The 66,250-nt window shown below is 55.6% G+C and overlaps 6 protein-coding genes across 11 annotated transcripts; 5 read left to right on the forward strand and 1 right to left on the reverse strand.

Moving 5' to 3' along the window:
• Positions 1–21,034: 21,034 nt before the first annotated feature.
• Positions 21,035–24,763, forward strand: Aldh3b2 (aldehyde dehydrogenase 3 family member B2). Of its 3 annotated transcripts, none has more exons than XM_027944510.3 (8): positions 21,035–21,215; positions 21,637–21,747; positions 21,933–22,053; positions 22,200–22,285; positions 23,016–23,133; positions 23,558–23,724; positions 24,257–24,356; positions 24,579–24,763. In XM_027944510.3, exons 1-8 carry the CDS (start codon positions 21,054–21,056, stop codon positions 24,761–24,763), a joined length of 1,050 nt encoding a protein of 349 aa, XP_027800311.2. In that variant the 5' UTR covers positions 21,035–21,053. The 3 variants fall into 3 exon arrangements, with proteins under 3 accessions (XP_027800311.2, XP_027800310.2, XP_027800309.2); XM_027944509.3 differs by lacking the exon at positions 21,637–21,747 and adding an exon at positions 22,369–22,450 and having other exon boundaries at positions 22,747–23,133; XM_027944508.2 differs by lacking the exon at positions 21,035–21,215 and adding an exon at positions 22,369–22,450 and having other exon boundaries at positions 21,703–21,747; positions 22,747–23,133.
• A 2,859-nt stretch (positions 24,764–27,622) lies between these two features.
• Acy3 (aminoacylase 3) lies at positions 27,623–31,018 on the forward strand. The gene is made up of 6 exons (XM_027944795.1): positions 27,623–27,858; positions 28,624–28,825; positions 29,089–29,188; positions 29,331–29,438; positions 29,531–29,640; positions 30,768–31,018. The coding sequence occupies exons 1-6, from the start codon at positions 27,623–27,625 to the stop codon at positions 30,981–30,983; spliced, it is 972 nt and encodes a 323-aa protein (XP_027800596.1). The 3' UTR covers positions 30,984–31,018.
• Positions 31,019–35,493: 4,475 nt separating this feature from the next.
• Tbx10 (T-box transcription factor 10) lies at positions 35,494–39,823 on the forward strand. The gene is made up of 8 exons (XM_027944374.2): positions 35,494–35,512; positions 36,224–36,494; positions 36,572–36,673; positions 37,185–37,356; positions 38,336–38,491; positions 38,733–38,800; positions 38,951–39,045; positions 39,472–39,823. The coding sequence occupies exons 1-8, from the start codon at positions 35,494–35,496 to the stop codon at positions 39,759–39,761; spliced, it is 1,173 nt and encodes a 390-aa protein (XP_027800175.2). The 3' UTR covers positions 39,762–39,823.
• A 1,258-nt stretch (positions 39,824–41,081) lies between these two features.
• Positions 41,082–43,085, forward strand: Nudt8 (nudix hydrolase 8). Its single transcript, XM_027944663.3, has 4 exons — positions 41,082–41,380; positions 41,994–42,126; positions 42,618–42,695; positions 42,786–43,085. Exons 1-4 carry the CDS (start codon positions 41,187–41,189, stop codon positions 43,011–43,013), a joined length of 633 nt encoding a protein of 210 aa, XP_027800464.2. The 5' UTR covers positions 41,082–41,186; the 3' UTR covers positions 43,014–43,085.
• Positions 43,086–43,112: 27 nt separating this feature from the next.
• On the forward strand, positions 43,113–50,677 carry LOC114100059 (double C2-like domain-containing protein gamma). Of its 4 annotated transcripts, none has more exons than XM_071616004.1 (14): positions 43,113–43,201; positions 44,364–44,478; positions 46,645–46,729; positions 46,882–46,953; positions 47,062–47,417; positions 47,577–47,656; positions 47,732–47,803; positions 47,974–48,083; positions 48,162–48,297; positions 48,429–48,482; positions 49,760–49,917; positions 50,008–50,089; positions 50,201–50,297; positions 50,369–50,677. In XM_071616004.1, the coding sequence occupies exons 5-14, from the start codon at positions 47,177–47,179 to the stop codon at positions 50,551–50,553; spliced, it is 1,215 nt and encodes a 404-aa protein (XP_071472105.1). In that variant the 5' UTR covers positions 43,113–43,201; positions 44,364–44,478; positions 46,645–46,729; positions 46,882–46,953; positions 47,062–47,176; the 3' UTR covers positions 50,554–50,677. The 4 variants fall into 4 exon arrangements, with proteins under 4 accessions (XP_071472105.1, XP_071472106.1, XP_071472107.1 ...); XM_071616005.1 differs by having other exon boundaries at positions 44,364–44,474; positions 46,882–46,957; XM_071616006.1 differs by having other exon boundaries at positions 44,364–44,474; positions 47,023–47,417.
• Positions 50,678–50,905: 228 nt separating this feature from the next.
• Ndufv1 (NADH:ubiquinone oxidoreductase core subunit V1) lies at positions 50,906–55,668 on the reverse strand. Its single transcript, XM_027944487.3, has 10 exons — positions 55,496–55,668; positions 54,318–54,400; positions 54,074–54,244; positions 53,155–53,338; positions 52,693–52,882; positions 52,095–52,307; positions 51,765–51,931; positions 51,438–51,519; positions 51,179–51,324; positions 50,906–51,072 (listed from the first exon to the last, which is right to left on the reverse strand). The coding sequence occupies exons 1-10, from the start codon at positions 55,565–55,567 to the stop codon at positions 50,986–50,988; spliced, it is 1,395 nt and encodes a 464-aa protein (XP_027800288.1). The 5' UTR covers positions 55,568–55,668; the 3' UTR covers positions 50,906–50,985.
• Between the last annotated feature and the right edge of the window lie 10,582 nt (positions 55,669–66,250).

Genomic DNA, 66,250 nt, shown 5'->3' on the forward strand with positions numbered 1-66,250 from the left:
CCATTAGGTTGGTACCATTGCAATTGGATCTTACCCGTCATTGACTACCAGTCCAATATACAGCCACACCTGTGGAGAGGTCTTTGTACAAGCGGGGGGGTGAGGTTCTTTGCCTCACCTCTGTTGGCCCCCAAATTTTAGCTGGACAATCATGACAAGCAGAAGGGAGGAAGATACACCAAGCCAATTGACGGCTCCTTTTGGAAAAATTGTACCACCGATGACATCATCAGCAAAAATACCCCAACACTACCACAAGTCGCTGCACCAACAGATAGTTCACAATGCATACAGGTGAGTTCACAATGTGTCCAGGCAAGTTCTGCAAGCAGTTCAGTGATGGCTATTGCAGAAGCTGTAGATTGGTTTTATCTTTGACTTCACCAGCACTGGGATGAAGATAGGAATTCTGGCAATAATGGCTAAAGAAAAAATTATGTAACATTACAGAAGGCACTAAAAGAAAACAATTTTCTTAACAATTTACATTATCTTTAAGAGAATTATTAAATATAATGAAAAGGAAAGGTGAAAGTAAACAAACAGATCTGTTAACCTTTTTTGTTTACATATTAAAACAATCCTCAACAGTTGTTTACCCAATTTAAATTAAACCATATAAATCACGTGAAAAAAAAAAATATTTGGATCCATTTTATCATGAGCGCTCATCATATATGATATATGGACATACATACATTCAAACATATAACACAAAACACAAGTGTGCACACATAATATAATACATACAACACATAACATTATAGTAAAGGCCTTATAACTTTTTACAGGTGAAATCTCCATTGCAATGTTTAAAAACTCTATAGTCAAAAAATAGAACTGATCAGCAAAACATTAACCTAGGTCTGTATGAGCTCAAAAAACAAAATAGAACTTCATGATATGGCAAAGGGCAATAATAAAATAGATATTGAAAAAAGCATTCTGGTTCTGTTGCAGATGTAAGAATAGCCAAACTGGAGTTTTGGATATCAGTTGTTATGGATTTGAGCCAAATCATCTTCTTTTTGGTCTGTAGAAATCGCTTTAGTTAATCTTTCTGGAATCCAAATCGGCTGCTGTTCTCCCTGTGGAAACACATAAACAGACCCCCGACTCCAGACAATCACTGGGTCAGGACCTTGGTTAATCTCTCTGGAATCCAAATCGGCTGCTGTTCTCCCTGTGGAAACACACAAACAGACCCCCGACTCCATACAATTACTGGGTCAGGACCTTTCCATTGTCCTGTTAGAATATCCTTCCAAAGTACCTTGGGCTTATGTACATTTTTTGGACACATATGCCTTTCCACAGCACTAAGTCCTGATGAATCCAAATTTAAAAAGTTTAGAGTAAAAAGGGTTATTTTAAGTTTATCTTTGGGGAATATATACCCCTTCCCAATTCCTTCTTTTTGCTTTAATAAGTACATTTTAATAGTTTGATGAGCTCTTTCAACTATGCCTTGTCCCTGTGGATTGTATGGGATTCCTGTTATATGAGTAATGCCAAATGTTGAGCAAAATTGTTTAAAAGAGGTAGAAGAATAACCAGGGGCATTATCTGTTTTTAACTGTTTTGGAACACCCACAGTGGCAAAATTTTGTAAGCAATGAGCTATAACATCTTTAGTTTTTTCTCCGGCATGAAGGGAGCCCATCAAAAATCCAGAAGAAGTATCAACTGTAACATGCAAATATTTTAATTTTCCAAATTCTGGCAAGTGTGTGACATCCATCTGCCAAATATGGTTAGGTATCAATCCTCTAGGATTAACTCCAAGATTAACTTATGGTAAAAAGGTCACACAATTTTGACATTGTTTTATTATTTGTCTAGCTTGTTCCTTAGTTATTTTAAAGCGCTTTTGTAAAGTATTAGCATTGACATGGAACTTTTTATGAAAATTTATAGCTTCTTCTAGTGTAGAGAAAATATGTATGTCATGTGTAGTTTTATCTGCTAAATCATTGCCCAAACTAAGGGCTCCAGGCAATCCTGTATGTGCCCTGATATGTCCTATAAAGAATGGATCTTTTCTGTCCCAGATTAGACTTTGTATAGTGGAAAGCAAAGAGAAAACAGTAGAAGAAGGGGAAATCCTACCAGCATCTTCAAGAGATACTATAGCATTAACTACATACTAACTATCAGAAAATAAATTAAATACAGAATCTTTAAACATCACAAAAGCTTGTAAAACTGCATTAAGCTCTACCTTTTGAGCTGATTGTTTGGGTACTAAAAATGTAAAAGTTTGATCAGGGGTAACTACTGCTGCTGTACCATTATTTGACCCATCAGTGAATATATTTGGAGCATTCATGATAGGTGTTTTTCTTGTCATTTTTGGAAAAATTACAGGATGCAATGACCAAAAAGACAATAAAGGATTAGATGGTAAGTGGTTATCAAATGAAACATTAGATTTGCACATGATTATTGCCCAAGTATTTAACTCATTAGCTAACTCATCAATTTGATCCATAGTATATGGAGTAATAATTTTATTGGGAGAAATTCCAAACACTCCCTTTGCTGCTTTTATTCCTTTGAGTATTAATTGTCCTACAGCCTCAGGATACCTAGTAAGAATAGTGTTAGGAGAATAAGATAAATGTATCCGTAATAATGGACCTTCTTGCCAAAATACTCCTGTAGGAATATTTTTTGTTGGTAGTACAATAAATAATAAAGGCAAACTTATATCAATTCTATCCAAATGCATATTTTCCATATATGTTTCAATGATTTTTAATGCCTTTCTTGCTTCAGGCGTTAACATTCGGGGCGAATTTGGATCTGATGGACCTTTTAGGATATCAAATAAAGGTTCCAACTCTCCTGTTGGTATACCTAAATAAGGCCTTATCCAATTTATGTCTCCTAATAACTTTTGAAAGTCATTAAGTGATTTGAGTTGATCTACTCGTATTTGAATTTTTGGTGGACGGACCATGGTTGAGGATAATAGAACTCCTAAATAATTAATTGGAAAATTTAATTGTACTTTATCTATTGCTATCTCTAGATTATAATGTTTTAATAAGTTTGTAAGTGTGGCATAACATTCTAGCAATGTGTTTTTATCTTTGTGTGCTAATAATATATCATCCATATAGTGAAATATTTGTAGTTCAGGATTTTGATTTCTAAGTGGCTGGATTACTTTGTTAACATAAATTTGACACATAGTTGGGCTGTTAGCCATCCCTTGAGGGAGTACTTTCCATTCATATCTATGATCAGGACCTTCATGATTCAGTGCAGGGATAGTAAATGCAAAACGTGGACTATCCTCAGGATGAATTGGAATTGAAAAAAAACAATCTTTAATATCTATAACTAAAACATACCAGGTTTTTGGCAAAGCAGACAATTGAGGAATCCCTGATTGAGCAGGTCCCATAATAACCATCTCATTATTAATGGCTCTTAAATCTTGCAATAACCTCCATTTACCAGATTTCTTTTTGATGACAAAAATGGGAGTATTATGGGGAGATACAGAAGGTTGTATATGTCCTTCTGCTAATTGTTGTTTGACCAGGTCATGGGCTGCTTGTATCTTTTCTTTAGTCAGGGGCCACTGAGGAACCCATACTGGTCTTTCTGATTTCCAAGTAATTTTTATTGTCTCAGTGGCCCTTTCTGAAAATCCAACACATGTCTGTCTGTTCCTTGATCTATTTGTATTGGTGCTGCTATACCTTGTTCTTGTTTTTCTAATCTTTTTCCTTTCCTAAAACCTTGTCTAGTCATAATAGTGGGTGCATTTTGGTTGATGTTATTTGTTAATGTCAAACCTAATTGATCTAGGACAGCTCGTCCCCATAAATTTACGGGAAGATGATCCAATACATATGGCTGTATAGTTCCTTCACATCCTTCAGGATCCTTCCAATCTAATACCATTGCACTTCTATGGGGATTAGTTGCCACTCCTAGGCCTCGAAGCGTTTGAGTGGCTTGTTGTAATGGCCAATGTTTTGGCCATTCTTGACGAGAGATGATGCTAAGGTCTGCACCTGTATCCAGTAGCCCATTAAATTCATGTCCTTGAATATTTAGTTTTAGCATGGGGCGAGAATCTAAATTTAAAGAAAGCATAGCCCAGTCTACACCTGTGGAGCCTAATCCCTTGGAACCTCTTTCTACAGTATGACTGGAAAATTTATCATGTAGGCTGGGTATTATTAGTAACTGTGCTATTCTATCTCCTGGTGAAATTACTGATATACCCTTTGGAGAACTGGCTATAATTTTTATTTCACCTTCATAATCGGGATCAATTACCCCAGGACTTATCATAAGTCCTTTTAGAGTAGAAGAGCTGCGTCCCAATAATAAGCCTACTGTTCCTTTGGGAAGAGGTCCTTTCACCCCTGTGGGAATGATTTGAACTCCCATCTCTGGAGTTAGTACTGCTCTGGCGGAGGCGCAGATGTCCAACCCTGCGCTCCCTCTGGTTTGTCTGATGAGGGATCTGATGGACAATGTGTCCTGGGCACTACCCTGATGGGGTTGCTGGGTTCCTCCAGTGCTCCGTATATTTGTGGTTTTGGGCCCCGGAGCATTGGGCCCCCCTGTCCATTTTTTGGCAATGGAGCCCGATGCCTTTCTCCACGATATCGTGGATAAACACCTGGTCCTTGTTCGTTTTTTGATAATGGAGTACCCTCTATGGTGGTTTGAGAACGGCATTCATTAGCCCAATGTCTCCCTCTACGGCATCGTGGGCAAATACCTGGTATTCTACTCCTTTGATACCTAGTTTTGTTAAACCCTCCTCCAATGGGGCAATTCCTTTAAAAATGTCCAGTTTGTTCACAATTGTAGCATGTTCTTGGCCTGGCATCTAAAGCCTGTTTTACTGCAGCTGCCACAATTTGCCCTTGTTCATTAATGTCTCTGGCATCTAAAGCCTGTTTTACTGCAGCTGCCACGACTTGCTCTTGTTCATTAATGTCTCTACATAATTTAATATATGTGTTTAAATCTTCATGTTTCCATGGTCTAATGATATCTCTGCACCAACGATTCGCTTGCTCATAAACCAGGTGTTTTAGTAATGGCATTGCTTGTTCTGTATTCCCAAAAACTCTGGTAGCTGTTTGAATAAGCCTATCTACAAATTCAGCATAAGGTTCATTAGCTCCTTGTATTACCTTAGATAATTGACCTTGTAAACCTCCATGTCCTTGTAAAGTCTTCCATGCCTTAATTGCATCTACAGCAATTTGTGCATATATACCAGGATCATATGCAATTTGTTGCTGCTGATCCTCATAAGGTCCCTTTCCTAACAACATATCTAGATTTCTCTGAGGATAACCAGCTGCTGCATTTCGCCTAGCCGTCTCCTTGCAAAATTCCTCATTGGCAACCTTCCATAACAGGTATTGTCCTCCATTTAGCACAGCTTTACACATATTAGCCCAATCTGCTGGCGTCATGTTCAAGTTGTTAATGGATTCGACCATGCTTACAGTGAAGGGTGCTTGAGAACCATAGGTTGTTACAGCCTCTTTTAGCTGCTTCACTGTTTTGAAATTTAAAACTTGGTAAAATCGCTGCCCTCCTGCCTCAAATACAGGGCATGTTAATATTTGAAATCTTGTCTCAGGATCCCAACTATCAACTGCGGGGGTTGGGGACCTCCCAGCATATGGAGGTGGCCTTGTTAGTTGGACACTTACGTCCTCTGGTGATAGAAAGGTGTTAGTAGCAGTCTCCTGTAGAGGTGGTGCTGTTGGTTGGACACTTACACCCTCTGGTGATAGAAAGGTGTTAGTAGCAGTCTCCTGTTGTAACTTTCCCCCTGATGGCTTTTTCTGTTTTACACTTTCTTTCTCTGTCTGACTAGCTTGAGAGGCCTTCTCTTTTACTTGAATCTTTTCCTCTGTCTGACTAGCTTGAGAGGCCTTCTCTTTTACTTGAATCATTATGTCTTCTCCTTCCTCTACCATTGTCTGAACTGAAGGCTTTGGACTAAGCAAACAAGATATGAACGTCCACAATGGCAATGTGCCAACTGGCAGAGTCCCTGGGCTTTTCTTTTCTATTCTTTTTAAATCTTCACCATGATGGTTCCATTGTGATATATTTAACAACTCCTCCTTAAAAAGCCATGGGCTACATTTTTGTATTGTATCAACGTATGCCCTGACTGCTCTTGATTTTACTGAGATGCCTCCTTCCTCTAACAATTTACTTAACACTCTTTCGGTTTGTTTTTTACTAATTTCTGATCCCGTATTTCTACTATAATACAACCCAACAAGATAACGCCTAACAAAACTGAAACAGAGTGAAACAAAATTGGAACAACACAAAATCATTATAATAGCCTCCTGAAATGTCCATCCGTCCTTTCTCCCTATCTGTTCCTCAGATGTGAGCGGTTTTTCTTCCATCTTACACATCTCCAGGGACAGGCAACTTAAAACAAAAGTGAAACAAAATAACAAAAGAGGAATCTTAAAATGGCTACCCATCCTCTTGCCCTGCCCTCAGGGGCGAGCAGTTTCACTTACCCTCAGTCGCTCCCCGTGCGGCCCACCAAATGCTGCAGTCTGGCTGGGCACAATCAGGAGCCACTTGTCAAAAGAAACTAACTTTATTTTTAGAACCACACATGCCAAACAAAACAGCCTCTCAGGAAAAACCCTCAGAGCCTCAACTGCCACCACCGGCTTTCCACAAGCCTCTCTCTCCCACACAAGCTTCTCTCCACCTCCCACAATCCTCCTGCTCTTGAGGCTGATTGGCTGGGTCATGTGGGCGGAGCCAAAAAGTCCCCCAATGAGCAGCTCCGTGGTCTGAAAGGGCAGGGAAACAGCCCAATGAGCATCACCGCAGAGGAGCCAATCAGCTAGATGTTGCTGGGGCCGCTGTGAGCCAATCATCAGCCGGCAGCTGGAAGTTTGCTGGGGACCCTTCGGCTGTGGCTCTCAACAGACGCCCACTCCCCGGGGCACTGTTTCGTCCCTGCACTGCCCCGTACACTTTGGCTTCCGGGGCCCGGGGCGGGCCCCTGCTCCAGTTTCCCAACGGTATTGGGTTACCCTGGATGTCAAATTTTGACCTGCACTCACTACTCCAATGATTTCCTTTATGACATCGAGGACAAATTCCAAGCATCCCTCTGCCAGCACCCTCGCTCCTTTCCGGGCAGTTTCTCCTTATATGTCCCTCTTTCCCACACTTAAAACACCCCTTAGAGCGGGTTCCCCTGTTATCAGATTTTTGCATTCCAGTCTTAAGGGCAGCAGCCAAAACCTGACCAGTAATATGAGGCCCATCTATATCTTTGCATGCTCGAATCATGTCATCTATACTTTTGGCCCGGGAGGACTTAATAGCATTTTGGCAGTGTTAGCGTTTTCATATGCCAGTTGTCTAATAAGTGGCATAGCCTGTTCCAGATTAAGGAATATTTTTCCAGCTGCCTGCATTAGGCGGGCTATAAAGTCCGAATAAGGTTCAGAGGGCCCTTGAGAGATCTTGGAAATTTTTGCTTCAGTCTTAGAAACGGGCAGGGCTTTCCAGGCATGGACCGCAGCTGAGGCTATCTGAGCATAGACGCCCAGGATCATAATTAATTTGCTGATTTATGACAGCATATTGTCCTGAGCCTGTTAACATTTTGAGGTTACGCCGTGGGAAGCTGGCGTCCTGATTGACTCGGGCTAGCTCTCGACACCTCTCTTGATTTTCACTTTTCCACAACAAAAGATCCCCTCCGGACAACACAGCCCTGCGAAGCTGTTGCCAAACCAAATCCCAATCATTGTTATTGAGAAAACCTCCTGTCAGAAACCAAGGACAAGCCTGGGCGATAACTTCAACGAATTTGGTTGCAGTCTTAGTTTTTATTCCTGTTTCTTGTGTATTTAACAGCTCTTTTAGTTCGTTGGCCAGACGAACCTTCGCTGTTGAGTTACCCATGGTACGTACCCTGTCTCTTTAAATTACCTTTAAACCAATCCTCCCCCTTCTACCTTTAGAAGGTGAGCCCCGTACGCTTACCCCTACTTTCCGGATCTCGGTGGGAGCCTCCAGATGCCGCGTCCGGCTAACGGAGCCGAGTCCGGCGAGGGACGGCGGGGTTAAAAAATACACAGGACACCAAGGTTCTTCATCCAGGAGGGAGCATGTGCGCGCTTTATTGCCAAATTTGTTCCCCTTATATATCTTTTTAACAGCTGCGGGAAATTACTCAAAAGTGAGGAGGGGAGAGTAATAACTGCGTCCTTGGGTTACCGTCATGTCACCGACCCCTATCAGGAGGCTCGAACAGGTCAAGATGTTCCCGAGAGACACATATGCTCCAGGCAGATAAACAGGGAACCGCAAGCCCGTGTCATGGCCTTGTGAGCTGGCCACATTGACATGCATAACAAAGAACTGGGGGTTGAGTCCCCAGGGGCCAGGGCGGGCCTGCTATCAGCACTATCAGGAGTGAGGTCAGTGCCTCCTTACAGATAAATATGGCAGGCCACCTGCCCAGGTGTGCTTGCTCTGCCCAGGTACGCCTGCTCGGGATTCCCTTTGAGGCACACCCTTCTGCAGAAGGACAATTGTGCTTCGCCCACCCACTTCTGAGCATGAGTCTGATTTCTTATGGCACCTTGGAATTTCTAAGAATTCCAAATTCCCCTGGGATTTTAAGGTATGTGCATTGTATCTTTAAAAAGCTACTATTAAAAAGAATGGAACCGGGCACGGAGGCACACACCTGAAATACCAGCGGCTCGGGAGGCTGAAGCAGGAGGATCGCGAGTTCAAAGCCAGCCTCAGCAAAAATGAGGCGCTAAGCAACTCAGTGAGACCCTGTCTCTCTAAATAAAATACAAAATAGGGCTGGGGGTGTGGCTCAGTGGTTGAGTGCCCCTGAGTTCAATCCCCGGTACTCCCTCTCCCCCCCAAAAAAAAGAGTGGGGCCGGGGATGTGACTTGGTGGTAGAGCACTTGCCTAGCGTGCACAGGGTTCAATCCCCAGCACTGCAATACAGAGGAAGGAGGAAGATTGGGGTCTGGTACATGATTTAATGATAATTGGAAATTTGGGGATAATTGTTGGGCAATGAGGTGAGCAGAAATATCTTCAGGTGAAGTTTCTAGAAGGTCAGCAAGTAGGCTCAGGTTAGGGAAGGCAGGGCCACCGAGGCCCGTGACAAGCCCACTGTGATGAAAGGCTCCAGCTGATGTAGTATAAGCAGTTTTTTGCCCTAGAAACCCCTGAGCGCTCGGGGCCAACTTGAGTAGTCCAAGGGCTCGTGGAGGCAGGAGCGAGGGAGGCTCAGGCCCCGTCTAGGGAGGAGTGCCCTGGTGGCATCTGGGAACGCTCCTGGTCCTTAACTGTGCAGCTCACCACGCTCACAGGCAGGCCACGCCGGGAAGCTTCCCCTGGGGAAGATCCCCCGAGCCACTTGGCCGTGTAGACAGCTCGTCGCTTATGTCAAAAATCCAGAGGAGAATCTCCCATAAAGGAACTTTTGGGCTGGGGATATGGCTCAAGCTGTAGCGCGCTCGCCTGGCATGCGTGTGGCCCGGGTTCGATCCTCAGCACCACATACCAACAAAGATGTTGTGTCCGCCGAGAACTAAAAGAAATAAATATTAAAAAATTCTCTCTCTCTCTCTCTCTCTCTCTCTCTCTCTCCATCTCTCTCTCTCTCTCCTCTCTCTAAAAAAAAAAAAAAAGGAACTTTTATTTGGAACCAAGGATAGACTGTAATGCTGGGGCCAGGGTGGCCTCTGGTGTGTCCAGAGAACAAAGAAAAGCCCGGGGGCTTTATTAGGACAGAAATCTGTGCACATGATCTTTGAGGACCGCTCTTTGGCACTCGCGGTGCCTGCAGGAGCGGTGAGCTCTGATTGGCTAGCGGTGGCCGTTCTGGTAGAACTAGGCTTGAGGTCATTGCTGAGAGGAAAAGAGAGTCTTAAGGAGGAGGCAGCTGCTTGGAGCTGGGCCTGTACCGGCCGTGTCCTGGAGAGGCCTCCCTCACCGCTCCCCTGTCCCCCGCCCCCCCACTCCTCTTTCTTGGAGTCAGGAATGACACCTTGTTTTGTATAGGAAAAGGAGAATGAGCCGAAGGTGCTGGGTCCTGAGGTCCTTGTCCTATACACCAAAAAGGATGACCCTGAAATGTTGAGGTCCCCTGCAGAGGGGACTGTGGGGTGCCCAGTAGGTGAGGAACCTGTTCTTCCATATTCCAGGGCTGCATTCCAAGCCTCAGGCCTCACAGGAACCTGGAGGTGACCCCAGATGACTCCTGACAGCCGCCCGGGGAGACGAGGCCTCCTAGCGGCTCCCGAGGGGTCCCCTCCTCTGGGGACCATGATACAGCCATCCGCACTCCAAGGGGCCATGGTCCCGGTTATATGGACAAGGCCAGGTCTCCAGGGAGCCCCAGAGCTGCCCCTCCACAGAGCTCCACAGGCTCGTGCTGAAGGGACCCCACTTATTACTGAGAGACTGAGACATTCCACAAATAGGTTTTAGTAAAATTTGCAAATGGGACTCTGTTGGCTCAAAAGTCCAAATAGCTCCAACAGGTGTTTTTAGAGAGTTCTTTAATAAGCTCAGGGTATCTGAGGTGGAAAGCATGTCACCGATAAAAGGTCACCTGATTCCAGGGGACAGGTGCCTACATGGAGAGCCTTTCCGAAAGGTTCTGGGGGCTGGTGAGCCCACTCAAGGGTGACTGCACATTTTGGACACAGACTGTGGACAGAGGCACTGGACAGAACATTCTGGACACACTGACGGCGCAAAGTATCACCCAAAGGCCAGTCAGCTGCCGTTGCTCTCTTGGTCATGGTTGGAACTGTGGGGTTTTGTATGAGCCTCGATCATGGGAAAGGTCTCAATTCCGCACCACAGAGCAAAGCCGCAGATGACCAGAGAGCGACGGGAGGAGAAAGTTCATTATTAACAAGTCAGCTTGGAAAAGGGTCAAGATCTCAGTGAGCATCTTGCTGTTAGCCCTAAGCAAGATTCTTTATGTGGTTTCTGTTGGGGACAGGTTTTGGATGGGTGGACGCCAGCGTTGCTTATTAATCTTGCTTTTATGAAAATCAGTGAGCGTCTTGACCCATGGATCTAAAAGAAAACAAATGATTTAAAAAAAAATCCTGCTGACGGGGCCTGGGGGTTGCTGAGGCTGGTTCCTGCCGCGTGCCCTCTGTTCTGTCCAGATGGCCTTCCCTGCAGTCTGGGACTAGGGGGGCGGAGGTCTTCCTAGCTAAGCCTGGGCTGCGGTGTAGTCAGGCCAGAGGGCAGGAAACAAAGTCGAAGTGGCAGAAAGTTTGACTTGTGCTGGGAGATTTTTCTCTAACCCGTTGGGTGGACTCGTCACCACGGCTTCCTGGCGACCTGCACGCGGATCCCACTCGTTTTTATTTTTGTCTTGATACGGACCAAAGTCCACTGTGGTCAGCAGGAGGAATTCCTCAGACTAGTGACCCTTGACTCTGGAAAGGTGTCTCTCCTGGTAACTTGGGTGGTCAGAACTGGGCGGGTTCTGTGGACCTCAGAGCCCCATTTGTTGAGCTGGACAGCGGGGGCAGACACCACGGTAGGCGAGCAGCTGCGCCTGGAACAGATGTCACAGAGGGAGGCAGGGGTGCCCGTCCCCTTTGTGACCCAAGCTCACAACAAGCTGACCGCTCTTTTCTTTTGAGATAGGTCTGGCCGTGTGGCCCGTGGAATTCAAAATTTCCAGAGAGAAAAGATGCTAAAATTAAAAAATGACTTCTGAGCATCGAGCTGTGATCTAGAGATGAGGGTGACATGGTGGCTGAGACCTCAGGAAGAGGAAAGGATGAGTGATTCTCTCGCAGGTCCAGGTACTGAGGCCTGGGTGTGCCTCCCAGATGACCCAGTGACCGCGGCCCCTCCAGGAGCCCCGGGGCAGGCCCTCAGCCTCCCCGCAAGCGGCCAGATGGGAAAAAGCTCAACCCGGAGAGATCATGGGTGGAACTTTCCCACAGGCTCCTGAGAAAAGCTGCCAGGCAGCCTTCAGGGACATGCAGAAAAGGTGGCAGTGGGTCCCCAACGTCCTACTGACCAGACGCAGATGGCCTTCCATGAAAAAGGAAGGACAGCTCAGAGGACAGGATGGAGACCCAGAGAGCAAAGCCCAGAGCCATGGAGAATCCTTCCCAGACCTTGGGGTCCAGGCGGGGCACTTTATTGTCTCCCGCTGGTCTCAGGTGGCCTGGGACCGGGGCCCCACCGGGCCCCCTGTTTCTCCTCTGAATAGCAATGCCCATCCCGACGCCCTGCCCTAAGGTAGAAAAGGCCACTGTCAGGACAGCAGTCAGGGCGTGGCCATCTGGGCGCTGGGGAGATGACCCCCTCCAAGTTCGCCCACGTGGGTGTGGGCAGCTCACCGTGTGGCGGCGGTTCCATCAGGGCACATGGGCAGGGGGGTGGGAGCCAGCGGGATCCCAGCCCTTTGCTCTTGGAGAGGTGAAATCCACGTGTGATCCATCACCTCCCAGTTGTAGCTCATGGGCACACAGGCATTCACCGCTCTAGATCTGAAACCTTTCCATCACCCCCAAGAACGCTCAGTCCTGCTAAGTGGTCACCCCCAACCCCTCTCCCCCAGCCCCTGGGCCAGCACCAGTTTCTCTCCGCCTGCCGATCAGCCTGTGCTAGCCCCTCACCTTCCAGAGGAATCCCAACGTATGTGTGTGCCTCTTCGCTCTGCGTCCTGTTTTCAAGATCCCTCCACAGGGCAGCGTGAGCCAGTCCTTCGCTCTTCATTACTTTTTAAGACATGAACCTTATTTTTTAGAGTTGTTTTAAGTTCACAGAAAAATTCCACTCCTTTTTTATGGCAGAATAATATTTCAGTCCATGGATACACTGAATTGTGTTTGTTTGTTTATCTGTTGGTGAACATTTCGGTGGTCCCTATGTTTTGGCTGTTGTGAATAACACTGCTAGGAACGTTTGTGTGCAAATATTTGTCTGACAACCCATTTTCAATTTTGGGGGGTATCCACCTAGGAATAGATTGCTGGGTCATATGGTAATTCTAGTTTAGCTCTTTCATTTGAACCCAGGGGCACCTAACCACTGAGCCATGGTCCCAGCCCTTCTTCATAATTTATTTAGAGACAGGGTCTTGCTAAGTTGCTTAGGGCCTCTGTCCTCTGTGATGCTTTGAAGTGTCCGGAATGACTTCTCAGCAACCTCATGAGACCCGAGTCCTCCTTTCTTCTCCCCCATTCTGTGGACGGAGAGACTGAGGCCCTGGGCCCCTAGACATGGCAGTTCCCCCAGCTGAGGAGGGGCCCTGACACCTGTCACCAACCCTATAGGGTGGCTTTTCCCAGGGGGCATCCAGGGAAGGCCACTTGGTCAGAAGAGTGAACGCAGTGGCAGCTTCTAAATCTGCCCAAACGTCACCATCAAGGGAGGCTGGTTACGATGTCCCTGCCGGGGTGGCTCTCGGGGTCCCCAGGTGGGGGGGTCAGGGTGGACCACCTGCTGCGCGCTGTCAGCCAGGGCCCAAGGCCGTTTTCTCTCCCCCACCCGCAGCCTCGCGTCTGGCCCCCTCTCCCGGGCCTCCCCCTCCACGGCGGCCTCTGTGCGGCCCGTCCTGGGTCTGTGTGGAGGCAGCCCGGGAGGCCGGACTTCCCCAGGTTCATTTCCCGCGTTTCTGGGGGCGAGTCCAAGGTGGAGGCTGGGCAGGGAGGCCTGGCAGGACTCTCCCAGCTGCAGTCGGGCACCTTGCTGTCCCCCCACGAGGGAGGTGGGGACCAGCAGGCTCCCTGGTGGCCCTCCCTCGTGACCTCGTCTAGCCCCATCTCCTCCACGGGGGCTCAGGGCTTCAGTCTAGGACACGGGTCAGCACGGCCACCTGTCAGGTCTCACTGGAGGGTCACAGACAAGCCTGGGAGGCCTCGACCAAGCCGTCGGCTCCTTGCTCCACCTGCCACCGTCCCGCTCTGCGCCCCACAGCGCCAGCTGGCCAGCGGCCACGCATGCTACTCCAGCCCCCAGTGGTCACCCGCAATTGTCACCCACGGGTGCCCCTGAAACCCCCCCAGCCCCTCCCGCTCTGCCTCCCTCGGGTCCTTGGAAGACCCTCCAGGTCAGCGGTTCTCCACGGGGATGATGCTGACCCCAGGGGACACTTGGCAATGTCTACACATTTGGGGTTGTCACGGCGGGGGTGTGAATGGCCCAGGGAGTGTGCCCATGCCCTGCGATGTACGGGGACAGCCTGGGGCACCTGATGCCGTTGCGGTCAGTCTGGTTCCCAGCCCAGCCCTGTCCCCGGAGCCCACCTGGGAGGGTGACCAGGGCGCCCGGCGCCTGCCCATCAGACCTGCTGGCCCTGGATCTGTGTCCCCACAAGTCCCTAGACCTGGCCTCAGAAAGGGGCATTCATCATCCACCGGGGGCCGGCAGAGCCCGGCCCTCCCTCTCCACAGCCCGCCACCTGCCACTCAGAGAAACCCTTGACGTCCCTCCAGAAGGGCTCCCCGCGGGCGCCCCCCTGTCCAGGCCGACAGGCTCCCCGAGCTCTGCTGCAGTCCGGCTGCAGCAAAATAACCGGGGGGTGACGAGCAACTTGTGTGCGTTGATACAGCAGGAGTAGGAGCCGTTTATTGCAGGACAGGAGCAGTATTTATACATTCCACACAACTTATCTAATTAGCATAAACTCGATACAGCACTGAACCAATAAGAAATCTCCACACTTAATGGCTCGCTTTTGTTACTTCTCAAACCACTCCCTCTGGCATTTTGCCAGGCACCATCCAGACTTGTTTACGAACTCTAACATTCCCCTGGCTAAATGCCAGGTGTTATTTTGACTTGTTTACAGACTCTAACATTTCCCCCTTTTGTTTAATTTAAATAATGACCATAGTGGTTTTTACAGAAACACCATAAATAACCTGCTACAAACAGAAAGGGAGGATACAAAATGCCACAATACCAAGCCAATTGATGGCTCCATGCAAGAAGCCCTTGGAAAAATTATACCAGCAATGACACTGTTAGCAAAGATACCGAGTTACAATTTGTTATAGATTACAGTTTGTTGTCTCAGTCCAGGTAAAGCAGTGTCTCAATAGATTAACTCACAGTCCCGGTAAATCACAGTCCAGGTAAGTTCTGCAGGCAGCTAGCTTAAATCACAGTCCAGGTAAGTTCTGCAGGCAACTAGCTTGATCCGAAGTCTCGTCCATTTCTCAGCTGAAGTCTCGTCCGGTTTTCAGCAACACTGAAAATTCTTCCACCTTGGTCTTTACCGGCACTGGAACGAAGGCAGGAACTCCGGATGGCTAAAGAAAATCCTGTAGCATTGCACTAAGAAAACAACCTTCTGAACAATTTAGTACATTATCTCAAGTTTTTTTTGCATTTGAAATAAGCATTAATAGTACTCATTATTCATCAGCTTCCAGGTGTGGGAGAATCATTGTAGTTTAGTTATTGGCATTGAAAATGACCAAACATCAGGGACACCAGTAGCGTCTTCTGCTGGCTGTAGCGCCTGGGCAGCCCCAGATGGCCCTGGGGAGTGTCCTGGACTCAAACTGCTTCCAGGCACAGGGAGCAAGAGCCTGCGAGACTGTGCCTCCAGGTCAGGTCTAGATTTGGGCTCGCAGCAGTGGAAGAGCCAGCTCCCCGGCCAGGAGGCCAGGAAGAGCCAGTTGCCGCCGCCTCTTGGAAAATCCTTGCTGCGCTGTGACCGGCTTGCACACTCGGCAGCCGCCTCTCCGCTTCACGCACCCTCCGGTAACGAAAAGTATTTAGAAATAACCTTCTGCTGCAACTTTTTTCCTGATAATCCTTCCTCCTCTGATAATCTTTCTTCTTCTGAACTTTCTGTTTCTTTCTGACTAGAGTTCCTGGGCTTCTATCAACACATGCCCTAACTATTCTTGGTTCCACTGGGGTGCCTTCTTCCCTTAGTAATTTACTTCTCACCCCTTCCATATTTTCATCACAAAGACAATACAACATTTTAAGACAAAACAAGACACAAACATACTGTATCAATCTTCTCCATTTTCTCGAAATGGCCATTTTTCCTCTCGCCCTATCTGCCTAGGGACGAGCAGATTTGCTCCCGTCCTATCTATGGACGGGCAGCTTTTTTTCGTCACTTACCCCCGAGTGTCCCGGGGCTCCCCGTACGGGCCACCATTTGCTGCAGTCCGGCTGCAGCAAAATAACCGGGGGGTGACGAACGACTTGTGTTGATTGATACAGCAGGAGTGGGAGCCGTTTATTGCAGGACAGGAGCAGTATTTATACATTCCACACAGCTTATCTAATTAGCATAAACTCGATACAGCACTGAACCAATAAGAAATCTCCACACTTAATGGCTCGCTTTTGTTACTTCTCAAACCACTCCCTCTGGCATTTTGCCAGGCACCATCCAGACTTGTTTACGAACTCTAACATTCCCCTGGCTAAATGCCAGGTGTTATTTTGACTTGTTTACAGACTCTAACAGAGCTCTGCTCTGCTCTGGCCCGGGTGCCCCTACAGGGGGTGCCCACCGCCCGCCACCACCAGTCCATCAAAGGTCCTCCAAACGGGGACTCTGACCATGCCACCTCCTTGACCCCACCATGGCTTCCCCTGGCTCCAGGACAGGGATCCCAGCTCCACCCACCAGCAGGGTGTCCTGGGCTGTGTCCCCCACCCCAGCCACAGCTACGGTCCTGCTTGCCGAGACCTTTTCCCCTGCATCCATCTGCCTGGACTGGTCACTCTGGCTGGCACGTGTCTGCCTCACTGTGACCCTTGGGGTCCCAGCTCAGACGTCATCTCCTCAGCACACCATTGTCTGTACCGTTTGCCTTGGTCGGTGGCTTATTTGTACTGCCACCCTCTGGGCTGGGTGCTGGGAGGCAGACAAGTGCCACTTGGCAGGGGCTTAGCAAATATTTCTTGACATTGGATTACAATTGTTGAGGAATCATGATCCAATATTCCCCTGGGTGACAAAGCAAGTGGCTTTTGCTCCCTGTGGTAAGGTGGCAATGGCTTCTGAAGACACCTCCTGATTCCTGGGGCCTGTGAATGTGACCTTGTTTAGAAACAGTCTTTACAGTTGGGCGCACACTTGGGATCCCAGGGACTCAGGAGGCTGGGGCAGGAGGATCGCAAGTTTGAGGCCAGCCTCAGCAATGTAGCAGCACCCTACACAACTTAGCAAGACCCTATTTCAAAATGAAAAATAAATAAAGGAAGGAAGGAAGGAAGGAAGGAAGGTCGGTCCTGTGCAGGTCATCCGGGATTTTCTGGGGGCCTCTAGATCCAACCCTAACTCCTCCTGAGCGGAGGAGGCAGGAGAATGGGTGGACCCCGAGCAGGGAGAGGTGGAGTGCTGTGGCCACAAGCACAGGACCACCACAGCCACCGGAAGTTGGAAGAGGCAGGAAGCCCCCTCCCCTGGAGCCAAAGCCCCCCCAACCACACACACCTGGACTTTGGTCTCTGTCTTCCGTCTTCCGGAGGATTGTTTTTTTGTTTTTTGGGCAGGGTAGGTGGGTACTGGGGATTGAACTCAGGGGCACTCGACCACTGAGCCCCATCCCCAGCCCTATTTTGTATTTTATTTAGAGACGGGGTCTCACTGAGTTGCCATTGCTGAGGCTGGCTTTGAACTCGCGATCCTCCTGCCTCAGCCTCCCGAGCAGCTGGAATGACAGGCGTGGCCACTGCTTCCAGCTTCCTCACCTCGCCCAGCCAGGACAGGAGACATTTCCCCTGTCTTCAACTTCCCCCATTTGCAATGATTCTTTCCAGCAGCAGCCAAGGGAACCAATGCGAGACGGGTGATGAGTTTCTGAGGACGACTTGACTTTAATGCCCTAGATCCTGGGAGGCGGGAGATGGCTTGGGGAGAGCATATTTTAAGACACTTAAAGGCTGTGTGGGTTCTTGCTCATTTCGTTTCCTTGCTTTCACTGATTAACTGATGAATTTGGGTGCTGGAGATTGAACCAGGGGCTCTAGCACTGAGCTTCACCCTGGCCCTTTTTACTTTTTGAGACGATTTCACTAGGTTGCCGAGGCTGGTCTGAAACTTTCAATCCTCCTGCCTCAGCCTCCTGAGTGGCTGGGATGACAGGGCTGGGCCACCAGGCCCGGTCAATTTATTTTTCTTTAACACATGGCTTTAGGGGCTGGGGCTGGGGCTCAGCGGTAGCGCACTTGCCTGGCACGTGTGAGGCGCTGGGTTCAATTCTCAGCACCACATAGAAATAAAGGTCCCTTGACAGCCGAAAGAAAAATGGCTTCACTTGGATAGAATTCACGTGGCACGCCACCAGGGCCTGGGGGCAGGAGGCCCCCCACCTGCTGCTCTTAGAGGGGCCCTGGCAGCCCTGACACTATCCGGTGCCTCTGTCCCAGACGCCAGTTTCCTTCCTGCGATCTTACTGGCTGCTAAATAAGGATTCCAGGCCCGGGACTTGCAGTAGCCTGTGGCTCCCCCGGGGCCGGCTCCAGTCCTACCCAAGGTTGGTCCCCGCGGCCTGCCAGGGCACACCAGCACACAGCCAGGAAGCTCTTTTTACTGCCCTGAGTGGGTGGGGGTGTTCTTGGTGCCAGCTCGGGAGGAGTCTGAGCAGCCTCCTGCTCCCCCAGATCTAGAACGTGTGCGAACGACACTAGCAGCCAGCTCTGAGCAGCACTGGCTCTGTATCAGGAGCTGTGATCCACCTCCTGTCCTCTGCCCAGGATTCTCTCAAGAACCATGACACTTGTGTGTGACTCTTACTTCAGAGAGGCTCAGAGAGGCTGAGTCACCTGCCTGGGGACATAGTAAACAGGAGAATAATCAAACGAAGTGTGCTTCACCCTGGAGCTGCTCCCTGCTGTGGAGGCCCCTCCACCTACCTCCAGTGTGCCAGTTGGTCACAGGACAGCAGAAAAGAAGGAGCCACTGTTGCTCCTGCAGACCTGGACCTGCTGCCTGGGGGTGGAGGTGGCTGGCAGCTCATCTCGCCTCTGGGGGCTTCTCCTTATCGGGCGGGGCCCTGCCAGCCCTCCCTGCAGACACAGCAGCCTCACAGCCGGCCCAACCTGTTCCCCAGTGAGCCGTGCCAGGGAGACTGGCAGTGGGAGCGAGGAGGGGTGGGAGCACCCAGTGCCAGGCCTGGGGGTGGGAGCAGCTGAGCCAGAGGCAGAGGCAGGGCAGGGGCAGAGGAGGGCCGGCGAGGAGAGCTGGGAGCAGAGTCAGGGCACTGGAGACACGATGTCGACAAAGGACCCCCGCTCAGAGCCCACGCTGGGGTACGAGGGCGCAGGGCAAAGCGGGTGGGGGCTGCTGCTGGGGAGAGGGCGCGGCCGGGTGCTCAGGCCCTGTCCAGCCCTCACTGCCGGGACTTCTGGGCCTCGGTCAGCTCCGGGAAAGCCCTGGGACCCCAGGGCTGGGGAGAGACTCCTGTCCTTCCGGGGGGGCTCCTAGCCAGGAGAAGGTGGGGCCGCCAGGAGCGGCCAGCGCTGTGCTGTGTGGGCAGGCGGGCAGGGGGCTTCTCGGGTGGTGAGGCCAGAGCTGAGCCTTTGGCTTCAGATTTCACGGGCCACATTCCCTGTTCGTGGAGGGTTCTGGAAGGACTATGTTGTCACTGTAGCAAACCTGGGAGCTACAGGAGGGCATTGAGACCACAGCACACAGGGGTGATGGCGGGCATGTGCATCAGGTCAGCTGTGGGAGGAGAGTCAGGTGGCCTCTTGGAGCCGAAGGTGCCGCATCCTCACGATGGGGTCAAGCTGCGAGGCTTAAATGAGACGCTGCTGCAAAGCCCTCGGCTCCAAGGCAGCTCTGCTCCCCTCCAGCCCCTCTCCCCGGTGTGCCCACCGCCCAGAGGTGCCAGCCCTACTGACAGGTCCCATCAAGGTGTCGCCAGGCCCAGGGACATCTTGTTTTTCAAAGTCCACCCCCACAGGGCCTTGGCAGAATGCTGACCCCAGTCCTTCACCCACCTCTGAGAGGCCGCCCCTTCCTCGCCTCTGCGTAGAGCCAGCTGCGGCTCTGATGGGCTGTGGGAGGAGCCTGTGGCACCTGGTGCCTGGCCCCACAGTGTCACGGATGGCAGCAGTACAGGGAGGTACAGGGAGCCGGGTAGGAAGCCGAGGTCACCAGAGCCTTGGACCTAGGCAGGGGGACCGCGAGGGCTGGTGAGGGTCAGGGGCCTAGAGCCCAGGCCTGGGAACCCTCCAGGTCAGCCGGGCCGCCCGTGGCTCTGAGCAAGCCCAACCCGCCCAGCCAGCTCCTGTGGGGGCTGTGGGCAGGGAATGGCCCGGCCCTGCTGGGGACAGGGGTCTAGGAGAGCTCCCCAGGCCTGGCGGAGGGAAGGCATGAAGGAAGGGGGGCCCCCAGCCGAGACGGGAGCTGAGCCCACTCAGTGGATGAGTCTTCACTGAGCACCTCCTGTATGCCGTGGCCCTCAGGCCCTCATGGGCAGGGCAGAGCTGAGAGGAGGCCCCCAGTGCCAGGAGTGACCTCATGCTGCCCTCGGAGGGTCAGCAGGTCTGCGGCTGCGGGGGGCGGGTCCCCGCGTCTGGCCCGACTCCCTGCCTTCCCCGTGAGCTGGCCCGCTGCTCGGCTTCCTCTTGCTCCTCAGAGCAGCCTCCAGGCAGACCCTGACCCCCAGGACGTCCCCCCGCTGCGCTGACTAGGCTGCTGACCTGCCGAGGCCCCGGGAGGGTGGGTGTCCCTCCAGGGCACTCGGTGGGGATGCCCAACCTCTGCTCCTTCCTGCGGCCACGGGGATCTGAGGCAGGGATCCTGGACATGGCCCTGGGACATGCTGCTGAAGGTTGGGGACAGCTCACATCCACACACAGACACAGACACACTCATCCCACGGAGACGCCCGGGGCCACCAAACCAGACCAGACACCCTGGGAACGCCTGGGCCACCGGGGTTCCAGCTCCCGCCTGCAGCCCTGGCCCCTGTGCGGAGGACTGTCACCTGTGAGGGGCAGCCGCAGGTCGCCCCTGGAGGTAGAGCACCCAGTTCTCGCTGCCCTGTCCAGCAGGATGGACCCCGTCGAGGACACGCTGCGGCGGCTGCGGGAGGCCTTCGGCTCGGGGCGGACTCGGCCGGCAGAGTTCCGGGCGGCGCAGCTCCAGGGCCTGGGCCGCTTCCTGCAGGACAACCGGCAGCTGCTGCTGGACGCGCTGGCCCAGGACCTGCACAAGGTGGCCGGGTGGGGGAGAGGGTGCCCTGCAGGGAGGGGTCAGGCAGCACAGCTGGGACAGAGGGACCAAGAGCCACTGAGCCCAGCTCCTGCCTGGGCCAGGACCTGTTCGAGGTGGCCGCGGGGGGTCCAGACCAGTCCTTCCCAGGCTGGGGTCATGTCCTCCACAGCATCGCTGTCCCCCCCGTTAGCATCTTTGCCCACCAAAGTGATTAGCTGTGTCCCCAAATTTATTCCAAATGGGGAACTGAGACACTAGGTGCTGTCACTCGCCTGAGGTGACAGGCCAAGGGGAGGCTGAGTGGCTCCAGAGCCGTCCCAGCCCGTGTGCAGCACCCACGGGGCCACTCAGTGCCCGTGGGGACCCGCTCCCGCCCACCCTGCTGGCCAGGGCTGACCACCGCCTCTCCCCCTCACCGCAGTCGGCCTTCGAGGTGGACATGTCGGAGTTCATCCTGTGCCAGAATGAGGTGGACCTGGCCCTCAGGAGCCTGCACACCTGGATGAAGGACGAGCCGGTCGCCACGAACTTGGTGAGCCCTGTGGGCTGACCGGGTGGCAGCAGGGCAGGGGACGGCTCCGGTCCAGGCTCCTTCCTGTCCCCGAGGCCAGGGCCAGTCTTCTCCAGGAGACGCTAATGCACAGGAGTGGAGGACCCAGGCTGCGGGAGGGGGTCTGGTGGTCCTTGGTGGCACTTTACTGTCCTCCCTGCACCCAGCTCACGAAGCTGGACTCAGCCTTCATCCGCAAGGAGCCCTTCGGCCTCGTGCTCATCGTCGCGCCCTGGAACTACCCGCTGAACCTGACGCTGGTGCCCCTGGTGGGGGCCATCGCTGCAGGTGAGGACAGGCCCCGGTCCGCCCTCCCAGCGGCCGCCCCTTCCCAAAGAGGGCCTCCAGAGTCGCGGGGCTGTGGTGGCCCCTGGGTGCAGGCCTGGCAGATGGGGGGACCCTGGCCCCGCCTACAGCCCCCCATGCCTCTGCAGGGAACTGCGTGGTCCTGAAGCCATCGGAAATCAGCAAGGGCACCGAGAAGGTGCTGGCCGAGGTGCTGCCCCGGTACCTGGACCAGGTGAGGAGGACCCCGCCCCACTAGTCCCCTCCTGTCCTACTGTCCCCTGGGCTTGCCCGCTGACCTCCTGTCCCACCTGGCAGAGCTGCTTTGCCGTGGTGCTGGGCGGGCCCGAGGACACCGGGCGGCTGCTGGAGCACAGATTTGACCACATCCTGTTCACAGGTGAGGGCCTGGCCAGGTCTGGCCAGGGGGCAGCCGGCAGAGAAAAGGGTGGGAAGGGGGGGAAGAAGCCAGAGTCAGGCTGGATGCAGGGTCCAGGGGCCACTCAGCCGGACAGGGCGGCTGGGTCCCCAGGGACTCCCGGAGATTGGATCCTGGGTGGCTGGGCTGGGGACAGATGGAGGCAGGAAGGCCAGGACCTGGGCTGTCTCAGTGGAAAGAGAGGCAACAAGGGTCAGGGGCCCCCAGTCTCTGGCCAAAGGCAGTTGAGGATGGGCAGCCCTGACCGTGTCCCCCAGGGAGCCCCCGTGTGGGCAAGATTGTCATGGCCGCCGCTGCCAAGCACCTGACACCCGTCACCCTGGAGCTGGGGGGCAAGAACCCGTGCTACGTGGACGACGACTGTGACCCCCAGACCGTGGCCAACCGCGTCACCTGGTTCCGGTACTTCAACGCTGGCCAGACCTGCGTGGCCCCGGATTACGTCCTGTGCAGCCCCGAGACGCGCGAGCGCCTGCTGCCTGCCCTGCAGAGCGCCATCACCCGTTTCTATGGCGATGACCCCCAGAGCTCCCCCGACCTGGGCCGCATCATCAGCCAGAAGCATTTCAAGCGGCTCCAGGGACTGCTGGGCTGTGGCCGGGTGGCCATCGGTGGCCAGAGCGACGAGAGCGAGCTCTACATCGGTGAGTCCCCTCTCCCCTGCTGCAGCCCCCTGGGCCGAGGGCCTTCCTCGCTGCAGGGGCCTCGCCTGAAAGCCGGCCCCGCTCCCTGCTGGCCAGGCCTGGGTCCCCGGCCCGGTGCCTGGTTCCAGAACACGAAGGCCCCATGTCACCACGGCCCGGAGCCTGTCTCCTCACCCCAAACTCTGATCCACTGAGCCGGACCCCAGTTCCAGGGTCCGGAGGGTGGTGTAAACTTCCGTCCTGCCGTCTGTCCTACCATCTGCAGTTCCGAGAGGCCAGGACCCAGGTCCTCAGAGCCTGGAGAGCTGGGAGGTCAGGCCAGGGCGTCCCCGGCCTGCATCCTGGGCCCCGGCCCTGCCGAATCCCCTCCCCTGGGGTGTCCCTGCTGTGGCCCTGGGCTGACTGTCGCCGTGCCCGCCCGCAGCGCCCACTGTGCTGGTGGACGTGCAGGAGACGGAGCCCGTGATGCAGGAGGAGATCTTTGGGCCCATCCTGCCCCTGGTGACCGTGAGGAGCCTGGATGAAGCCATCGACTTCATCAACCGGCGGGAGAAGCCCCTGGCCCTGTACGCCTTCTCCAACAGCTCCCAGGTGCGGCCCGGCAGGAGTGGACGGCCCCCGTCCCCTTCCAAGGCCCTGGGGGGCAGATTAGGACAGCTGTCACCTCCAGGGTGACTATGTTCCAGGCTGCCTGGTGTCACTGCCACCTGGCAGAGGGAACCTGGGTGGGGTCACAACCTGCTGGAGCCAGGCTGTCTCTCTGGCTGGGCAGCGTCCTCCTGGGGGAAGGGGTGCTCAGGGATCCCCCTTTCTCTGAACCATGTAAAGGCTCCCCACAGGGAGCAGAGCCCCAGATGGGACGGGGGACAGTGCAAGTCCCCACAGTGAGAGCCGGGCTGGTTGCTGTGGGCGGATGCACTTTGCTACAATGTCCTAACGGTGCCACCACGCCTCACAGTCACGGTCACGGTCCCAGTCACAGGCCCGCGCCTCTCGCTGCTTTGGGGGCTTCCTCATTTCTGCACCCTTCTGGGATGCTCGGTGGAGGGTGGCGGTGGGAGGCCCGGAGACGTCCTCTGAGTGCGGGACTCGAGCCTCTCCCTGAGCCGCGCCCTCCCTGCAGGTGGTGAACCAGGTCCTGGAGGGGACCAGCAGCGGCAGCTTCGGTGGCAACGAAGGCTTCATCTACATGACTCTGCCATCCCTGCCCCTGGGTGGAGTGGGTGCGTTCCTGCCTCCTGCCCTCCTGTCCCCACCTGCTCAAGTCGCCCCATCACTGCTCACCCTGGGCCTCCAAGGCCTCGGTTTCCCCATCTGTGAATGGTCCCTAAGGGTGGCCTGGCTCTCTGAGCTCCCTGCCAGCTGTGGGCCTCTGGCCGGGGTGGTGGCGGCCCCTGGGCTGGAGGGGACGCCCGGCCTCACGCCCACCTCCTCCGCCCCTGCAGGCCACAGCGGGATGGGCAGGTACCACGGGAAGTTCTCCTTCGACACCTTCTCGCACCACCGCGCCTGCCTGCTGGCCCCCTCGGGCCTGGAGGGGCTCAACGGGATCCGCTACCCGCCCTACGGCCACTGGAGCCAGAAGCTGATACGGTGGGCCCTGGACTCGCAGAGCTGCACCCTTCTCTGAGCCCTGCCCACCTCCAGCACCCACCCACCCTGCATTCTGCTGCCCACCCTGGGCTGCCGGCCGCTACCCACAGGCCAGGGGTCCCTGAAAGGCAGGTGACCAGTCCGAGGCGTGAGTACCCCACTGCTGGGGCTCTCTCTGAACAGACCTCTGGACGGCTGGCCAGTCGCTTTCTGTACCAAAGTCCCTCTGCACCCTCTGACTGGAGGGGTCTGGGGTCTCCCCGAGGCCGGGCAGACGCTGGAGCTGATGAGGGCTTCAGTGAGATCCATAAAGGTGGCTCTGACCCCCCTCCAGGGTCCAGAGTCTGAGTGTGCTGAACTGCCGTCCTGCCATCTGCTGTCCCCCGAGGCAGGATCCCAGAATCTAGGAACCCTCCCGGCTCACTGCCCCGGGGCTGCTTCCTCCCGAGCAGCACCCCAGCCCTCAGGGGGCCACAGGGCCCAGAGAGAAGCCCCCAGTCCCTTCTGGGGGGCTTTAGGACGAGTCCGTGGGAGCTGCCGCCCTGGGAGCATGTGTGAACAGCCACACACACACACACACACACACACACACACACACGCATCTGAGTCTGGGATGTCACCCTCAGGAGTCATATGCCACCCAGGAAGCTGGTGGGGAAGGACAACCAGGGTCCTTCTCTGATGCCCGTTTCCCAGGCCTGGACCCGCCCTGCGCACCACTGCCCCTGGCTAGAAGGGAGCCCCACCCCATGTCCCTAGTAGGAGCTGAAGCCCAGAGAGGGCATCAGCTCTCTCCAGATCACACAGCCTCTTGAGGTCTGGGGGGTCAGAACCAGGGGAAGGGCCCTCCCCTTCCTGGGCTCCCAGGTGTAGCTCAGCAGGCTGCCTCCACACACTCAACTGGGTGCCATTTCTGAGAGCTCCTGCATCAGATTCCAGCCCCCCCACACACACATTCTATAAATACCCACTGAAATGGGGAAGTTAGACCGCAGCTAAGGGAAGTGAAAATTCCTAGCACTCCCTGCCCTTGCCCTTTGCAGAGCTGGGGACCCAGCATCTCCTGGTAGGGAGCACTTTGGTCTCCAGACAGAGAAGGGTTGGCTTCCAAACAGCCAGGTTCCCTGAGTAGCCCCTTTCTTCCTGTGAGATCCTACATGAGTCAGCAGGATCCCAGCAGCCTGGGGAGGCCTTTAGGATGAAGACCAAGACTTTGCACTCATAACAGGGCCCAGAGACCCCTGCCCAAAGCATTAGCAGGGCCTGGGAGGGAGGGAGGCAGGTTCGTCTGCTGGCTCCTTCCACCACTGCCTGTCACCTGCAGGGGGTCTCGGCATAGTCATTCCACCTCCTAGAGCCTCCTAGGCTGCCCTCCAGGGGTATAGCCAAGGAAGGGTTAGTGGCCCTCCCAGAGGTCCTCAGGGAGATCTCTGCTGAGGCCCAGGTCCCAGCACGGTGGCTCCTGGAGGAGCTTTTACACCTTTACCACCCTCTGGTGACCCCAGCAAGATGCAGGCACTAGCCAAGGTCCCACAGCCTTGGGGGTAGAGGGAGGAGAGTGAGGGCAGCCAGGCCACACAGGAATTGAGTCTGAGCTGAGTGGCCTCGGAGGGTCAGCCTAGGGGGCTGGCCACCAGGGTCGTGGGCTGGCCTCCATCCGATGTGGCAAAGGCCCGGGAACTGAAGCCTGGGGAAGGTCCCCTCAAACACCACCTGGCATACAAGAGGCCACAGGGGACCCGTCTGGACGGTTTACTGCCTGAGCTCTGCTTCTCTCCTCGGTGACTCTGGACTCTCCTTGTGTCCTGCCCGCAGAACTGGGTGGAAGAAACCAGCCCTGGGGCTGGGTGAGGGGACTTCACCTTTGTCCCCCGACATGTGTGAGTGGGTGGGAGGGTCGATTCCCCCCACAGTCAACAGGCGACTCCGTTGCGTTGTCTGGAAATAACTAGAATACTGGTGAAGCACCGAGGTCTTCTTTTCAAGCATCAAAGAGCCATAAAACCAGACTCCACTGGGAGCCAATCCTTTGGGATGGGGTGACCTTGGAGTGACCCTGGTCCTATAGGAGTGCAAGGAGTGACCTGCTCTGAGCTAGTGGAGGCAAGGGGACTCTTACTTGGGTGGCCAGCAGGGTGCGTGCCTCCATAGAGACTTTCAGTGGCCAGGTGTGAGCCTTAATGAAGGTGCCCATCCGGATGGACTTAGCCCCGGTTAGCCAGTGGCTCCTGGGTTGGACCCAGGCCCGTCCACCCATGGCTGGACACCTGGCACGCGGCAGTCTGCAAAGCCCAATCTTCTCTGGTCGACATCCAGGTCTTAGGGAACCTCTGCAAATAAGTCCCCAAGGCCGTGCCCAGCCCCTGAGTGACCCTTGGGGTCAGAAGATGGACAGAAGGCAAAGACAGGAACCTGCCTGCAAGACAGAGACCCAGTGGGCTGTGGCGGTTGGGCGGGGCGGCGGTGGGAGGAGACCAGGGCAACCTTTGGCTGCAGGGACCTGCCCATCCCCCACAGCCCTGCTGGCCGGCCGACAGGAGCGCTTCCTGCTTGGAAATCTCCAGGGCCACGATCGTCCCGCGTCCAGCAGGCAGGTGCCACAGGCAGGTGCCGCAGCCCGGGGCCAGGAAGCCCAGACCCACACCAGCAGGTAGGTAGCGGCCTCCCGAAATCCGGCACCAGCTCAGAGGCCACACGAGGCGCAGGAGGCCCAGGGGTCCCCTGGAGCCCGGCTGCTCCCTGAGGCCGGCTCAGCTTTCCTGTCTGTACAGTGGGGGCAGAGTCCTCCTGCTGTCGGGATGCGCCCAAAAGCCTGGCCTCTCTCTCAGCTTAGGGCAGGAACTTCCCAGGCCGGGTGCCACCGTCACGGAGCCCTTCTGTGCTCCACCACACAGGGATGTGCTCCGTGCCGGTGCCCCAGGCGCCCCTGCGCCGTGTGGCCGTGACCGGCGGCACCCATGGCAATGAGCTGTCCGGCGTCTACCTGGCCAGGCACTGGCTGCGGGACCCCAGGGAGCTGCGGAGACCCAGCTTCTCTGCCACGCCCGTGCTGGCTAACCCCGCGGCTGCGGCTGCCTGCCGCCGCTATGTGGACCGTGACCTCAACCGCACCTTCACGGACACCTTACTCGTGTGAGTGCCCTGGCCTGGCCGCCAGCGAGGCCCTGCACCACAGCCCCACCGCACCTCCCTCCGCCACCAGCAGGGCCTGCTCCTGCCTCCCCGCTGGTCCCCCTCTGCCTACGCTGCCTCCTCCTCTCTTTTCAGTTTAGAGAAATCCTGATCCATGTCACCTCCTCCAGGAAGCCCTTCCTGATGGCCAGTTTCCCTCAGATCAGCCTCAGGTCCCGTCCACCAGCTTTGTGCTTGTGCACACCCTCCTCCTGTGGGCCTCACTGGGTCCCAGCTCCAGGGAGGCTCTGGACCCCTCGGGCAAGAGGATGGGGAAGAAGACCAGGGGGGTGGCCTTAGCTTACTGGGGGACATGGAACAAGAACTCAACCACAGCCCAGGAGGCTAAATGCAGGGGCTGGGGCTGCACAGAGCACAGAGCCTGGTCAAGAGAGTCAGGGAAGGCTTCCTGGAGGAGGTGATGTCTCCACCAAGCCCCAGAGGTAGGCAGTTGGCCAGGTGAAAGGAGGAGGCAGGGGTTTTCAGTGGAGGGCCATGCAAGGACACAGGCCTCGTGGTGGCACCAGCATGGTGCTGGGGAGGTGTGGCCCAAGTGACAGCATGAGGCAGGTGGGGGCGGGGCCAGGCAGAGCTTGCCCTTCATGGGGAAGGGGGAGCCAACGAGGGCCAGGAGCAGGGGCAGGCCAGGGTCAGGCCTGAGCCACGCTGAGGCTCTCCTGCCGGCAGCCTGAGACGCGGGGGCCGGTGCCCATTCCCGCCCCACAGCTCCAGGGCCACTCCGAATGACCCACACGAACTGACGAGAGCTCGGGAGCTGGACCAGCTGCTGGGGCCCAAGGCCTCTGGCTCCGACCGGGCCTTTGACTTTGTCCTCGACCTGCACAACACCACCGCCAACATGGGCACCTGCCTCCTGGTGGATGGCGCCCACAACACCTTTGCCCTGCACCTGTCCCGCCACCTACAGGTAGCCCTAGCCGCTGGCCACAGACCCCAGAGGCCAGGGGGTGGGCAGAGGGAGCAGAGGGGACAGTGTGGGCTCTTCTTGGCCCCTTTCTCCCAGCCAGGTTTCCCTTGGGGGCCTGCCACCAGCAGGCACTCCAGGACCTCTGGGACCCCAGCCCCTCCGGAGTGCAGAGGGAGGCTGCCAGCCAGGGAGGCTGGCCAGGGAGGCCGGAGTCCGGTTCCTTCTGCACACTTCCCTCCTCGCCTGTTTCCCTTCCCACCCAGCTGCAGTTCCCCGAGGTGCCCTGCCAGGTGCTCCTGACCCGGCCACCGCAGTCGGCGAGGGAGAGCTTCAGCCTGGACTCTGTGGCCAAGAACGGAATGAGTGGGCCGAGGGCTCCGGGGAAGTGGGCGGGGCCGGGCCGAGGGGCGGGGCCGGGCAGAGGGGCGGGGCTCCGGGAGTTGGGGGGGGGCCTGGGGGCGCAGCCCGCGGGGACACCTGCCCGACCCCCGCCTCGGGTCCCCAGCTGTGGAGCTGGGCCCGCAGCCCCAGGGCGTGCTGCGCGCTGACGTCTTCTCCAGGATGAGAGCCCTGGTGGCCTCCGCTCTGGACTTCATGGAGCTCTTCAACCAGGGTGAGAAGCCCCAGGCGCTGGCGGGGACCTGAGGTCAGGGGGCCCGTCCAGCGGGGTCGGAGCGGGCGGCTCTCACCCCCAGCCTCCGCCAGGCGCGGCCTTCCCTGCCTTCGAGATGGAAGTCTATAGAAACCTGGGCGGCGAGGACTTCCCGCGCACCCAGGACGGGGACCTGGCCGGCATGGTGCACCCGCAGCTGCAGGTGAGAGGTGCGCGGGAGGCTGGGGGCCACGGCCTTGGGGGTGGAGAGAAACCGGACCCCCGCAGGGTCCCCAGCACCGCATCACCCGGAGCTGGACAGGGGCTGGCTGCAGTCGCCACCCCGCCCCTTCTGTTTCCTCTGGAACCTCCACACTCAGGCCTGGCCCTTGGGGCCACAGCGATCCTCAACTGTGGGCAGAGGGAGGGAGGCTGTGGCCACCCGCTGCGCCTGCGCAGAGGTGCAAATACGGACGGAGCCCTGCCTTGCAACGCCTGTGAGCAGGCTGACCAGTGCCCCTCTCCAAGCCTCCTTTCTGAATGTTCCTGAATCCGGCAATCCGGTGTCTGCTCCTGGTAGAGGGGCCAGTTGCTGCTCGGCTCACAGGGTCACTGTGGAACCGGGTCTCGTGCGGTCCACGGCCCTTGTTCCCTGCAGCTTTGTTTTGAGGTGCTATTTTACTTATAAAGACATTCGGGTGGAGGCCGACCTGGCCGTGTTGAGGTCAGATCCGCCTTGCAGATTTTCAGTGATAGCATTTAGTACCATCACCTGCCACGACATTTCCCTAAACGACAGACAGCATATGGGAACCTGTCCTGCAAGACTCCTGGCTAGTGGCATCTCCGCCATGTCAGCTTGTGTAAATATACCCTATAACATTCCCATGATGACGAAATCAACTAATGTCACCTCTCTTGGAACTAACCCCATCATTAAGTGGCACATGACCATATTATATTGTACTTACTGTGTGCCAAATATGTTTTCAGCACTATTAACCCACTGAATTTAGATCTCAGAATGATAGGGGGAGATATTGTAATCTCCGTTTTACAGATGAGAAGCCTAGGAATAGAGAGGTTAAGGAACGTACTCTAGGTCACACAGCTAACAAGGATTTGAACTCAGACTTTGAACACTGACATGTCTGTGCCCATAACCACTAGGCAACACTTCCATAATGACAACCATCTTTTCAAGGTGACTGATATCTCCATTTCTACTCACAGAACAGTTGGCATGTCACCAGGTACATGTCACATGGATGGAGGAAGTGAAGGGTGAGTGGGGCAAGGCTATGAGGGGAATCTCTTGAGTGTCACCAGCTGGCCTTGGCTCTCCTCCAGGACAGGGACTATGAGCCTCTGCAGCCAGGTGCACCCATCTTCCAGAAGTTCAGTGGTGAGGATGTGCTGTACGAGGGGGACTCCACTGTGTACCCAGTGTTCATCAACGAGGCGGCCTACTATGAGAAGCACGTTGCCTTCCTCCGGACCGAGAAGCTCATGATTTCTGTGCCCCCACTGCCACCGCTGTCACCCACCCCCACGCAGGTTCTCTAACCCCAGCCACACTGCGGGCCTCACCATCCATCTGAGCAATAAATGTCCAGGGCCCATGGTTGGCGTCCTCTGTCCTCCGCAGCCCCTCTCTGGCTGAGGAGGTGGATGGAGGAGGGGAGAGCTGACCACAGGGTCCCAGGAGGTCTGGCAGTGTAGCTGTGGCTGTGCTGTGTGACCTGCGGCCAGTGGTGGCTGTCTCTGTCCACATTGTCCACACACCTGGGGGAAGATCCAATAGTACAGAGAAGAACCTGGAGGGGGACTGTCCTGGCGCCAGCCCCCAGCAGTTCTGTGGCCGGAGGCTGGTCTGGGGGGAGCAGAGACGCAAGCTGCACACTCATTCCCTGTCTGTGCACACACGTGTGCGTGTCTGGCAGTGTAGCTGTGGCTATGTGTGTGTCCTGGGGCCGGTGGTGGCCAGTGGTGCCACCTGGAGTGTGTGTGTGTTTCCAGGAGCCCAGGACCTTGGGCGTTCCTCTGAGGGGTCTGTCCATGGCTGGGCGCAGAGCCCACACGTGCATTTGCCAGTGTGTGGTCATCGGTGACTCTCAAGAGTCGAGCTGGGGTCAGGGACAGCTGTCCAGCTGTGGAGGCACCAGGGAGTCCTAGCAGGGAGCCCAAGGAGGCTCCCCTCCACCGCCTCCACCATCCCCAGGCCCCAGGGGTCATCGGGATCCAGCGCTGGGTCCCTGAGTCCCGACACAGGTCCCCTTCAGGGCGGTCACAGCGGCACAGACAGGGCAGGACAGGGCGGCCTGGCGGGAGTGCCACCGGCCCACAGCCACTCAACCCGACAGGGGCGTGGCTGGAGGGGCCGCTGGAGCTCTCCTGCCCGCGCCTGGCCCATCCGTCTCCCCGCGGCCACGGCTGCCACGCTGCCTCCTGGTATTGAGCGGCCAGATGAGAAGGTGTGAAAGACACGAGGGCGCCAGGGACAGGCTGGCAGGCGAGATGGATGAGGGGCAGGGGCCAGCGGGTGCCTGGGGCGGAAGGGCAGCCAGCGGGTGCCTGCTGTGCGCAGGCGGTGTCTGCGGGAAGCCCCAGCGCTCAGGCGTGCGTGTGTGCGGGGGCAGGGGGGGGTGCGCGTGCCCGTGTGGGTGCGGGGTGTTTCCAACACACAGGTCACAGTTGTGCACACCATCAGGAGCCCGCAGAGCCCCAGGCGGGCCACTCCTGGGCGTCTAGGCTGAAGGAAGCCTGGGCCGGGACGACCCCCGCCCTCTCCATCACCCCCCTCTTCTCACCCCCCCACTGGGAGCCTGGGACAGGGTGGCACAGCCACACTTCATTGGGTGGCCCTGGAGGCCAGTGGGACCCTCCACCTTGCACAGAGCCCTCCTCCCGCGGGGCCGTGGCGCGATGGGTGCTCTTCCCTTCACAGCCCTGGGCCCTTGTGGCCCTGCACGCTGGGATGTGGGACACAGGGGACTGAGCCAGCGCCCATCCCTGAGCTGCAGGGAGAAGAGGGTCCGCAGGGGCAGGATCAGAGAGAAGCAGCCCCTCCCACCCCTGTCCCCTGTCCCCGGTGCTTCTTTTCAGGGTGGGGCTTCCTCAGCCAGACATCATACGCCAGACTCTGGGAGGAGCTGTGGGGTCCCGGCGCCACCTGGAGGCTCCAGCCCAGGGTGGGCTGACCCAGGGCAGCCAGGCGCGGACTCCGTGGCCCAAGAGCATCTCGGCCAAGGCACAGGGATCAGCTCAGGGGAAGCCGCTGCTCTACCTCCCTCTGGGACCCTGCAGTCCCCAAGTGCTGGCCTCTGAATGCCTGGCCCAGGACAGGCCAGGACTGCCTGGAGAAGGGGTCAAGTTCTAGGCAGAACGGACACCCACTCAAAGGTCTGTGCCCAGGGCAGCCTCAGAGACTCCACTTGTACTCATCAGGACTATAGGGACCATCACCAAGGGTACTGTCCCCTGCTCCAGGCGGGGAAGGCCTGCTGCCCCCAGGCTGGGCTGGGCTGTCCCGGGTGGAAGACATGATTCGCTGAGGTCAGTTAGGAAGAGTGAGGTACAAGGACCGCCAGGGACCTGCCAGTGTCCCCTGGCTCCTGAGGCCATCCGTCAGGAGGACCCAACCTTCCTCCCACCAGGCTGGGGGCTCGGTGTCGCCACACTCTCGGCTGCTGCCCCTTGCGGTTCCTGCTCAGGCCCCTCCCTGACTTCACACCAGCAGGCCCTGCCAGGGGCCCAGGGCCGGGGTCTGGGTCCTAAGGGGGGGCACCACTTTTGCCATCAATCCTCATCTCCTGCCACCACTGCTCCCTCCCAGTCTCCCCAAGGCCCCGTCGACCACCCCTCCAGCCAGATGGGGCCTCTGGGGACACAGAGCCTGTCCTCAAGTTGGGCTCCCCACTCCCACCTGCACCTGGGCCCATTGATCAGGAATGGCTGGAGGCTCTTGGCTGGGGGAGGGAGGGAGCCAGGGAGGAGGACTGGGAGGGAGGGGGCTTCGTGACGTCAGAGCCTTCCCACTGCCCCCTCCTGCACGTACCCGCCCCTGGAGCTGGACCAGCCCCGCCAGTGGCCCAGCCTTAGACACTGCAGTCGGAGGGTGGCCTGGAGAGGGACCCTGCAGACCCCCGAGCCAGGGTCTCACCTGCAGAGACCAGGTGCACAGCAGCAGGGGAGAACCTCACCAGGAGACGAGGACAGACTGCACAGAGGACCGTGTGTGCCCAAGCCGAGCTGCGGTGCTGGGCGGACAAGCAGACCTGGGGCAGCGGGCGACCCGCCCGGCAGGCAGGGCCCCTTGGGTGGCAGCTACAGCCCAGCCCCAGCTGAGGTTTCTTCAGGAAGTGGACATCTGGGCCATCCCCATGGCAGGTATGGCGTGGGCCACCAGGGTGGCCGATGGGTGGGTCAGGCTCCAGGGTGAGTGAGGCAGGGCTGATGGCTGGAGCCTACAATGTGCCAGTTTTTTTTTTTTTTTTTGGTGGGGGGGAGGCAGGGGCACAAAGCTGCTTCTGGGAGATGCCAGCCTCATATGTGACCTGTATGTCCCTTGCCATCTCTGGACCTCAGCCCCGACCTGGAGCAAGACTCCTCTAACTTCCCTTCCAGACCTGGCACTCTGTGCCTCTGGGAAAGGTGTGGCTTCTAGAAGATGGAGCACATTCCCCTCCCGGAGTTCCTGGAAAAGCTGAGGGGAACACAGTGACTGGGGTGGGCAGGGTGAGCCTGGAGGAGGCTTGGGGCCAGTGCCACCTGCATGGCCCCCAGGCCCAGGGAAGCTATGAGCCCCTCCCCTGGGACCGTCGCCAAGACCCTGGGGGCTGGCAGGGGCCACCTGCCCAGGCAGAGCAGCTGAGCCACAGGCAGTGGCCCCTTGATGATCTGGCCCTGGGTGGTAGGGGACGTCAACCCATCCAATCTTCCTGTCCCTTCCGGAGACCCTTGCACCCTCCAGGCTGAGAGCCCCAGGGGCCTCTGTTTGTACCCTGCAGAGAGAGCTCCAGCTTCCTCCCACCAAACCACTCCCAGCCCTAACCCCTGGAACCACCGCTCAACTTTTTGTCTCTATGAATTCCACCTCTCGGGTGCCTCTCGCGAGCAGAAGCATACAGTCCCTCCCGGTTGCAGCAAGTGTCAGAAGGTCTTCCCCCCTCTTTTTTTTTTTTTTGTACTGAGAACTGAACCCAGCGGTGCTCTCCCACTGAGCTCCATCCCCCACACTTTTATTTTTTATTTTGAGACAAGGTCATGCTAAATTGCTGAAGCTGGCCTTGAACTTGTGATCCTCCTGCCTCAGCCTCCTGAGTTCTGGGATTACAGTCACGCACCATGCTGTCCTTCCCTTTTAAGGCTGGATAACATCCGTTGCATGTCTATACCACATTTCATCTGTCAGAGAAAACTTGGGTCATTTCTACCTTTTGGCTACTGTAAATAAATGCTGCTATGAACATGGATGTACACATACCTTTGTTTGGGTTCCTCCTTTTGACTTTTTAGGGTATAGATCCAAAAGTGGATCATATGGTATTTGTTTTACATTTTATATTCTCACCAGCTGTATACAAGGACTCCATTCTGCAAATGCTCACCATTACTTGTTAACCCCTGGGTTCCTTTCTGGGTTTCTTTCTTCTTAATGAGGGTTAATTGGTGTCTTATGATTAGCATTTTATTTTAATGGGGGTGGGGGTGGCAAGGCTTTTGGCCAAGGCTTACTTGGGATTGCAGATCAAAAGACAGCGTGTGGGGGGAAAAGTAAAGGGTCCAGAGCAGAAGGTCTCAGAATGGGCTTCTGGAGGCAGGCTGTGGGGGTTTCAAGGCTGGCCTGAGTAATTCATGGAGGATGGGTTCTTGCTCAGCTCTGCCCTCCTTAAGCAGCACCAGGCACAGGGTGTCCAGAGCGTGGAGAGCCCCAGCTGCTCCCTGCGACCTCGATGCACATCATGTATAACAGGGGGTGTTTGTGAAGGGGCCACTGTGTGCCAGGCCCTGTGTGTGTCCTCCCAATCTTCACATCAGCCCTGGGGGCAGGTCTTAAGAACCCCTTGTGACAGGTATGGAACCTAAGGCTGGAGGTGAGACAACTGCCCGAGCTCTCAGCCACAGGGTCATTTAAAAGTTCCCTGGGGAACCCCGTGTGGTAGTGCAGGTCTGTAATTCCAGCAACTCGGGAGGCTGAGGCAGGATGATCGCAAGTTCAAAGCAATTTAGCAAGGCTCTAAGCAACTTAGTGAGACCCTTTCTCAAAATAGAATATTAAAAGGGCTGGGGATGTAGCTCAATGGCTAAGGGCCCCTGGGCTCAATCCCTAGTATGTATGTGTTTATTAAAAGAAAAAATCCCTGGGGAGGCTGAGCATGGTGGCATGTTCCTGTAATCCCAGCAACTTGGGAGGCTGAGGCAGGAGGACTGATCCCAAGTTTAAGGCTGGCCTTGGCAATTTAAGAAACTGTCTAAAAATAAAACATAAAAAGGGCTGGGGGTGTAACTCAGTGGTACAGCACCCCTGAGTTCAATCCCCAATACCCAAAAAAAACCCCACTTCCCTGGGGAGCAAGTCGGGTCCTGTCTATCTCCGCTCTCCAGGAGCTTCTGGGGAAAAGATCTTAAGTGAACATTTACTTTGCGAGTGATGCTGACCAGGTGACACTGGAACACAGGCCCGGCAGGCAGGGGGCCTTGCTCCAGTTAGAGGCACATGGGTGCAGCCTGAGGAGGAGGGCTCCTGGGGGCGTGGCCGGGAGTGGAGGCCGCCTGGGGCCCATGCCTCTGTCCTCTCTCCCCAGCCTTCCTGTCTGCTGGCCTCAGCGTCCTTGCACCCTCGGAAACCTATCCGCTGCCAGTGACCAGCTCCAGTTGGGAGCCCCGCCTGGGGGCGCCGTTTCCACAGGGCCCTGGCACTAGCTCCTCTGCAGAGGCCCACGCCGTGGCTGAGCCCACTGGGCAGGGACCCAAGAACCCGCGTGTGTCCAGCGTGATGGTTCAGCTGGAGATGAAACCCCTGTGGGAAGAATTCAACCAGCTGGGCACCGAGATGATTGTCACCAAGGCGGGCAGGTGTGGGCATGGGCGGCAGGGCAGGGCAGGGCCAGGGATGGGGTTGCGTCGGGCTGCTGAGCACCTCCTTTCCGCAGGAGGATGTTCCCCACCTTCCAGGTGAAGATCCTGGGCATGGACACATTGGCCGACTACGCCCTGCTCATGGACTTCATCCCGCTGGACGACAAGAGATACAGGTGTGGGGCCAGCTCCAGGAGCAGTACAGATCTAGGGTGCTGAGGCCAGGAATCAGACCTGTGCCCTGGGCATGGTGGCCATGCCTGTAATCTCATCAACTCTGGAGGCTAACAGGTTTGAGGCAGGAGGATAACAGGTTTGAGGCCAGCCTCAGCAACTTAGCAAGACCCTGTCTCCAAATAAAAGATTAAAATGGGCTGGGAGCGAAGCTCAGTGGTAGAGCACCCCGGGGTCAATTCCCAGGACGAGGGAAAATGAAAACCTAAAGGGCAAACAGGCCGATGGTGGGAGGAAGCCCAGATCAGTGGGCTAACCTGGGGGCAGGCACAGTGGTCTAGCCCAGGACAGCGAGGGTTATCTTGACTCCTACGGACCAGGTACAGCCATGGAGAACTGAGGACCAAGAGGACCAAGAGGCCTCGTTGGCAGGGGTGTGCTCAGCAATAGCCCCGGGGCCCACCAGTCTCGCTGGCGTGGGGTCATCCCTCACCACCTCACCCTGCTCCCCAGGTACGCCTTCCACAGCTCAGCCTGGCTGGTGGCGGGCAAGGCTGACCCGGCCACGCCTGGCCGCGTGCACTTCCATCCGGACTCACCAGCCAAGGGCGCCCAGTGGATGCGTCAGATCGTGTCCTTTGACAAGCTCAAGCTGACCAACAACCTGCTGGACGACAATGGCCATGTGAGGTCCAGGCTGCAGTGGGGAGGGACTGAGCCAGGTGTCGGGGGCTGGGCCTCCACTGTGACAAAGCCTGGAGAGCCAGGGCTGGTGGCACTTTTGGTGCCCTGTGGGCTTGGTGCCCAGCACCCTGCCCACTCATGATGGCCACTTGGTGGGGCCCCGGAAGGCACAAAGGACTGTCCAGACACTATCCCAACAGAGGAGCGGGGGAGATGTGGAAGGCCTGGCATAGTGATTGACACTTTATGAGACAAAGATTTCCCACCTTCCCCAGGCTCAAGTCCTGAGGCTGCAGACAGATGGGAGGCCAAGAACCCAGCAGACACTGGAGAGGTCACAGATAGTGATAAATGACAAAGAGCAAAAGGAAACAGGAAGGGTGCAGAGACAGAGGCTGAAGAGGTGATACGTGAACAGCGACCTGAAGGAAGTGGGGGAGGGATGGAGACTAAACATTCAGATTGGCGGTTGTAGGCCAGAGGACAGCACATGCAAAGGCCCTGAGGCCAGAGGATGTCAGGTGACTTGGGGGGCTTCCAGGGACTCCCTGCGTGGCTAGAGAGGAGCAAGGAGGGGAAGTGAAAAAAGAGACCTGTGGTTGGGGCTGGTTGTAGAGGGCCAGGCCCCCCATGAAGAGGACTCTGGCTTTCCTTCTCTGTGGGAGTCTCAAGGTCTGGAACAGGAGCTAAAGGATGGGTCCTGCCAGAGCTGCTGCATGGAGAATGGGCAGAGGCACCCGAAGCGCTCAGGGGAAAGATGACAGTGGCTGGCTGGGTGGGAGAACGGGTCACCTTCTGGATGGTTCTGCAGGCAGTTCGAGGGGTCAGATGTGGGGCAAAAGAAGGACACTTAAACACAAAGGGCCCTGGAACCTAGGACTCCAGGCTCTCTCAAGAAAGAGGGAGGCGGCTCAGGGGTCCTGGCGGAGGGCTGGGGGCTCCGGGGTCGCGGCGCCCAGCCCCCCCCCAACCTCCCACAGATCATCCTCAACTCCATGCACCGCTACCAGCCGCGATTCCACGTGGTCTTCGTGGACCCGCGGAAGGACAGCGAGCGCTATGCCCAGGAGAACTTCAAGTCCTTCGTCTTCACAGAGACCCAGTTCACGGCGGTGACGGCCTACCAGAACCACCGGGTGCGGGCCCGCCTCCCAGGGCGGACACTGAGGCCTGAGCCCTGCGCACCCCCACTCCCCGCCCTTCGTCCGCAGGCGTCCACCCCAGAAATCCCCCTGCCTCCTGTTCCCTGGCTCCCGAGTTCCTGGGCCAAAGGGCCTGGGACCTGCGGGCCTCCGGACTGGGGTCCCTGGAGGGCGGGGTGACGGGGCGTGGGCCCCACAGCCCGGGCAGCCCCTGACTGCACCTTCTCCTCCGTAGATCACCCAGCTGAAGATCGCCAGCAACCCTTTTGCCAAGGGCTTCAGAGAGAGTGACCCGGACTCCTGGTACTGTCTGGCCTCTGCCACCCACTCAGCGGCCCCGCCCCCTCCCCTCTCGCTCCAGGCATCTCCTGGGGCCTCCCCTGGTGCCGGTCTCAGGGTCGCAGGCCTGGGTCCTTCAACTCCGGTCCCCATTCCTGCTTGCCCCATCTTCAGGCCTGTGGCCCCAGGGCCCCTGCTCAGTACCCCAGCCCGGAGTCGCAGCAGCCTCAGTCCCTGCCTGCTGGCAGGCGCCACAGAGCAGGAGAAAGGTGAGGCCTGCGTCACAGAGCAGAGGGCAGGGACTAAGGTCTGCATGGGGGCAGGCCACAGGGTCTCCAGGAAGGGACTTGCTCAGCAAATCTGCTGGGCCCCTGTGTGACACCAAGGGGGGAGGCTAAGTTTCCTAAGATGACATGAGGTGCAGGGCAGGGAGAACAGGGTGGGGGACATGGTGCAAGAGCAGAGACAGGGGGTGCCAGGCAGGCTTCCTGGAGGAGGTGGTTCTCAAGCCAGGACTGGGAAAGATTTCAGTCCTGGGTGGGAGGAGTGGGGAAGAAATTTCAGGCAGAAAAGAAAGCAAGGGCAGAGGCCGAGATAGGCCAAGGCAGGCAGGAAGGAGGAGAGGGCGGGCGTGGATGAGGACTGAGAGTGTAAGGGGAGGCCTGGGATCCGCTTACACCATTTTGCTCCCTTAGACCCCAACAAAGCTTCAGCCTCCACCTCCAGGACCCATGTCCGGCTCCACCATCAGCTGCTGCCCTCTCCTGAAGCCCTGCTGGCCCCGGCCACCTATAGGCCCCTCACTTACCAGGGCCTGTACCCTGGAGCCCCAAGCCATCTTGCGATTCCAAGGACCCGACCAGCACCATACCCTCTCCCCAACATCCGGGCTAATGGAGATCAGGGCACCCTGACCCTCCCAGCTGGGCTGGGGCTGCTGTCCCCAACCGCTGCACACCTGGGACCTGGCCAGGACTCTCAGTGATGGCAGAAGCCTTCTACCCTGGACCTTCACCCATGTGAGAGTGTCTCCACCCTACCCCCTGCAGCCCCTCCTGTGCAGAGGCCCCTCTCCACAGAGAGCAGGGTGGCTGGAAGCCCTGTCACAGCCAGGCTGGGACCTGCCAGGCTTGGAACCAGTCTTCCTCCTTCCCACCCCAGCAATCTAGAATCTTGACCCCTTCAGCCTTGGGGGTGATTCCCCCAAACTCTTCTCTCACCTCTCTCTTCCTCCACCATTAAACCATTAAACTATTTGGCATGGGTACAGCACTTGTGTCCTCAAGAATCAAGGTGGAGGGACTCAGGAACTACCAGGCATGACAGCCCCCATATCAACTCTGTAGGCATCCCAAAGCTCAGTCCAGTGGCTTCCACATCCCTGGGAGTGCAGTGATGGTAAAGGTGGGGACACCATCGAGTCACAGAAGAACTGCACTTAGCCCTGTGAAGAGGGCACAGGGTCCTACTCCCTGCTTTATGCCCAGAGGAGAACCAAAACTGTGGCTCAGAGAGGCAATGGACCTGCTCAGAGTTACACAGCAAACATTGCCAACATCTGCCATTCCACATTTAAAGACTGTGTGCAAAGCTGGTATGGCCTGGTCCTCGAGGGACCGGGGTCTGGTGAGGGGTGCAGAACCACAATAGGCAGTGGCCATAAAGGCCCCGTAGGGATGGGGGTAGCGATCTGGTGATCAATCAAGACTCAAGACAGGAAGGGAGGGATAAGACCCCTGTCATCTTGGAGCTGAAGTCCAGTCTGATGGAACAGAGAGCAGGACAAGAGTGGGTACAGGGTGAGCTACACATGGGCCCCTGACTCATCTGCAATCCTGGAGCTCTTTCTGTGAGCCCTTCAAGGGAGATATGGACACCGCTGGGGCGAAGGACACTGGACCCGACTCCAAACTCCCTGACCCCGAGGTAGTAAGAGCTGCATCAGCTCCGATGGGTCTGGAACACACTCCTGCGCTCTCTGGGGGCCTTCTCAGCAGACCACGCCCACGCCCGCCCCACCCGGAAGCCCTGCCACTTAACCACGCCCTTCCGGTCACGCCCCATCTGGAGGCAATGGCACCTGCCTGAGGCCTCGCCCCCGTCCTGCGCTAAAGAGCTTGTGCCCAGGCTCCGCCCCCCAGCCACGCCCCTGTTTGCTTCCCAGGCTCCGCCCCGTCGCCCTCGCAATAACGTCGGGTGGTGGCTCTCCGCAGGCCCCGCCCCGCCGCCCTCCGGTTTGGGGCCCGCCTCTTTTCACTGGAGCCCCGCCCCCTTGCAGGCCCCGCCCCTGCAGCACCGTAGCCCCACCCCTCGGGAGCCCTAGGGCCGACACTCCCCGGGCCTGCTCAGGGCCCGACGCTGCCCGCCCCTCGCCCGGTAGGCGGGCGCCGTAAGTTCGCGGAGCTGGGACATGCAGCCTGACTGCCTGTCCGCGGAGGGCGAGCGGCGCTGCAGGCAGCTGCTGGCGAGGACCACTGCTCGGTTCCGCGCGCGGCCCGCGGCGGCCGCGGTGCTCGTCCCGCTGTGCCTTGTGCGCGGGGTCCTGTCGCTGCTCTACACGCTGCGCTCCAGTCGCCTGACAGGCCGGCACCAGGGGGACGTCAGGTACACTGGCCGGAGCTCCTCCCGGCTGCCGGAGGCCGAGGAGTCCCGGAGACGGCAGGGACCTTGGGCAAGGCACTCAGCCTCTCTCAGCCTCGTTCGGCTTCTGTAAAATGGGTCTGGGAGAAACGGTTTGCCCACGGCCTCAGCGAGGACTGAGCGACCCTTGTCCCCTGAGACGGCGCACCACGTCCGCCGGGACTGGAGCTGTTTCCCATCTCTAAAAAGGCAGGACTCTGCCCCCTGCCGGCGGCTGTAGAGAGTCCCAGAGCCCAGGAGCGAGGCTCCCCAGCCTCCAGCCTTGGCTCCGCCCCTGGTGGGAATTAAGGACACCCTGAGGTCAATGAAAGCACCATGGGGCCACCACAGGCAGAATTCTGTGTCTGAGCCCCAGGATCTTCTCGCCCCTGATGGCAGACCCTCATACTCTATCCTGACTGATCGGGGCTCTCTCCCTTACCTATATTGATCAGGGAGGTAAACTGGCTTCTCCAGGTCTTGTGGCTAGGGACAGAAGCAGATGTCTAGGTGGGCTACTAGCCTTATGTCACGGCCCACTCCCCCACCCCTCCATGGCCCCCAGAGCATAAGAACCAGACTCCCTGTGCCTGTTCAGTTTCCCAGGCGGCAAGTGTGACCCTGCTGACCAGGATGTGGTGCACACAGCCTTGCGGGAAACCCAGGAGGAACTGGGCCTGGCTGTGTCGGAGGAGCAAGTGTGGGGCATCCTACAGCCTGTGCACGACACGGTGAGCCATCAGGCCCGAATTTACCCTCACCCTGTCACCCACTCTGTGCCCACCCTGGACAGGGAGCCAGAATCCCAGGGTCACAGCTTCCTGCAGGCGTAGGGTATGGAGTAGTAAGCCAGCAACTGCCTGGGAGTCACCATTCCATCCCCACACAACCCTTGGGGCCCCATGTGAAGGAACAGTTTGGGGGGAGGCTTCACAGGATGGGCAGGGACTGAGCTGGGCCTGAATGACAAGTGGGAGATTTGAGATTTAAGGTTATAAAGGTGGCAGGTGGACTAAGTGGGGGTGGGGAAGCAGTCTGCCAAGGCATGACCAGGCCTAGTGCACTTGGCGCCCCGAGACAGTCAGCAGGAGCCCCTGGACCTGGCCATGCCCACCAAAGGCCTATGGATGGCAAGACAGGTCCTCCTCCCTGACTCAGCTCCTGACCCCAGAGCCCCACCCAGGCCATGCCTCCCCTGACGCCTATCCTTCTCCCATCCTAGAGAAAGGCCACAGTGGTGCCGGTGCTTGCCAGTGTGGGCCCACTGGACCTGCAGAGCCTCAAGCCCAACCCTGAGGAGGTAAATGGGGGACTCAGGGGCGGGCTGTCCCCTGGGGGAGGCTGCAGCGGCCAGCCCTCCCTCCACCCTCCCTCTGCCTCCCGCTCACAGGTAGATGAGGTGTTTGTGCTGCCCCTGGCACACCTGCTGCAGACACAGAATCAGGGCTATACCCACTTCTGCCAGGATGGCCACTTCCGTTACACACTGCCCGTCTTCCTCCACGGACCACACCGAATCTGGGGGCTTACAGCTGTTGTCACCGATTTCACCCTGCAGCTGCTGGCCCCTGGCGCCTACCAGCCCCGCCTGATCAGCCCGGAGCTGCACCGCGGCTGAAGGCCTGGCGCTCAGTCACTCCCGCCTTCCTGCGAGGCCCTCTAGGACTGAATAAAGGGTCTTTGACAGCTCTGTTCCTGCCTCTTCTGTGTGGAGGCCCTGACTTTGGGCATGCCCCTGAGGCCACTGGAAGGGCTCCTCAGTCCAGTCGCACTGTCCCCATGTAGGGATCAGTTCCTGTGTGCCAGGTGTGTGGAGCCATTTCATTTCGCCCTCAACAGTCCTCTGGCTGATGAGATTGGAGCTGGGGCGGGGGGATGGATTCCTTGCTCCAGCCTCCGAAGGCTGGGACAGGAGTGTCAGGCTGCTGTGCTGTGCATGCCCCCCCACACCTCCTGTTCCCTGTGCCTGGCTCACCCCTGTTGGGCTTTGGGAGTCCAGAGAGGAATGTGGAGGCCCCACTCGCTGGATGTCACTGTGCAGTTCCAACTTGCTGAGACCCTGCTGCAGGCCAGGTGTTGTGTGGAGGCCATGTCTGTGCTTCAGCCAGAACCTGCCCTGTCCTTCAGAGGTGGTCACATGGATAACAGTGGGACTGTACCTTAGTCAATAATAGTGGAATTAAACATCAATTATGTAGACCAGGATTCTGTAAGAGAGTGAGGGCTAGACAATCTGAACTTTGCATGGTGGAATAGGAGGAATTCTTGGGCAGTACCAGGACAAGTAATAGAAAACTCCATTCACTAGCTAACTCTTCCTGAAGCGGACTGGTGATCACACACTCCCAAAATAACTAGCTTCAGGTATGGCTGGGTCTAGGGGTTCAGGGTCTCTCCCTTTCTCTTTTAAACTGTGCAGGGGCTGTCTCTAGTCCAGAAACATAAGAGATGAAAGGGCAACAGCTTCCTATCAAAAGAAAACACCTCTCGCCGGGTGCAGTGCGCTCGCCTGTAATCACGAGTTCAAAGCCAGCCTCAGCAAAAGCGAGGCACTTAGCAACTCAGTGAGACCCTGTATCTAAATTAAATATAAAACAGGGCTGGGGATGTGGCTCTGTAGTTGAGCACCCGAGTTCAATCCCCAGTAGCTTCTCCACCTCCACAAAAAATAAATAAAGAAAAAAAAAACACCTCTCCTGGCTGTCTAACTCAGGATTGCACTTGATTAGCCTCCCTGGTCACATGCCCTTTCCTGACCCCAGCACATGGCATGTAGGATTTAAAGTTTATGGATTGACAGGGCTAGGGGTGAATCCCCTGCACTAAAAGTAGAGAAGGGTGGCCCTTAAAGAACACCTGAGGGGCACATCATTTAGACTCAGCTCTAAGACCTGAAGAGGGGAAACTACTAGAACACACACAGAGGAATCACTCCAGACGTTGGTCTGGGCGATGATTTCTTTTATAGGACCCCAAAAGCTCCGGCAGCAGAACCAAAGATAGACAAATGGAACGACACCAAACCAAACGCTGCACAGCAAAGGAGAAAATCAACAGTGAAGAAACACCGGGAGAAAATGTGGGTGAGCCAGACGTTTGGTAAGGGGCTAAGGTTCAAACTCTACAGCAAGAAAACAAACAGCCCAATCCAAAAACAGACGTTCTTAAAAGAAGACATTGCAATGGATGTAGGGAAAAAATATTCAACATTCTAAGCACCAGGGACATGCAAGTCAAAACCACAATGAGATCTTACCTCAACCTGTTAAAATGGCAATTTTTAAAAACATTTATTTTTTAGTTGTAGTGGGGCACAATACTTTTATTTTTTTATTTTTTATGTGATGCTGAGGATCGACTCCAGGGCCTCGCACGCACTAGGCTAGTGCTCTACCGCTGAGCCACAGCCTCAGCCCTAAAATGGCGATTTTTTAAAAATGAAAGAGGGCTGGGGCTGCAGTTCTGTGGCAGGGCACTTGCCTAACGTGTGTGAGGCCCTAGGTTCCCTCCCTAGCACTGCAAAAAAATAAAAAATAAAAAAAATAAAACCCCAAACAAACCACAAAAGAAGAGTCTGGAGCAAGTGCAGAAAAGAAAACCATTAACTAATCTGGGTGGGACCATAACTAATATGTATAGCCATGTTGGAAAACAGTATGAAGGTTCCTTGGAAACCAAAGGGAACTACCATATGACTTAGCACCCCGCTTCCAGGTACATACCCAAGGAAATCAAAACTGGTCTGTCAAAAAGATACCTGCCCGAGCTGGGATTGTGGCTCAGCTGTAGAGCGCTTACGTAGCACGGGCGGGACCCGGGTTTGATTCTCAGCACCACATAAAAATAAAGGCATTGTGTTGTGTCCATCTACAAAAAAAGATTCTCCCTCCCTCCCTCCCTCCCCCTCCCCCCTCTCTCTCCCCCTCTCCCTCTCCCTCTCCCTCTCTCCTTTAAAAAAAAAAAAAAAAAAGATGCTTGCCCCCCTATTCACTGCCAATAGCCAGAACATGGAATCAACCTAATGAATGAATAAAGAAGATGTGTTACATACACACATGGAGTATTTTTCAGCTTTAACAGAGGCAATTCTGTCATTTGCACCAACACAGATGAAGCTGGAGGGTGTTATGATAAGCCAAATAAGCCAGGCAAAGAAGAGCATGACACCATCTCACTTTTATATGGAACCCAAGAAAGCTGAGCAGGGTGTGGTGGCTCAGGACTTGGGAGGCTGAGGCAGGAGAACTGCAGTTCCAAGGCCAGCTTGGGAAATGTTGTTTGACCCTGTCTCAAAATTAAAAAATTTAAAAGTACTGGGACGTAGTTATAACAAGACATCTATTGAACCCCATAAATATCTACAATTGTTATTTCTTGGTTAAAAATTAAGAGACCAGGGGCTGAATGTGTGGCTCAGTGGTAGAACATTTGCCTGGCATATGTGAGACCCTGGGTTCTATCCTCAGCACCACATATAAATAGATAAATAAATAAAATAAAAGATCCATTGAAAAAATACGTGCGTGTATATGGGGCTGGGATTGTGGCTCAGTGGTAGAGTGCTTGCTTCAGATGTGTGAGTCACTGGGTTCAATTCTCAGCACCGTATATAAATAAATGAATAAAATAAAGGTCCATCAACCCTACAAAAATATTTTTAAAAAAGAAAAAAATGTGTGTGTGTGTGTGTGTGTGTGTGTGTATATATATATATATATATATATAATTTTATACATATATATATACACACACACACATATATACAATTACATACATATACATATAATTTTTTAAAAAGATTAAAAGATCACAAGGAGAGGGATGCTGGGCAGTTAAAGCCAGGGAGTCAGGTAGGCAGGGGGCTAGGTCAAAGGTCAGTTCAGGCAGAAGGTGCTGCTGGGCAATGCAGGGAGGTGAAGGGACGAAGAGCAGGTGGAGAAGGGAAGGGGGCGGCTCACCACATAGAGGGCCACCATGGGATTAAGGAGCGCCTCCTTGGTGAGGAGACAAGGGACACCCTCAAGGATGGGTTAGGATTGTATTCCCAGCCAGGAGAGCGGGTAGAGGGGTGTCCAAGTGACCTTGAGCTGGCCACCTCAAGGGGTCTAAATAGCAGGGCATGCTCCCCTGCACCCCGCTCCCCACATAAGCTCCCATGTGCCCCCTCTCCACCCCGCAGGGTCTGCCCCCCAGGGCTCCCTCCTCTCCACCTGACCCTGCCTTCTCACCTCCCTCCTCCTCTCCTGCAGCCCTCACTTCCCATGCTTCTCCGCCACCCCTTTCCTCACCTCCGGCCCTCCAGCCTCCTCACCAGAGCGGGACCGCCTGACCCTGGTAAAAATAACTCCTCTGACAGCGTGTGAACAGAGGGGCAGCGGGAGGGGGAGCTGAGCCCCAGCACTAGGGAGGGGCCCTTGGGGGTGAGGGCGGGAGGTGCCGGCTCCTGATTCTGAGTCTTTCTCCTGCTCTGTCACACCCCTGCCCAGACGGTCACCTCTGCCGTCCCAAGCGCACCCAGCGCCCGCAGCTGCGAACGAAGCCCGGTGGAGCAGCTCTAGGTTGGTAAGGAGCCCTGCGGGCTGCCTCCCGACACGCCCGTGCGCCCCCAACTCGCCCCGACCCTCCAGGCTGGAGACCTTGACCTCAGGACCCCGGCTCTGCCCTAGAACGCCCCTGATGGCCTCAGCGATGCCTCCTCGCTCCGTCTCGGTGGCCGGGTGCGTTCCCCCAGTCCCCAGTCCGTCAGGGTCGCTCTGAGCCGGTCCGCATGTCCGAGCCCCCATGGAGGGCACGGCGCCCCCGGGCCGGCGGCGGCCGCCGAGGGTGAGCATGCAGGAGCACATGGCCATCGATGTGAGCCCCGGCCCCATCCGGCCCATCCGCCGCATTTCCGACTACTTCCCGCACTTCTACGCGTTTGCTGAGCCCGCGCTGCACACTCGTGACCAGCGCGCTCCGGCCATCCTTTCTGCACCCCCGCCGCAGCCTGACCCAGAGCCACCGGGAGACTCGGACGACAGCAGTGAGTGTGTGTGTGTGTGGGGGGGGCAAGGGGGTACCCCCAGGATGGTTTGTGGTGTCCCTAGCATTCCCGTGGAGGGGCCAGGCAGAAGGCACCGTGCCGTGGAGAGTGGGCAGGTGAGCCGAGCTGGCTGCTGACCCTACCTGCCACCTGCCGTAGCTGCGCTGGGCACCCTCGAGTTCACACTTCTCTTTGATGCGGACAACAGCGCCCTGCACTGCACTGCCCATCGCGCCCAGGTGAGGATGGGGGCGGGGTCCCTGGGACAGGGGGCGGGGCCACAGGCTTACCCCACATCCACTTTCTGTTCCCAGGGTCTCAAGCCACCGGCCTCAGGTTCTGTTGACACCTACGTCAAAGCCAATCTGCTGCCAGGGGCCAGCAAGGTGAGGGCAAGACCCAGGTCTCTACTGCTGCTCTCTGGCAGGTCCAACCCAGGGCACCCACCTGGCCCCAATTTGTCCCAATCCCCAGGACTTAGACCTCAGTTGCTGGGATCAAGGAGGCAGGGCAGGGGGCCAGGGAAGGTTTCTGACCCACCCCACCTGGTATCCAGGCCAGCCAGCTTCGGACCCACACAGTTCGGGGTACAAGGGGACCTGTCTGGGAGGAGACACTCACCTACCATGGCTTCACCCGCCAGGATGCTGGGCGCAAGACCCTGCGGTGAGAATCCCTGGGCCACCTGGGGCAGGGTAGGGGGATGGGGTTTGACTGGCCAGGTTTGATACTGGCGGCCACCAGGCTGTGTGTGTGTGAAGACCCTCGGCTGCGGCGACGGCGGCGGGCACCACCCCTGGGGGAGCTGCGGGTGCCCCTGAGGAAACTGGTGCCCAACCGAGCCAGGAGCTTCAACATCTGCCTGGAGAAGCAGAGGCTGGTGAGGGGCCAGGGAGCCCAGGGTGGCGCTGCAGGGGACAGCGGCCTTGTGATGGGGTTGCTGGAGAGGGAGGAGCAGGGAGGGGCACCTGAGCAGTGTCCTGCTGAGGTAACTGGGCCCTGCTTTTCCAGACCAAGAGGCCCAAGAGCCTGGACACAGCCCGGGGCATGTCCCTGTATGAGGAGGTGAGATTGCTGAACGGAGGAGGGATGGGATGGGCAGGCCTGGAGGCCCAGGCTGCAGTGGGTCAGGCAGGACGTGGGTGGAGTGGGCAGGGGTCCTAGCCTAGGTGGGCTTGGAGGAATTTGCAGCCACCTCTCACAAGCTCTGTGAGCCCTTATAACCCTGGGGAAGCCCATGGCTGGGCAGGCTGGGGGGCACTCTCTGGCCATGGCAGCATGGGAACCCTGGGGCAAACCAGAAGCCCCTGAGGGCACAGCCAGACACAGACCTGGCAACTTTTAGGTAGAGGCGGAAAGCTGGAGGTGGAAGGGCTGGGGGGAGAGAACAGGCTCTGCCACCAGGGTCAGCATGGGTGCCATCCTGTGGCTGGTTGTCGTTGACAGGCCCTTGTTAGGAGGCAGCAAAGGTAACCAGTGGGCTTCTTCGACCCCACCTGAGACCACAGACCTGGCCAGAACCCTTATGGCCCTGCAGGGGAAGGCATCCCTAAGGCCTAGGGTGGGCCCTCCACCCACTCCTCTGGGAACAAAAGGGCCTGGCGCCCTGCCCCCTAGTGGAGACACGAGTTGTTGCAGTTGTGGATTAATTACACCCAGGTGGTGGTGGTGGACATCACCAAGCACCCTGCCATACCCACCTCCTGTCCCAGGACCAATGTACAACACCACAGCGCCCAGTGGCTGCTCACCAAGCACTCCGGTGTTACTGAGAACTGCCTGTGACGTGGTGGCTGGGTGTCCTGCAGTCATTCTACTCAAAGCATAGGAGGAGACACTTTCTGGCATCCTCCAAGCTGTGGGCACCAGGGTCCCGTAGTGTGGCAAAGGACATTATTCCCAGAGAAGTAATGGATGGGACAAAGAGGATAGGTTTTGAAACTGAAGAGATCTGTTGGTCGTCCCTGGGTACAGAACAGTCTTCCAAGTGGCACCAGGCTGGTCCTATAGGCAGTGGTTATGGGCACTTGCTAAAGGCCACACAGGAAGCTCCTGTCATGTTTGTGGCACTCAAGAGACCATTATTATCTACCTCCCCTCCATGACAAAGATGAGCTGAATGGACCAGCAAGCCCCTTTCCTCCAGCCCTGGAGGGCACAGCTGACCCATAAGGTCCTTTCTAGGGTACCAGATGAATGGCTATTTAGGGAGATTGCCATAAAACTAAATTGAATTGGCCCAATTTCTCTGCAGCCAGTTTGAGCCTCCTCTTGGGGCCTGGACACTGGTGGGGTGGTAGACTTTGAGCTGGATGGGGTCTGACCAAAGCCTTTACCTGCAGGAGCAGGCAGAGGCCGAGACGGCTGGGGAGGAACGTGGGCGCATCCTGCTGTCCCTGTGCTATAGCTCCCAGAGGGGGGGCCTGCTGGTGGGCATTCTGCGCTGTGCCCACCTGGCCCCCATGGATGCCAATGGCTACTCTGACCCCTTTGTCCGCCTGTGAGTGAATTGGTAGATGGGTGGGCAGGCAGGGCAAGGTGGCAGTTCCTCACCTCTCCAGGGACACACCTGACCTGCCCATCTCCTCAGTTTCCTGCATCCAAACTTGGGGAAGAAATCTAAATACAAGACCAGTGTCCGGAGGAAGACCCTGAACCCCGAGTTCAATGAGGTGAGCCAGGGCTAAGCAGGGCCCAGCCACACTTGGCCTTGACTGCTGAGCCACCCTGGCCTGGACCTGTTTCTGAGATTCGCCTGCTCCCTCCTGCCCCTTTCCCTGCAGGAATTCTTCTACGCAGGCCCCAGAGAGGAGCTGGCCCAGAAGACACTGCTGGTGTCTGTGTGGGACTATGACCTGGGCACGGCAGATGACTTCATCGGTGAGCAGGAATGTGGGGCACCGGGGGGAGCCCTATGGGCTCCTGCCAACCCTGATCCGTGTCCCTGGTAGGTGGGGTGCAGTTGAGCAGCCAGGCCAGCGGGGAGCAACTACGCCACTGGTGTGAGTGCCTGGGTCACACAGACCACCGGCTGGAGCTGTGGCACCCGCTGGACGGTGTGCCCCACCAGCTTGGCGACAAGCCAGTACAGGATCCTGCTTGCAGACCTGCCCCACAGTGGCCAGGACACCCCTGAAGCTGGGAGGATCCAGGGGACTGCCCCACCTGCTGTACCCATTCCCTTGACCCAGGGACGTTTCCTATCCCCTTTCACATTCACCCCACCACAAAGCCAAAATAAACATCTTCTGACCACACCAGATCTGTCTTCTCTGGTCACGCACCCCACCTCCCCTGCCATCACCTTACGGGGCAGACAGATGCCGTTCTCCTGTCTCCCACTTTCCAGAGGCCTTTGCCAAACCAGGCTCCCAGTCCCCACCACATTCTGCTTCCTACACTGAGGGAGGGGGATGTGACCACATCTTGAGAGCAGGACTGAGGAGTGGCAGGGAATGGCAGGGTAAAGAGCAAAGTCACAGATGTGCTGCAGTGGGAGAGTGGGTGGCACTTGCTTTATTGTCCAGTATCCAGACAGGAATGCAAGGCAGCAGGCCAGGGTTTGGGCTCAGGAAGCAGCCTGCCGGGCCTGGTGCTGCTGGGCAAACCGCTGCATCCGATCCTCAAGCTCTGGACGAAAGTGTCGGATGAGACCCTGGGAGAAAGGAGGAAGGCACTGGGTGAAACAGAATCCAAAAATCTCCCCATCCTAGGCTCTCAGCACTGCCCACACCAGTGACGCGCGGCAGCTCCATGCATACCTGTACAGGCCAGGCGGCCCCATCGCCCAGAGCACATATGGTGTGGCCCTCTATCTGCTTGCTGATCTCCCACAGGGAGTCAATCTCAGCTGGCCGAGCGTCCCCCCTCACGAAGCGAGCCATCACCTTGTTCATCCAGTCCACACCTGAGGCCATAGCAACAGGAGAGGGCCTGATGGTCTCCCCAGCCAGGGCACACGCTGGGGTGGGAGCTAAGTGGAACCAAGACCAGTACACCCCAAGTTGCCCAGGTGCTCACCCTCGCGGCACGGGGTACACTGGCCGCAGCTCTCGTGCTTGTAGAACTCAATGAGGCGGGCGATGGCTTTCACGATGTCTGTCTGGGAGACAAGGGACAGTGAGCAGGTGCCCCTATAGCACTCCACTGGCATGCTCTGGCTTCCAGTGAACTCTCCTGCAGGGTGGCCTTGCTACCCTCCTCTCCTTCCTCACAACAGCTCAGGTTGTGACAGCAGGAAGCTGAGAGCTGGTCAGAGGGTTTTCAGAGAGGCCCGGGGAGGGAGGCAGTGGCCAGGCAGCACAGGGAGCACCAGCCAGGTGTGAGGGCCACCCTTATCACCCTTACCGAGCGGTCCATGACGATCACCGCGGCTGTGCCCAGGCCTGTCTGAGCCTGCACCAGGGCGTCGAAGTCCATCAGCACCGTCTCACATACAGACTTGGGGATCAGTGGGGTGGACGAGCCGCCAGGAATCACAGCAAGGAGGTTGTCCCAGCCACCGATGACACCCCCTGGGGCCCCAAGTTAGTCCCCAAAAGGATGATGGTCAGGGCTGGGCTGGCACACCTGACGAGTACTGAGCCTGGACCTTTGTCAGCCCCAGCCTGAGGTCCTCCCACTGGGCTCTCTTCGTGGACGCCCACCACACCCCTCAGGGCTGGCCCCCAGCCTCACCAGCGTGTTTCTCTATGAGCTCCTTCAGCGGAACAGACATCTCCTCCTCCACAGTGCAAGGGTGGTTGACGTGGCCAGAGATGTTGAATAGTTTGGTACCCGAGTTGCGTTCTCGGCCAAAACTGGCAAACCAGGCACCCCCGCGGCGACAGATGGTGGGGGACACAGCCACTGTCTCCACATTGGCTACGGTTGTGGGGCAGCCGAACACTCCTTCAGGGAAATGAGAAAAGAGACAGTAGCCGCAAGGGAGTGGCCAGGTTTCCTGGCAGTGGGATTTGTGGGTCCTGCTCCCGGGCAGGGCTCCTGCTCTTTTACCCTCAACATTCTCCCCCGCCACTGGACCCCAAACTCCAGAGGAGCCGTATTGTCCGCTCACCACCATGCCCCGGCTCCAAGAGCAGATACTGCCAAGGCACAGAGTTTGAAGGGGCTTGGGTGTCTAATGTGGGGCTGAGGCAGGGTGGCACGGGGAGCCTGTGCATTGTTACCACCCTCCTCTCTCCACCTAGCCTGGAATGCACTCAGAAATACCATAAGAGCCCCTGAGGGGGACTCCACAGGACACCCACAACAAGCCCAGGGCTGGAGGGCTTACCTACATCTGCTGGGAAGGGTGGCTTCAGGCGTGGCTTGCCCTGCTTGCCCTCGATGGACTCAATCAGGGCCGTCTCCTCTCCACAGATGTAGGCCCCAGCCCCACGCACCACAAACACATCAAAATCGTAGCCAGAGCCACAGGCATCCTTGCCAATCAGGCCTGCCTCATAGGCCTCTCGGATGGCCACCTGTGGGACAAGGGTGTCAGCCTTGTAATTTCAGGAATCATGGAGCCCCTGAAGGCTTCCCAAGGTGAGGCTGTGGAGCATAAAGGAAGAGCCCAGAGAAGGGGGCTTTAGGAACCAAGTCCTGATCAGGATACATGCAGAAGTGGTCACTCCTCTCCCAAGTGGACACCCGACAGACCAGTGCTAATAACTAAGATCAGCTGTGCTGGGGAAGGGCATGCAAGCAAGTACACGCTGGCCACCTTCTGCTTGTTGATACCCTCTTTGCCCACCTGCAGATTGGACGCCTCATTGTAGAATTCCCCACGAATGTAGATATAGGCAGCACGGGCGCCCATGGCCCGGCCCCCCACCAGACAGCCTTCCACCAGCTTGTGAGGATCGTGGCGCATGATCTCCCGGTCCTTACAGGTGCCTGGCTCCCCCTCATCTGCATTCACTACCAGATACTTGGGCCTGTGGGAGCCTGCAGGTCAGTCAGGCTACAGGCCCACCAGGACTGAGTCCTCCACCACATCCATCCCTGTTCCTTGCAGAGGCTTCAAAGATGTCTCCACCAATAGTCAATCCCTCTCTACCCTCCCAACATGTCCCCAGGGGCTCTGCTTATTCACCACCAATGACAGGGAGCTCACTGCCTGATCCATCTTTGGGCAGATATGACCACAGGAAAGGTCTCTGTTCTGCTTAGCCCAATACTCTCTCCCCGTGTTTTCCCTTGAGAGCCAAATTCTGCTCTTGGTTACAAAGAGCATTCCTCAACCTTCACATCTCTGGGGCCAAAGGAGGCAAAGTAGCTGATTTTTATTATTTCTGTGTACTAACTAAAGTACAGGCAAAAGCCAAATGAACATTATCTCTTTGGGTTCCAGCAGGATATCACCATATCCATGAACAAAAAAGAAACACGTGGTTCACAAAAGATTTCCCAAAGCTCTAGACTTACTAGAAGGCAGAACTGGGATTTGAACAGCGGAGCCTACTTCAATATCTTGTATTGACTATACTAGACCACAACACCTCCCCCAAGGAAGCGCAAAGAGAACTGGAGTCCCATCCACTTGAGACCTGGGAACGTATTCTTGCCTCATTCATGCTACAATGTCTAAGGCCACAGTCCTAAGGGTCAGACAAGCCCTAGCCACCCACAAAGTCTCTCCTGCGACCATGTCTCAGGCTCCCCTCACATACCTGCCATCTGAAGGCTTATTCATGAAGCTCCACTTGAGCCCAGTGGGGAAGCCAGCACCTCCACGGCCCCGCAAGCCTGATGTCTTAATCTCACCCAGAATCCAGTCGGGCCCCTTCAGCAGGATCTCCTTTGTCTTATACCAGTCACCTCTACTCTGGGCGCCTTTCAGCCTAGACAGGGTGAGGAAGACAGTGAGGGGAAGGCCCTGGCAAGGAACACAATAGGCTAAGGATACTGTCTCACCTCCAGTCATGACGGCCATACAGGTTGGTGAAGATGCGGTCTTCATCCTTCAGTGAGCCAAATGTGGTTTTCTTGGGTGCTGTCTGAGGAGACCGAGTGTCAGGAGACCCAGCAGAGCTCTGGGGGCCAAGAGGGGTTGGGCCAGAAGCTACAGATTCTTGGGTCCTCCTGCTTAGGAGGGGCTGGGCCAGGGAAGGCAGAGGCCTAAGCCTCAAAACTTTTTGAAATGTTACACCTATCACCATCACTTAAGCACTTCCCGCACAGAGATACTGGCCTAAGCACTTTATAGCTCGAGCCTCAATTTATCCCCATGACAACACTGAGATGGGAATGATTTCTTTCATTTTGCAGAGAAGTAAACTGAGGCTCAGAACAAAAGGAACTTATGAAAGGTCACGCAGCCAAAAGTAGCAGACGGTTCTTTGTTTTAGTTGTAGGTGGACACAATACCTTTATTTATTTATTTATTTTTATGTGGTGCTGAGGATCGAACCCAGGACCTCACACGTGCTAGGTCAGCGCTCTGCCACTGCGCCCCAGCCCCAGCCCCAGCCCCAGCAGATGGTCCTTGAGTCCACCTTTTTTCATGGCCTGGCACCAAACTGCCTCCCAAAGCCCAGAATGACAGCATCTTACCAATGGTACTAAGGGCAAACAGTGTTTACTGAGAGGAAAAAAATGCCCCACCGCGGCTGGGACAAAGGGGCCGGAGGGGACCCCCAGGGATAAAATTGAGGGGCGGGGACTGGGAATCCACGTGACTAGCGGAGAGCACCCAGCTCCGGGCTAAGAGGACCTGACTTTCGTCCCCTTAAAAGCGCTTCTCGGTCACGAGGGAGCAGAGCCTGGAGGAGGAACCAGGAGGTGTGCATCCCTCTCCGAAGCTGTCTTCTGCATCTACAGAACGGGGCCATGACCCCTTCCCACCCGACGACGCTGCAAGGAAGGGACGCGAGACAAGGATGCTTCACAACCCGCACAACTTCCCGCTAGGCCTGTGAGACCAGCGGGCAGGGAGCCGCACTGCGCGTCGGCCTCCGCTGCACCGTGCCCTTCTGCTTCCCGCCGGGCCCGGGGAGAAGGGGAGGGCTCTGCAGAAGGCACCGCAGACTCCAGGCACGCACGGCGCGCGGAGGCCCGCGGACGCCCCGGGCCCGATCTCGGCCGGGCCTCACCGTTTCGCTGCTGAAACGCACAGAGAGCCGCGCGGGGAGCGACCCGCCGAGCAGCCGTCGTGCCGCCAGCATCGCGGGGGCCAGGCCGGTCACCTCCGGCTGTCACCTTCACGGCTCGGAGGCTGAGGAACCAGCGCCACAGAGAAGTTAGGCGGCGCACAGGAAGAGCGTCACGCTCCCCCGGCCGGCGACGCGCCCAGGCACCCCCACGCCTCCCGACTCCGCCCCGCCCCGCCCACTAGGGCGGGAAGAGGGCAGGGAGTGGCCTGGCTGGCGCTGGGGCGTCTGGGAGATGTAGTCCCTCTGACCTCAGGCCGCTCTCCTCCCTCCGCGTGTAGTCGTTTGCCAGTCAGCTGCCAGCGGCGGTTCTTTCACACGCCTAGTAAACAAACCTATTACGTGGACTTCTGTTAGGTCCTGGTGTGTTTCACTTCCTATAGGCTCCGTGTTTAGTGTGCACCTGCTGTATGCACTTGGGGGGAGGAAGGGGGAATCAGGCCGGTCACAGCCGGATCCTCATGACTCCGAAGTCATGGTGCTGCCCCAGTCCTAGCCCTGCCGGACTGAGCCTTCACCCCCACCCCGTGCATCCGTGTGCCGAGAAAGAACGCTCGTTAGCCGCAGAGAGCCCGGCCGGCTCCAGGGCAGGCGGGTTCTTCGCGGAGGTCTTCCCAGGGGATGCGGCTGCAGCCCTGGTTGGAGTGAGGCAGAGACAAGAGATGGTCGGAAGGTGGCCCATCGCCTTGTCGCGCTGCTGAGCTCTCTCGGCCCTTGTCAGGAGGATCCAGCACCTCGTGCTCCTGCTCAGATTCCCGGAACGGCCCCTCCTGCCTTCGGAATCAGGCCCTGGCTTGACTTTTAAGGGCTCCACCACCCCTTCCTCCGCCGAGATCATCATGCCCAAGCCCCTGCTGCGATCCCCGGCCACCGTTCCTGGCCTCATTACGCTGTAGAGGGTTTTGTGGCCGTCCCCCTCATCCAGTTTTGTCCTCTGTCCTTTTGGTAATCTAACTTGGTCATTTTCAGTTGTGTGCAGCCCTCAGCTCTGGGACCATGCCCTGGCCCCCATGTAAGACTGTCCTTTTGGTCTTCTCTGCCGGCTCAGTCTTCCAGTCCTCACGGAAAGGAACCCTGTCCTCTCTTCTCCTGGGCTGTAATCATCCTTTCTTACCCCTCTAGAAACGTGCCATCTACAAAACTCATCTACACCGTTTCCCGTGAACTCCCCACAGCACCCCTCCATGGTGTTAACTCCATTTTGTACGTGAAAACTCTGAGGCCCCGGAGACTGGTGGGGATGGGCTGGCACCCAGGCCTACTGTCCTTCCCAGAGTGCTCACACTGCAATCCTGCAGCACAACTGACCGGCTGTGACAGTCCCTGTGGGTGTCAGTGATGCTCCCCAGAGGGACCAGGAGCACCCCCACCCTTCTGAAGTTTCGCAGATGGTAGAGCAGGACCAGCCCAGACCCTCTGCTCTGGGCAGGGACAGAGATTGTCTAGGCATAGATGGGGATTACACAGCTAATCCAGGGCTCGGGGCAGAAGAAGGGGAGCAGGATGAAGCCAGAGGGTGAATGCCTTCCTTCTCTTTCTCTCGGTGAGCCAAGGGGACAGAACTGCAGGGAGAAGCAGACTAGGCTGATGGAGATGGGAGGTGCTGGGCACGGGCTAATGGAAATGGAGGCCGAGAGGCAGAGTCCCCATGTTCCTTCAGGGCCAGGCTCTGGGCCAAGTAGTGGTCTGTGTTATTCCCTTAATCCTCCCACACCCAGAGCGTGGGAATGATGAGCCTCTGTTTGCAGAAGCAGTGTATCCACAGCGCCAAGTGGCCTGCCCAGGGTGCACTGCGTCTGGCCTGCCCAAGACTTCAGAGCTCAGGCAGAGTTTTCCAACAGTAAATCCCCCGTTAGGTCCCCCCTCACCTAGAGCACCTACTTGCTAGGCTCCCCAGGTGAAGAGGGGGGTCCCTCCAGTGTCACCTCTTAGGCACTGTCCTCTGTGGTGTCCCAGGCCCTGACTCTCACCTCTTCCTCAGCACCCATCCCAGCCTGTCTGCCTCTTTAACCAGCATCCAGGCCAGAAATTAGGAAGCATCAGGGAAGCCTCCTGGTCCCGCAGGTTCCAGATCTATGGCATCCTGCCAGTTCTACCTTCCAAACATGGCCTGTGTCATCAGGTCTGCTCATCTCTCACCTGTAGTTTGCAAAGCCTCCTGGGGGTATCCCAGCCTCATCTCTCCGTCCCTTCAATGTCTTCTCTGCAAATATGGAACCAGTGGACATACTGTAAATTTCAGACACTTTTTGCCTGAGACTGTGGTTCTCCGCTGTCCTCAAGTCAACACCCAGGGCTCTTGGTCTGGTGTCCAAACCCCTGCAGCCCAGCTCCAGTGCATGCTAGTTGGGCGCACGGGGATCTGTCTTCTACTCTCTCCTTTTTCTTGTTCCTCCTGAGGAGCCTGTTGGCTGTCGCCTCCCCCAGGAAACTTTCTTCAGCCACAGGATTAACTGTCTTGGTAACTAACATCACAGGCCCAGGCGACCGAGGAAGGCACCATCAGGTCTCTCTTCTTCAACCCCCGTGCAGAGCTCGAGGAAAGTGCTGATTCGATACCGTAATTGAATTTTATATTTGGAAAATGAAAATTTGTTTTCTTTACTTGGAAATTTAAAAATTTCCAGGAAAGCCGAAATAGTAACCTGTTTTTACCACCTAGATTTTAACGCATTGTCATTTGCGGCGTTTTCATTCTGTTTTCTGGGTGATTTTAAAATGCTTCAAATAGCATGTAAATATACTGATCTCTAAAAATTTAGAGCTTCAAAGAAGAAACTAAAAGTCACTCTCCCTGCCCAATTTTTTTTTTCTTTTTCTTTTCTTTCTTTTTCTTTTTTTTTTTTTTTTTTAGTACCAGCGACTAAACCCAGGGGCACTTAACCACATCCCCCACCCTTTTTATTTTTTATTTTGAGGCAGGGTCTCACTAGGTTGGTTGCTTACAGCCTGGCTAAATTGCTGAGGCTGACTTTGAACCTGTGATCCTCTTGCCTCAGTGTCCTGGGATTATAGGCGTGTGCCACCACGTCCAGCACCAAATGGTTTAGGATCTTGACAGGGAGTATGAGGTCTGCTGAAGCTTTTGACAGACACCTTGATCATGTTAAGAAAATTTCCATCCAAGAGCGAAGTTTTACTGAGTGGTGTTGAGCTGCTTCGACTACAGTTGAGATTATGTTGTTTTCCTTCTTTAATCTGAGGTTAACAACATCAATCATTTTACTAATCTTTTGAACTATTATTGACCTAAAGAGGAGGCCCTGTGAGGCTGTGAGAGCAGAGACAGAAGGCAGTCAGGATTAAGGCAAGTGCTCTACCACTGAGCCACACCCCAGCCCCTGATTTAGCTTTTTAATCCATGCTCTGCAGAGGGGAGCCTGTTTCCTCTGGAGGATCTTGCCCAGTTTTGCTTCAGTGTCCTGCTAGCCGCTTAAAACAGGGTGGGCCGCTTTTGCCTTTTTGTACGTACTGGGAGTGTTTGCTGAGGGCAAAGCTGAGCCATTCCTGCATCATGACTAGGACTGACTGTAAGCCACCGGGAGCTGGCACCTTGCTGACCACTGTTTGTACTTCTTGTTTCCTTGAGCCAATTTTGACCAGAAAATTTAAAAGAACATTCTCTTATTGGATTATTTATTTTTCCAATATGAAACATTTCTCTGTTTCTCCACATTTTTTATTGGTGCATTGTAGTTGCACACAATGTTGAGATTTGTTGTTACCTATTAACCGTACGTGTACACAATAGAACAATATAATTTGGCCAATTTGATTCTCCAGCACTTTCCCCTTATCTCTCTCTCCACCTCTCTCTTTTATTTTTTGGTCCTGGGGATTGAACCTGGGAACTCTACCCCTGAACCATATCTCCAGCCCTTTTTATTTTTTGAGACAGTGTCTTGCTAAGTTGCTGAGGCTTGCTTTTAACTTGTGATCCTCCTGCCTCATCCTCCGGAGTTACTGGGATTACAGGCCTGTGCCACTACGCCTGTCAGTATCTTTGAATAATTTTGCCTCGAGGTCTATGTTCTCTTGCTATGCATGCTTTTTTTGTAGTGCTGGGGACTGACCCCAGGGCCTTGTGCGTGTGAGGCAAGCACTCTACCATCTGAGCTATATCCCCAGCCCTATGCATGCATTCTTTTAGTTTGTATTTGGTAAACTCTTTTTCTGTCTCTTTACTTCTAGTCTTTCTTCCGTTTTCCTAGCATCTCTTAAAAACAAGATCTCATTAAACTTCACTCTGTTTTACTCGAACACAATCAGGGTCTGCCTTTTCAAAAGAGCCTGAGCTCTTTACCTTTATTGCTATTGCCACCAGGACTCATATCGGCCACATATTGTGCTTTCTATTTAGTATTCTTCCTCTTTATTTCATTTTCCCTCTATTTCTGGGTCTTCTGTTGCATTAGCTGAGCTTTCTGTGTGCATCTCCTGTGGGTATGGAAGTTTTACATTTTGCTTCTATTTTTAGTGGCTACTCTCAAATTTTTAAGTCAGGCCTAAACTTCACTTCCAGGCAAAAGCTGGCTAATGTCTCTACCCTCCTGCTGAATATGAAACAAAAACAGTGTGCAGTTTCCCTTGGCATTCACAGTGGACTGGCTCCAGGACCCCCAGGATTCCAATATCCATGGATAGTCAAGTCCCTACATCAAATGGTGTAGTATTTGCGTGTCACCTACATACACACTCCTGTATATTCTAGAACACTTAGAATACCTGATGCAGTCTAAATGCCGTGTGGATAGTTGTTCTACGGTATTGTTAAGGAAATAAAGTCTTGGCCAAGCTCAGTATCAGCATAGAGGCAGTATTTTTTTAATCAAATACTTTCAATTCCTGTTTGCTTGAATCCTGGAACTCAGAACCCACAGATAGGGGCCAACTGTATGTATACCATGTCTTTCTCCCAAGTCCCTCCCTGGCCCTGTTCAATGGAGGCCTGGCTGGGCCTTTCTGGCCCCTGCTGCAGGCGGATGGCGGAGGCCTGACCTCAGGATCTCAGCCATGGCTGGGCACCTGCATCCTGGCTGCGACCCAGACGCTGGCTCCCACCCTGGCTGCAGGTTAATTCCTGTTTCCCTCCTTGGGAGAGAGGTTTATTTCAAATCTACACAAAACTCTGCTTTTTCTCGGCTGAGATTTCAGTATTCAGATTTCTTTCTTCTCTCATATTAACGTGTTTGAGAGGACAGAGGGGGTCTCAGGCTGGTCTCGTCTTTCTTCAACTAGACACCTTTCTGATTTTTGTCTATAAATTTAAAACCGGGGGAAGGAAAGTCAGGGGGTGGAGGCTGACGGTGACCTAGAACAGGAGTGTGTGCGGGGTGAGCTGCTCTGCTGCTGCTGCCAGGCCTCCTCCCGGCTGCTCTCAGCTCTCTGCTGTGCGGCCCAGCCCCCGTCCTGCCAGTGTCTCTGAGTCCCCCTTTGGCTAATACTGATCCTGACACCTGACATTGTGATGCCAGATTCGTGGGACCCCAATAGACCTCCAGGAGCCGAATCCGATGCAATCACACAAGAGTCTTTATTACAAGCTCTAGCTCTGGACTCACAACTGTTCCCAACGTAGGGGTCCCAGGGAGTGAATCCCTTTGTTCAGTAAGGATTTATAGGTTTTAGGGGATACTCTGTGCGTCACAACATCAAACAGCAAATCATTTCACACCGCAGGAAAGTCAAACAACAACTCTTAACATTGATTCGCACATTCACTGGCAGGAACAAGTTGGGTAGGGGTGATTGGTTAGTACAAGAGGGGGATTCGTTTGAACTGATTGGTTTAATCCTTGAGGGGAGTTTCCCAACATGTTATCAACCACCCAGACTAATGGGGGGTCATCTGGCATCCCAGGTATTTTCCCTGTCTCATGCTGATTGGTGGTTGCTAGGGGGTTGCTAGGGGTCCCCACCTAGCCTGACTGAGTCAGGGACACCTGGTGCAGCAGATCTCTCCTGTTATTTGCAGACAAACAACTCAGCAGGGTGGGGATGTGCCTAGGAGTGCTCTGTGGGTTTTTCCAAGGATAAAGGTCACTCCCCCTTCCTTGGACAGGCCTTGAGGTAGAAGCTGTTTTCAAAAATGGAGTCACATCAGTTTCTCAAATCACCTGCAGCTGCTGTCAGGTGATGGACCATGGAGCTCTCAGTGGACACAGGTCTCAGGTCCCCAAACAGTGCCCTCAAGTCACCACTCCTGGCACCTCCCTGTGGGGATCAGACACCCTGCAGATCTGGCCTGGGTATGTGCCTTGTCTCCCCGTGGCCCCTCCCCCAATTGACCTTGGCATCCTGCCTAGGTGCTATTTGTCCCCCAACACAAAAGCACCAGTCTCTTTGTTTCTGCCCAGCATAGCCCTTGATGGCTATTTGGGATGACAGACACCAAGAGGAGCTTCCATGTCCCTCCGTGAATCCCAGGCTGTTGGTAATGCGAAACCCACCTTCACCGCTCTTTGAGGGTCCAGTGTTTAGAAATGCCAGACCCCATTTATCAACCAGCAAAAGGAGGAAGCCCCTGCTGTGTTTATTATTAGAAACAGGTTGAGCCCTTCGTCTTCGGTTACATTTTCTTCCTCCTGCTGTCCCTTGGCTCCCTGCAAAGATGATTTCCCCCAAGCCACAGAGGAGGTTTGGAGGGGCTTCCGTTGCTGCGCTGGGTCCGTTGCTCTCTGGTGAGGCCCTCCCTTCTGGAGAGCGTAGAGCTGAGCCGAGACAGCTGGCCGGGCTCTGATGGAGGGGCTTCTTCATAACCATGTTCTTGATGTACTGCAGTTTTTCCTGGAGAAGTAATTTCTACAAATATACAGCCGTTAGGGTGTTTTACGTCCTGGTTTTGTTATTTGGGGTTTTATCGCTTTGCTGCCTGTATTACTTCTCTTGAACTCTTCGGAATGTTCTAAAACTCTCTTCAAGGCCTGATCTGTGGTCGTCATAGAGAATGTCCCAAGAGCAGTTGGAAGGACAGTGCCCTCCCTGTTTTCCCTGCAGGAAGCCCTGTCTCCTTGTTAGCGACTGGTGTGTGAACGCCGGGGTATGTGATTTGGTAACAGAAACTCATATTGTAGTTGCTTTGTATGTCCCCACTTTGGGGAGGTGTGTAGTGGCTCTCTCTTGGTCTTCATGGCTTTGGGGGATTGTGACAGAGGGGTGAGAACATCCGCCCCAACCACAGGCCTTCCTCCCCCATCAGAGGCTGCAATGCCTCCTGTCAGTAGATGCAATGGTCTTGCTGATAATCACGGATAACCTGATGCACAGCAGTGATCTTGGCACAGGGGACTCTCAGCTGCGATGCAGTCGTGTTCATTCACTCTGGGGCTTTTTTAAAGAAATTCGCCCCACACCTAAGGTCGTAGGCACACTTAACTTCCTTCTGTATTTGACTCTTCTCTTTCCCAGGCAGGTGCGCCACAGGCTTCTCCAGCCCTGCTGCCGTGCATGTTGGCAACGGGACGGTTCCTTGTTGGGAGCAGCCATCCTGTAGGTGCAGGAGCTGAGGGGCATTCCCAGTGCCAGCAGCATCCATTGTGACAACAGAACTGCCTGCAGACATTGCCAGATGTCTTCTGGGGGACTAAACTGCCCCTGGGAGGGTCAAGAACTGCTGATCTATTTGGAGTTTATTATATATAGTGTGAGGCAAGGACCCAGTAACGTCCTTAATACAGCGAGTGGGTTTTATTAATACTATTAAATAACTCTTCAAACTTACAGCCCTGTGCTGCAGAATGACTTTTCAGTCAATGACAGATGGCATGGATGCCGGTGGTCCCATAAGTAGGTTCTATGATGTTAGCACAATGACAAAATGTCCCCCTGTCAAATGACACAGGACTCTACTTAGATGCCTCTGCCATCGCACCCCAAGCTCCTGGGTCTACGTGGGCTGTCGTGTGTGTGGCGGGGACTGGATGGACATTACAAGCTCACTTCTTTTTCCAGGGCAAAGAGCGAAACTGTTTCCCAGCCCCCTTGCCACCAAATGGGGCAGCAGAAGCAGAGTGTGTCACTTCCAGACCTGGGCAGCTGCAAGCAGGTGTGTGTCACCACTCTCTCTCTCTACCCCCACGTGTAGGTAGTAGTCAGTGATGAGCAGTGGGCAAGGTCACAGGTTTCTTTAAATGACTTTTAAGGCAAATGAATAATCGAATAACCTATACAACAACCACAGGCTCACAAACCTGCAGATAAACAAGTGGAAACCAAGGGAGCCAATTAAGAAATATGTCAAGAGGGCGGGGATATAGCTCAGTTGGTAGAGTGCTTGCCTCGAGTGCGCAGTGCCCTGGGTTCAATCCCCAGCACCACACACACACACACACACACACACACTCACACTCACACTCACACACTCTAAGTAAGTAAATAAATAAAAAGAAACACCTCAAGAAAAGAGGATCAGTGGGACCTACACCCAACAGGGTCTGTAGGAGTCATTGTAAAGCTAGGATTTATGGCCACAGGTTTCTCAGCATATTTCAAAAGAGAAATTTCTTAGTAGCGCAGGTGCACTAAGATAAATTTTGCCCAGCCACTGACCCCAATATCCACATTAACATAGGATGGACGTGTAGACGAAGCCTCCCTGGACAGGATGATCAAGGAGACGGTTCTAGAAAAGACCAACGAGGATCAAAACCTCCCCTGCCCAACGTCAAGGAGAGGCTGAACACTTGATTGGCAGAGGGTGCAGAAGGGGAACCCCAGCTCTCAAGGCAAACGTCAACCTGATGAACGAGGAAGCGGCCCTGTTTCCTCTGTGGTCCTCCATTCCCTCTTGAGAGGGCTTCATGCTTGAGCCTTACTTTACCTTCCTTCGTGATAAAGTTCTCTTGACTTTTTGCGTCTGACTTTAAGTTTTCTTTCATGAGAACACAAGAATGAAGATCTGCAGCTTCAGGTCACCCTGTTGGTCCCCTCTGTCCTTTCCAAGGACAATGAATCTGGGCTTAACCAGGCAATTCTCACCCAGGGCCCCCAGTGGTCAGTCAGATAGCAGCTGCATGGGGTCACCTTGAGGGCATCCTGGTCACCTGGCTGGCACCTGTCACCTGGGCTGGGAGAGCAACTGGAGACGCTTTGTGTCTCTGTCTCCCTCTACCCTCTCCCTGTGGAGCAGGCAGCCCTGGATGAATGTCACAGAAACCGCCAAGCCTGGAACCCCCCACCCCCACCATTCCACTGCTCGGTTCACCCTGAGGCGACACAAAGGCTGGCCGGCTTCCCGGGAGGCACAGAGGGGCAGTGCTATCCAAGTGTTTGTGGACATATTTAAAAATCCATGAGAAAGTGATGCAATTCCAAATTCCTTCTCCCTCGAGGCGCGTGGTCGGTCTGTTTATCTCTCTGGAAGGATGCAGGGTCTTCATCTTATTCCCGTCTCTGGAATTTCACAATGTGCTTCTGATCAGTCTTGGGTTCTTTTCCATTCATGGTTCTTTTCATTCCGGAAGCTCCTGTTCCTCAGGCTGGGAGGCGGAACTGTATTACTCATTGGATCATTTCCTCCCTGCTCTTTGGTTTTCTGCCTTCTCCCCGCCTCTCCCTGCACCTCCTCAAATCATACTCCATCGTTCTTACCTTTTATCTTTTGTTCTATTTTTGCATTTTCTTCAACTTCATCTCCTGAGATTTTTCATTTCTGCTCTCCTATTTTTAATTCCCGAGAGCGCCTTCTTTTTCTCCAGGTGCTCCTTTCGATAGCCTCCTTCTCTTAATCTCTTGCTCTCTTTTTTAAAATTTCCCTGAAGAGCTGCTGGGGTTGGGGCTCAGCGGTAGAGCACCTGCCTGGCATAAGTGAGGCACTGGGTTCGATTCTCAGCACCACATGTAAATAAATAAAATCAACAACTAAATTGTTTTTTAAATATAAAATCCCTGAAGATAAGGATTAAAGTTCATTTGAAGTTGTGTGTGCGCTCGACCGCTCACAAGAGCATCCCGTAGGACCTCTCTCTTCTCTGAGTGCCTTCTGTTTGCTACCTTTTCCTTTCATGTTAGAGCTTTCTCTCAAATATCTGGCAGTCTTGGTTGTCCATTGATATCTGATGCCCTGGGAATTTGCAGGAAGCTGACAGGGAACTTCTGCCAGCAGACCCTGCTATTGGTCTCACTGGGCTTGTGTCTCAGTGTTCTGGTGGGCGGCTCCTGATCAGCTTTCCCTGATGCCTGTGATCAAGTGTCCAGTCTCCTCAAGAGCCCAGAAACCAGTCAGGAGTTGTTCCTCCCTGGGAAGAGCCTGTGGGCGCCCGCGGTCCACTGTGGGATGGTTCTCCACTCAAGTTCCAGACACCTGAGCAAGGACTTCCAGGTGGCACGGTGGGGTCACTGGTCTCCAGAGAAATGACTGTGAATGTGCAGATGGACGATGGCCGACCACATGGGAAAAGAGCCCAAGCCTGCAACTGGCAGCTACCAAGTCCAGGACACCAACCCCCATCTACACTAGCCTGCCAGAGGCCAGCCGCAGTGAGACTGCTCCCTCCCTGACCATCTGCAAAAGACAACTGTGGTGATCGGCCCCAGACGCCAGGACTTGGTTGATAACTGACACTGGGCTAGTTTTTGTCTCTGCTTTTAACTTAAGACCTCCCAGCGAAAGCCAGGTGTATAGTGGGACATCTGCTTTGAGTCAGGCTCCCCCAGCTCCCTGGAGCAGCTCCCTCCATCAGGACATGCCCGAGCCTTCCT

Source organism: Marmota flaviventris, chromosome 9 (assembly GCF_047511675.1).
Source record: "Marmota flaviventris isolate mMarFla1 chromosome 9, mMarFla1.hap1, whole genome shotgun sequence".
NCBI classification, from domain to species: domain Eukaryota; kingdom Metazoa; phylum Chordata; class Mammalia; order Rodentia; family Sciuridae; genus Marmota; species Marmota flaviventris.

What these genes read in the sequence shown, in the direction of transcription:
- LOC114100059 (XM_071616004.1), top strand. Translation starts at nt 47,177, where the DNA reads ATGGAGGGCACGGCGCCCCCGGGCCGGCGGCGGCCGCCGAGGGTGAGC. An exon ending in TGCTGCCAGGGGCCAGCAAG is followed by an intron (nt 47,804 to 47,973) that starts GTGAGGGCAAGA and finishes CCTGGTATCCAG; the next exon opens with GCCAGCCAGCTTCGGACCCA. An exon ending in TGAACCCCGAGTTCAATGAG is followed by an intron (nt 50,090 to 50,200) that starts GTGAGCCAGGGC and finishes CTTTCCCTGCAG; the next exon opens with GAATTCTTCTACGCAGGCCC.
- Nudt8 (XM_027944663.3), top strand. Translation starts at nt 41,187, where the DNA reads ATGCAGCCTGACTGCCTGTCCGCGGAGGGCGAGCGGCGCTGCAGGCAG. An exon ending in CGGCACCAGGGGGACGTCAG is followed by an intron (nt 41,381 to 41,993) that starts GTACACTGGCCG and finishes GTGCCTGTTCAG; the next exon opens with TTTCCCAGGCGGCAAGTGTG. An exon ending in TACAGCCTGTGCACGACACG is followed by an intron (nt 42,127 to 42,617) that starts GTGAGCCATCAG and finishes CTCCCATCCTAG; the next exon opens with AGAAAGGCCACAGTGGTGCC.
- Ndufv1 (XM_027944487.3), bottom strand. Translation starts at nt 55,567, where the DNA reads ATGCTGGCGGCACGACGGCTGCTCGGCGGGTCGCTCCCCGCGCGGCTC. An exon ending in AATAAGCCTTCAGATGGCAG is followed by an intron (nt 53,339 to 54,073) that starts GTATGTGAGGGG and finishes AGGCTCCCACAG; the next exon opens with GCCCAAGTATCTGGTAGTGA. An exon ending in GTGTACCCCGTGCCGCGAGG is followed by an intron (nt 51,325 to 51,437) that starts GTGAGCACCTGG and finishes CTATGGCCTCAG; the next exon opens with GTGTGGACTGGATGAACAAG.
- Aldh3b2 (XM_027944509.3), top strand. Translation starts at nt 21,054, where the DNA reads ATGGACCCCGTCGAGGACACGCTGCGGCGGCTGCGGGAGGCCTTCGGC. An exon ending in TGGCCCAGGACCTGCACAAG is followed by an intron (nt 21,216 to 21,932) that starts GTGGCCGGGTGG and finishes CCCTGCACCCAG; the next exon opens with CTCACGAAGCTGGACTCAGC. An exon ending in GGTGGGGGCCATCGCTGCAG is followed by an intron (nt 22,054 to 22,199) that starts GTGAGGACAGGC and finishes ATGCCTCTGCAG; the next exon opens with GGAACTGCGTGGTCCTGAAG.
- Tbx10 (XM_027944374.2), top strand. An exon ending in GAGAGTGACCCGGACTCCTG is followed by an intron (nt 38,801 to 38,950) that starts GTACTGTCTGGC and finishes CCCCATCTTCAG; the next exon opens with GCCTGTGGCCCCAGGGCCCC. An exon ending in CGCCACAGAGCAGGAGAAAG is followed by an intron (nt 39,046 to 39,471) that starts GTGAGGCCTGCG and finishes TTGCTCCCTTAG; the next exon opens with ACCCCAACAAAGCTTCAGCC.
- Acy3 (XM_027944795.1), top strand. Translation starts at nt 27,623, where the DNA reads ATGTGCTCCGTGCCGGTGCCCCAGGCGCCCCTGCGCCGTGTGGCCGTG. An exon ending in TGTGGCCAAGAACGGAATGA is followed by an intron (nt 29,189 to 29,330) that starts GTGGGCCGAGGG and finishes TCGGGTCCCCAG; the next exon opens with CTGTGGAGCTGGGCCCGCAG. An exon ending in TGGTGCACCCGCAGCTGCAG is followed by an intron (nt 29,641 to 30,767) that starts GTGAGAGGTGCG and finishes GCTCTCCTCCAG; the next exon opens with GACAGGGACTATGAGCCTCT.